Source organism: Passer domesticus, chromosome 2 (assembly GCF_036417665.1).
Source record: "Passer domesticus isolate bPasDom1 chromosome 2, bPasDom1.hap1, whole genome shotgun sequence".
Taxonomy (NCBI): domain Eukaryota; kingdom Metazoa; phylum Chordata; class Aves; order Passeriformes; family Passeridae; genus Passer; species Passer domesticus.
In genome coordinates, this window is record NC_087475.1 from 55,324,608 (window position 1) to 55,396,696 (window position 72,089).

A 72,089-nucleotide genomic window follows, 5' to 3' on the forward strand; every position below is an offset into this window, starting at 1 on the left:
AGAAGATGACAGAATTGATCTATGGAATAGTAAGAAATTTATGAAATTAATTATTTCCTTTTTTTTTACTCAGAATTTTTCAACCTTATCTGAGCTCTGAAAAACTGAACAAAAGAAAGACACAAACAATTAAGTCGACTCAGTAGAGAAGATTCAATATCTGAGACCTTTCATGGCATAATGTTTCAGTTAAAAAATATTTTTTGTTAAAATAATATTAGTAATATTCATAAATAAGTTATATTTTTATGAAAAACATACAAAAGGATGTAGATCATTTAGTATGGAGCAAAGGATCCATGAGTTCTTTTTTTTTAATCAACTCAGATTTCAGGAAAGGTCTTTTTTTCCCAAATCACAGTGATTTTATCAGCCATTTTAGTTTATTTTTCTTGTTTCACTGTTCTCCAGTGGTATGTTTTCCTGATTCTCATTCTTACAGGTACTTACTGCTTTAATAACTTCACCTTCCTCCTGCCCTCTCTACTGTGTGATGACAAAGGGTAATTAAATATTAAAATATTTGGTTTTGGACATCTGATAGTATGTAAAAAAAAGGCTAAATTGTTAAACTCTTGATATAAGGATTGCAAATTCAAGAAATATAATGACATTTTCAACCTCAGAATCGCCTCTCATTTTTAGGTATTAGAGATTGTTGACAATTTTTTAAAAATTGTTTTGTTTGGGATTTTTAATATTATTATTATTTGTATTACATATTCTCATATATTCCATTTTGGTATGTTTTTACTGCTACTACTACTATAGACAGAGGAACTTTGTGTAAGTGTTGGAAATGCTTGCCTTCTCCTTTCAACAGAGATAATGCATTCTAGACTGTGAATGAAGACTTTTTACTCAATTTTTTTCTGATCATCTTTCTACTGTTTCAAGACTTTGGCCTGTTCATCCAGCCCCCTACTGATTATTGTATGTCTTTTTCCCCACTGATTTGCTATTCCCCCTGATTTTTAAGTCCTGGTATTTGCATTACCTATCTCAACTCAGATGTTATCAAATGGCTTCAAATCTTTTAAATTTAAAAATTTTGCCTGTCTCTCGTAGTGCACTGAAGAAGAACTGATTTTGAAGTCTGATACTGAAGATTACACATCCAAGTGCTGAACTTCTCAGACAGAATTTGTGTGGATTATTGAGAAGCCTCTGCTATTAGACAGAGCTAGATGGAACCAGCACAGAAAAATTGAGCTTTTCCAAATGTCTTAAGCAATAAATGATTACCCAAAATCCAGATGAGACAGCAGTTTTATAGCTCTGATTTTGCCCCTGAAAAAAAAGTAATTTTTTCTTCATTTTCAGGATGTTATTTAGATAATAAAGCTCTTTCTTTTTTTTTTTTTCTTCTTATTTTTAAATTTAATTGAAAGAAACAAGACTAAATTTTCCCAGATTAGGGGGTGGGGTCATGGGGAAAGTACTCTTACTCTTTTTCTTCCCTAAATGGACTTGCCTGCTTTTGTCCTATAATAGACAAATAATTGATAGTTGAGTCTCTGACTTAGACATTTTCTTCTTTAATAATTATACAAAGCTTTTCAGCAACAAAGATTTCTTTAAGACAGTTGTAATGAATGCTTGGTCTCTCTCACAATGAGCTTTCATGATTACTGACTGAATATTTAGTCGTTATGCTGAAATCCTACAGTGAAAGGATAAAAGAATTCTTTTTTTCTTGCTTTGAGCCCATAACTGAAAAGAAGCTAAGAGCAGACTAACATACACCTATTGTCTACCAAAAAAAAAAAAAAAAAAAAAAAAAAGAAAGTTTTGAATGCTTCTTGAAGCATTTCAAGAATAATTTTTTTCTTGTCAGGAGTTTAGATTTGCTTTCATTACTGAGAGCACTCTACTATGCTGGGTCAGAGAACAAAACCACTGAAATCTATGTATGATTTGTTGTACCTTTTTTTCTCTTATCAGGACAAAACATCTAAACCTATAAAAATATTTGCAAGTGTTACCTGAAGGTCATCTACTTCAATTTCTGTCTCAGAAAACATTCACTTTCTCTCTTTCTGTTCCAGTGACAGTAGAGTTGACAAGTTTCACAGGCATTCTTTTTCACTGCTATTCTAGCCTGATGATTACTTTCACATTTCTTCTAAAATTAATCCAATGCTTTCCTCTCTGCAAGTTGTTGCAGTTCTTCACATTATTCTTATTATTCTTATTATTCTTAATTTCTTTCCTTGTCCTGTTTTATCCTACTATGCCCTATCCTTTTCCCTTGTGGAACAGAGAACAAAATGTACACTTTTCATATTGCCTTCCCTTTCTCATGTTCTGTCGACTAATCAAATAATTCAGCCAGAGATAAAAGGTGCTGCCGCATTAATCTCTTCTGATGTTCTTTCAGTTGGCTCATACCTTTCCTGAGGTGAGAAGTTCAACAGAAAGACGACTGATATTGAGTCCACAGACTCTGACATCACATTTCTGAACCTTTTTCACAGTGTCTTCATTCTTCTGAAAGAGAAAACTCATGACTACCAGTACAGTAATTTTTGTTACTCTCACCAAAAATTTTTTTCAAAGCATTAAGTTTTCTGTTTCCCATAGTCTCAGGCTGATTCCTCCTGTATGTGCTACCAAAGCTAAACCACAATTTATGCTAGCCGGCTGCATTCTCACAAATATTTTCCTGCATGCTGTTTTCTTTCATTTTCTGCTTTAGCTCTTGCTCCTTTCAGAGTTTTCAAATGTGTTTCACAATTGTTCTATTGGTGAAGTATTCAATCTGTCTCCTGATTAAGACACCTTTTGATTTATCCACACCATATATAAACTTCAGAATGCAAGGCTTCTGATATGTAGTCTTAATATTTATAGGCATTTTTCTTAAAGATGCTGAACATTCACATTATGATTTATTTTTGTTTCAGTGAGTATTAATGATACTCAAAACTGCAGGAGCTACTATGCTTTTTCAGGATTAAGCCAAGTTGATTTTCCTTAAGGAAGGCACAGCTAGTCAAACCTAGATAGCACTCATAGTTGTGAAATAGTAAAATTTGTTTTAGTAAAATAACAAGGATAACACAAATAAATAACTTTTGCATAGTTTATAGGCAATAAATATTACTTTTATTTTTATAATTTTATTTTTTAAAAAAATTATTTTCTATCATTCAAATCCATTTAATAGCTTCTTTTTATTTCTGGTTGAGGTCTTAATTGGAATGAAACATTTGAAGTAGGAATTTTCTACTCTTGTTTAACTGCAGACTCTCTGACCAAATTTACCTTATTTTAGCTCATGACAGTTGACATGAGTCAGCTACTGAGGTCCTAACTTCAGCACTGTTGGAAGAATAATGCATTATAAACTAAAAAAGAATTTCCAGAACAACCATGAAAATGTTGCCCTTTATCTCTTATTTTGTGCACCTCACCAGTATTGAGACTCAAAGCCTGAAAATGACCATTGAACAATGAATTCATTTTACTCAACATTGTGCTTAAGCATTTTTTATGGTTGAGGGTGAGAAAACCAAAAGTACAAACTATTTGAAAAACAGTTTTTCCTGCATTATTGCACCCTGTACAATATCAGACTCAGTGGCCAGATGTTGAAACAGCACGTTTTATTTCTATATACTGCCTTAAACATGATATTTATTACAAGTTTTGGTAGGAAGACAAGAGTCAGATGTGTGTATTCAGTTTGCTACTTATTTATCAAGCTTATCAGAAGACAGCAGGCCATTTACATATTTCACTTATAAAATTGCTCATACAATCCATTTCTCAAAGCATTCTGTGAGCCAGAGGTCCCTCTCAATTCACTTTGGTAAGATGAAAGAACTGCAGATGTTTCTAGAAAATTTTTTTCTGTCTTTTGCAGAAGCCTTTGATAAGTGCTTTGACATTGGTCTGATCAGTAACATACCACTTCAGCAGAAGGTCAGGTCTTTTTTTTTTGTTGTTTGTTTGAAGAAGCCACAAGAAGTTTAACAGAGAAATTTTTAACTCACTAATGAAAATGGAGGTCAACTCATCCATACCATGTCTGAAGAGCAATAGAATTTCAAACCTGATAAATAACTTTTGCAGTCAAAGGCTTAGCTGATTGTAGAGCTATTTCCTATCATATTCTTAAACTGGAGCTGCTCTACACCCTTACACTTGCCCCAGATGCTACATTTCATCAATTGTCAAATGGAAGAGTTCAGAAGGGGCTGATTCAGGCTGCTACTAGCTAGTAATTGAGCATTGCCATACAGCATGAAGTTATTCTGAGCAATTCAAAAAGTAGCTCACTTCAAGCACCGGCAATCCAACCGTGATGAATATAAACCATTGAATCTATTTTCATTAGAATACAGAGAACAGCACTACAATCTATATTTAGCTGCTAAGAAAATACCTGCATTCTCCTTTCATGGGATTAAAATATTCCTGTCACAAAGCTGGAAGAACTTCTGGTTGTGGAGTAATATTACAAAATGAGCCACTAAAACTTCTGTCTTGAGAATTCTGTGGGCACAAATTTCTCAGTAAGGTGTAATGTACAGATAAATGCCCATACACAGACTATATGTTAGCACCCAATAAAAGGTGTGCTGGAACATTAACAATTGTACTACTGGAGAACATTTCCTTAGTGACAGTACTGACACATCTGAAATGGAATTAAACACAAAATTACTTTTCACTTGCAAGAAATAAGACCCTTCATCCCATATAATAATCCATGACTATAGATATTTGAAACAAACAAAAGAGTGGTGAAAAAGACCAATAATTTCTCTAGACCTTCTTCAACTTTTTTAAAGATTCTTCCTTACTGTTTGACTTAAAAATGAAATTGAAATGAAATTGACATTCAGCTTTTAGAAAATTTGCAATAAAATTCTTCTATGTCCAAGAAAATAGAAAGTTTCAGGAATTAAAATTTTACAACCACCAAAAGCCTCAAAATTAATGAGAAATGCTTTAGGTTCTTTGTCTTTGCTATTGTTCAGGAAAAAATTTTCCTTACAAAATAATGGTTAGGCTTTATTCTTAACAAAAACAACCCCAACCAATCAGGAAAACAAAGGATCCATATTTACATGACTGTGGTAAAGAAACAAAAAGAATAAGCAGCAAAGTAATCTGCTATACTGTTCAAGGTTTTAGGCTAAGATTGGCTAGTACTTGATTGTTTATACAGTACGTTTTTTAATGAGTTATGTTTTGTTAGAGATAGAACTCAAGAAGGTATCTTAACACTTTTTTTTCCCCAGAATAATAATTATGTTTGTGTTTAGCAAGTAGATCCGTTATAGAAAGGCAAAGAAATCATTCCACCAATTTTTAAACAATTTGAACATTTTCAAAGAAAACCTGGAATGCAGAGAAAATATGAAATAATAAAGCCAAGGTAGGAATACAGCATTGTAGAGAGATTATCAAAGTAAGGATACGGAGACTAATGTAATGACATAAGAGAAAATATCAAAAAAAGTAAAGAGAGCAAATTAAATCTGACACTAAAGATGAAGCTGATGTGAAAGAATAGTTATCAACCTCTTTATCTAAACTGTGCCTCTTTTCTCACAGGAAGTTCTTCACTCTGAGGATGGTGAGATATTGGAAAATGTTACCCAGAGTAGTTGTGGATACCCCACCCCTGGATGTGCTCAAGGCCAGGCTGGAGGAAGCTCTGAGCAATCTGGTCTAGTGAAAGATGTCACTGCCAATGTCAGGAGGTTGGTCCCTCCCAAGCCAAGCCATTCAATGATTCTATGATAGTCAATGAAAAAAATGCATGGGCAAGTAGAGGTATTTCTAAGTATTGCTATCATTCTGTTGAAATTCAAGCAAATAGGGAAGATTGATCTAGAGTAAGGCAAATAGCTCCCATATTCATTGAACTAGTTAGGTTGTTTCTAAAAAATCCAAATCTCTGAATTATTTTCTGAAATTTATTTTGCCTGTTTTTGAAACATATCTAGTGTTTTTAGACAAGCCAGTTCTATCCTTTGATGCAACTACCCGTATTTTTTTTAGTATGATTTCATGATGCTCTTGCTCTACAGGTAGAGTTGACTGAAAGATATAAACTTATAAAAATATATAAAAAGAAAATTACTGTATTGTAAGAAAATGTCATATCATTTAGAATTTCAGAATTTTGAGTTCTTATCAGTACATGCTGCAGAGAACTGGTTATGTAAATCTGACATTCTCAGCAATAGCTTTATCTTGAGTAGAAATACTAGATTGGCTACCTATTCTTGATTTTTAAAGCAATGAATGGGATCATTACCATATGCATAATGCTGAAAGATGTCTTTGTTGTCACATTTTCCAAACATATTCCCACAGTTAAACTGAAGAATAAGATTGAATACTTTTCCTGCATTTCATTTTTAATTTTCTTCAGTTCTTCTTTTCCTAGAATGATATATCTTCATTCATTTGGCAGAGTTGATTGATAAACTTTCCCAGAAATAAACTGGGATTTTTTTTTGTTGTTGTTGTTGTTGTTTTGTTTTTGTTTTGTTTTCTGGTAAGAACAGAATATGTTTTAATCTCAGAAACATGTGGTTGGGTTGGACTTCTGTTGAGACAAGGAAAGATAGTAGTCTTTCATGGAAGTTATTTAAGTTTCAGGGAGGTGTCAATCAGTTTTGCAATGGTAAATCACCAAGCATGGATTCAAGTTTAGACATTTTCTCCTAGCAACCAAGTGATTAAAACCCTTAGAAATGGTAAAGAACAATTGTTATTTGAATGCAGTTACCTGTTTCTACCCACCTAATCAATATTTAATTCATATTCTAAGTGTGTCTTTTATTTTGTAGATGTTCCTCTGTTCAAGAGAACAGTGTATACTAATCAGGAGAGACATCTGTGTTTATCTGTGAGGTGAAATCCTACATCACAGAAAACACTTGAACTCTTTAGCCTGAACCTGCACTAAGCATATGGTTGTAGGGCGAATCATGGGAACTCCCTCCCGGCTTGAGCTTTAAAAGCCTTTTAAACATAGTATTCCTGAATGCGTGTCAAGAAAAAGAGGATGGTAGCTGCAGTTTTTATTCATGCTAATGCAGTAGTGTCATTCATGCTAATGCAGTAGTGTCTTTCATGCCTTAACTTGTCTTGAGAAGAATTTTAAAAAAACTGTTCAAAAATAAATTTTGTGTAAGCTACATAGACTTATAACCTTCCATCCCCCAATTACCTATTGCAATTTCTGAGCTAGCAGAATGTTTAGTCCCACTTACAGTGAGTCATTACTATTTCTGTCACTTGTTGTAAAATAAGCAGAGGAACATTGTTGACAGCTATTACAGAAAAAAAACCAAAAACAAACAACTAAAAAAGATAATTTTTTTCTTTTATAATAATTCTTATGTTGCTTTTGCTTTTCATTGCAATTTCAGTGCTGCATTATTATTATTTTTCGCACACACACACACACACACACACACACACACACACACATACACACAAAACACTGATAATGAGTGAGATGCCATGAAAGAACAGTGTTGAAGATTTCCTTCTGTTTAACAGAATATGAACTATTTCTTGCTAGTACACACATACCTGAATATTCTAATGTGTGTGCTATAGTCAGAACAATTTAGGATGAATACAAACATTAACTGAGCAGCATTACTGTTGATGAGAAAAGCTCATTTAGCATCAATGTAATTGTTATTCCAATTCACTTGTACTAAAATCCAGCCATAATGTAACTATAAACTGACCCAACATTTGCATTCGGCTTTTTATCCTGTTGTTACTACTACTGTAATTACATTACTATTACTATTGTTATTCAACTGTGATATTCTAAGTACAGTGTTTTGAGCTACCTAATCTAGTTGAAAATAAAATAGATTATTGCAGGGCGGTTAAACTAAGATGACCTTTGAAGGGAAAGGGATTTTTTAATGTGGATGATGGGTGACAGGAAAAGCTGCAATGGTTATAAACTGAAAGAGAACAGGCTTTGGTTAGTTGTATTTCTTGCTCAGAGAGGTTGTGGATGTCCCATCTTCGGAAGTATTCAATGTAAGGTTGAATGAGGCCCTGAGCAACCTAATCCAGTGTGTAGAACCCCTGTCTGTATCAGAGTGGTTGGAACTTTAACATGCCATTCAACCCTAACCATTCTATGACTCTAAGGATCTAGGTAACATTGCAGAGATTGAATAAATTCAGAGCTGGTGTCTCTGTTGAATGACTTTGCTGTCATATGTTTCTTTTTAGCCATGCAGAACTAGTTAAGAAAAATCTATCACCTTCAATTTGTTTACCAGGCATAGTTGTGAGGTCCTTACTTGTCTTAAAAGTATTTTGAATGTCCACACGAGAAGTGCAAATTTTAAAAATTACCTGATCTCAGACAGCCAAATTAAAATATGAAGATGTGGAAGAGGAATAAAGTCTGTATCTAGAAAATATAGTAACTTAGCAATGAGATAGAATGGAATGTGGAATAGATGACTAAAACAATGTGAATTATTGTATTACTCATAATTTAAGCCCAGAAAATTTGGACAAAACATAATTAGCAATTTCAAAATAGCTGCTGAAAATATAACACAGGTCTGTGTTTTTTCTTGATATTGAATGTCACTTTTTCCTTCATCTTAGTAGAATTACTATGATTTATAACAATGTTGTCAAAAAATGTGATATATAAGAGAAAGAAATGACAAAGCCTTGAATGATACTGATTTAATACATCCTCTTGCACTGGTGGTTGTTTTTCTTAATATCCGTAAGGACAGGAATTCTCTCACCATCACCACTATGAAAATAGCGGCAAGGAACTTCCTTTCTGAAAATATATTGGCATAGATTAGGTAGTCTACACTTTTACAGTGGATGTAATCAAACATTTCATTACATTTAATTTACTGAGTAATAGCATACATTCTCCATATGTGGGACTATTTCCAACTGGTCATCTTCCTAAATAGCACCCTGGAGTTAATTGCAAATTATTAAGCATGAATTGCAAAGATAAATTCTAAGACTGCACCATATAAGAAGACTATGGCTATAATTTTCCTTGCTAGACAATAATACAAGAGAAGACAGTTAGGAATACACCATTTCTATAAAAGCATATATATAATATTATAATACAAACAGAAGAAAACACATCAAGAGGATTTACCAGAGAATTAATATAACTTTGAAGATGAAGAATTAAAAATTCAAAATCCTCCATCTAATGTTTTCAGCTTTATTTCAGATACTTATCATTCTTCTTTCACTGTAAACAGCTTGCATATTTAAGCTAAGAGAACATTTTCTATTCATATGGTTTTCTAGAGCCTCCAAAAATAACATAACTTTAAGCATGTTTGTCATCACTGCAAAAATTTTAACTATCATCTTCTGATATAGCTTTTGGAAAAATATAAAAGGCACCCATATGTGTTTTTGAAGTGTGTCTTAAATGTTTTTAGGTCACTTACATTTTGAAAACTAATTTATTTCTGTTTTGTTATTTCCTTGTCTCTCCTTAGAAGAATAATGTACTCTTGTTATAGATGGGGAAGAGGACAGTCTGCAAGGCAGGCATAGAAAAACTCTGTTGTTCTTAATGTACTTATGCTTGTTATTGAAACCAGTGGTTGCTTTGAGAATGACTTTCAAAAGTATAGGAAGAAGAAGATAAAAAAAAAGAAAAGAGAGGGAGGGAAGGTAGAGTCATATAAATAACATGCCTGTTACTTTTATATTTTCATCTCCAGCTTTATGATTTCTCTGATACTAAAGTTAAGGTTTTCAGACAAGAACTTCTCAAAGCAACCTTGAGGAGACCTTGATTCAGACTGCAGTATCACATCAGTGCTACTGATGTCAAGAGTAGCTTACTTGTCAGCACGGTATTTTTGAATGGCTAACCATTGCCATTCACATCACCACTGACTTCTGTTAGTGCAATAAGAATGAAATAGGAATAAATATCTCTCTTACTTTTTCAAAGGTAAGTAATTTTCTAATGATGAACAGATATTAACAGTCTGTAGCAGTAACATATCAGATCCTTATGGAATTTAGAACACAATGAAATGGAATGTCAGGAATTTTCAGGCTGGACATTAGGAAATGGTTTTCACTAAGAGGATGGTCAGACATTGCAACTGGCTTTCCAGAGAAGTGGTCATGGCACTAGGCTTGTCAGAATCCAAGGAGCATCTTGATGATGCTTGTAGTCATACTGTTATTTTTTGCTAGTCCTGGAAGGAACAGGGAATTTGACTTTATAATTCATATGGGTTCCTTTCAGCTTCAGATATTCTATGTTTCCATGAAATAGAATCAAGTATATAGATATTACACTGAATACAAATAATGAGGCATATTAAATAAACAAACCATAAATGTATTACCTTATTCTGGGCAGTTTCACATAGATGAAGTTTTCATTGCAATGCCTAACTCTTAGGAGGATGGTTTGTCACTATAAAACTTCAAGTGTCTTGCAATACAGTTTACAGAAACAAGCACAATGAAGTAACAGTGGAGTGATAAGATTATAAAAGCCAAGGAGAACACCGAGGAAGCTTTGCCTTAAATATATTTTATTGGAATTTCACAGTTAATCTTATCAGAAAGCACTCAACGTAGATTATATCTTTCTCTTTTACTGAAAGCATTGCACAATCCTTTTAAAATTTCATAAGATGAATTATTTTTCTGAGACAAGATAAGGTTTCTATATGTTTGATTTTATTTCCTTTATTATCACTTTATAGTCAAATACTGAGCTATGTGGTATTCTGAGTGAAGTCCTCTCAGACTTTTCTTTCAGAAGCTATTCAGGTTTGCAAAAAATATTTTCATAATTATTGGAGTAGAAACTAAAGCATAAACATCCCAAATGTGTGTTCAACTCATTACATTATACTTTCCTTGTTAAAAAACCGCTATAAGCAAACAAACTGAAAACTGCTCAAAGTAACAAAGACAAGAAAATAAATTAATCTTAATCTTTAATAGAGAAACTGTTCTTGAAAAAATAATTCAGGCCAGATATATCCACATTCCTTTTCAGTGTGCATTCTAAGAATTAAAATGCAGAATCACGTATTCCAGTGTGTATTCTTTTCCATTTAAAACAGCTTCAAATGAAGAAAGTGAAAATAGCCCTTATTATTATATTACATGGCTGAATAGATAGAATATTTTTCTGCTTTTCCAAAATACAAGTTCAAGTCTGTTCATAACTGGGTAATACAGTTAAGTCTGGGTTCCATATATTTGCTGAATTGTTCACATATTGTGATTATTTGGGATGGCCCTGTGCAAGGCAAGGAGACTCAGTGATTCTTGTGGGCTGCTTGCAACTCGGCATACAGTTGTACAGAGATGTTAAACTGCTCCATACCTCACTCAGATGACTAGGAGTTTATTTAATACTAGTAACTACTACACTTTATATGCAAAAAATTAAATGGTATGTATAAACCTAATTCTGCCTTTGGAAATAATATAAAATTGCAAAGTAACTGTGAGTATACCTCAAACTGCATCCTATCACACAACTTCTGCTATGACTATGTCCCTTCCTCTCTCTTCTTTCTTTATTTCCCTAATATTCCTTCTCTCTACTTCTCAAAATGCATCCTTCTATATCTTTAATATTCATAAAAAGTGCTGAAAAAATGTCAGTTCGTTATCTCACTTTTTTTTGCAGATAAATTACCTTTCTCTTTTAGATAGACTATAATGTAAATTAGATTTTTAAAATGTTATTTCATTACTTAATTGGAAATGCATCTAAAGAAATACAGAAAAGTCAAATAAAATTACTACTGTATTCATTCAGAAAATAAAAATTTTTGGTAGCTTAACTGGTAACAAAAATAAATAACATGGAAAACCATGAATTAGATAAGCAGTGCCTGTTATTGAGAACTTCAAACCTAAACATTTTCAATCAAAATAAATTTTCTATAATTTTTACAATACTTCTGTAATTAGAATGCATTTAGACTATTGAAAAAAATACAGAATACTGAGTTCGTGTTTGTGGTACTATCCAGATACATGCATATTTGGAACACAGGTCATTCTGAAGGACATGCATTAATGTGTTCAGAGACCCTTATGCACTGTTGGCAATAAGTATAATGTAAGACATAACATATTAAAATTTACAAAAATGTTGCAATAAATCACTCATTAAATAGATTGCATAGTCTAAATTTACAATAAGATGCTAATGTACTTGCAAGTGAAAAAAGCCCTAGAATATATACTTAGCTATCAAATGGCCAATTCTAACTTGAAGAACAGAACTTATTAGAAAGTTTTCATGTATTGTTCTTGATTGACTTATTATTAAATCATAATTATCTTCTGATAATTATGATTTGTTCCTCATTTGGGTCAGGTTACAGCTTCTTTTTAAAAACTAGCAAAAAATTTACTTATTTTGAAGGAAAGTTGGGTTGGGACACAGCATTGAAACTTCCTTTCCTTCTTCAATTTTTTTTTTAAATTCCCTTCAGGAAGAAAATAAAAACAAAACAGTTGGCAATATGCCTATTTTTTTCACTATGTTTCTTCTCTATATAGTGTACATTAAGTAGAGAGTATGAATAAAATGCCTATGCTTGGATCCAAACCACTCCAGCACTTAATATTAATTGCTTTGACAAAACAAGTGTCAGAAAATAAAAAAATAAAACAAAAAACCCTGACTGAACATCTTTTGTTCAAGTCCCAGCTCCACTAAATCTTGCAGACAGAATTTCCTTTGTAGAAAATTTTAATTCCCACTTTTCTCTTTAAAACAGTAGGTGTCCATTACATGAGCTATAAATTTTGCATAATTGGGCAGCCTAGGACTCTTTCCAAATTTTCTATGATGGGCATAATTTTTCATCAGCACATCTGTCATAAGTTTACAAAATTCTAGGAACAATTATCCAAAAGAAGTAAATTATGATTTATGCAATGCCTATAAAATGTGATAGAGAAAACCTTGTCTTTTTCTCTCTATTCGGAAACCATTTGTTTTGTCAGTTTGCACTTTAAACACCTCCTAATAATATAGAATATGGGCAACAATCTGTTTCCTCATGCACTGCTAGTTTATTGAGGCAAATTTGTAGTTTCGTATGGAAAACATATGGGTCTTTTGGAAAAAAAGCACTCTATATTACTCCAAAGAATAATTTATTCTATGAATAAACTGATTTTTCCCACACTGGTTTGGCAAGACAAAATGTAGAAAGAGATTTGGTAGCTGCTTTGTTGCTCTTATGTTCAAGTTAAACTCGAGTATGATAAAAGTGAATGTTCCTCTTGCTTTGGACTGACATAGAAACTCTGTGTGTTTTCATGGTGAAATTATGGTTCAGATTTCAGAAAATAAGTAGGTATATAAGGTGTTATTCTTGTATTACCTGTACTACCTCAAAGAAACCTCAGTTACTACTTTGGCATTTGAATCTCCAGAACAGAAAAAAGCAAGATATTATCTAAGTATAACTGACAGGAAAATGAAAACAGAAGCACTTTGGACAATGACAAAATTAGTCAGTCAACGTCCTGCCTATCTTTGTTTGAGATTGTGATAATTTTCCTTGTATTAGGTCCCTGATTTGGTATGAGAAAATGAAGGTTAGTGGTTGTTTCTAAACTGTGAAGAAAATGCTTTCTGCTCCAATTGAAGATTGATGTATATTGATTAATATAAAATAGCCTGCAATAAATGTTGCATTCTTTATTTTATATTGAGGTTTTTACAATCAAGTTTACTACAAGACTGAGGACTGTTCTGCTGGGGTGCTTGCACTAAACTTAAACACATTAGCTGGGGAAGGGTGCCCAGTCCCAACAAAGGGGTAGAAGATGGAAAATTTAGACACCCTGGGATGAGTGAGTGGCTTCACTGAAGACTGCAGCTGACAATCAGGTTGAAGTGAGATCTATTTAATCCCTGTCATGGTTAAAGCCCAGCTGGCAAATAAACATTACACAGCTGCTTGCTAAATATTCCCCCCTCCCCTGTGGAATGGGGAGGAGAATCAAAAGTAAAACTTGTGCATTGTTATAAGAACAGTTTAATAATTGAAAACAGGGGAAAAAAATAATTAAAACAAATAAGAAGAAGAAGGGAAAGGAAAAAACCCAAATAAACAAGTGATGCACAATGCAGTTGGTCACCACTCACTGACCAGTGTCAAACCCCCCCTTTCCAAGCCCAGATCAGCTTCCCTGCTGGTTTAATCCTTCCAGTTCATGTACTGTACTGATATTCCACACCACTGAATGTACTGTACATTCTGTGGTGTGGAATAGCCCAGTGGTCAGTTTGGGTTACCTGTTCCAGCTGTGCTCCCTCCCAGTTTCTTTTGTGTTCCTTTTCAGTGGCAGAGCATGAGATTCAGTAGGGGAAAAAAGCCCTTGATTAGGATAAACAAGATTTAGCAAGAAACCAAAGCATCCATGTGTTATCAACACCAGTCTCCTTCTGAATCCAAAACACAGCACTGTAATAGCCACTGAGAAAGAATTAATTATATCCCAGAAGAAACCAGGACAACCACGTTCTGATTAAGGTCAATCAATAACTTGGCAGATGGTACAATAACCAAAGACAGGGGAAGAATCAGATGCTGATGAGATCGAAGATACAAACACTTACCAAAGATAGAGTCCAAATCATCAGACTGTTAGATGAGTTAATGCTGTCAAAATTCAATTTTTGTCTTAAGATTTGGTATATTTTATTTAATAAAATATATTTTCTTCTAGCACAACATAGAAAGAGAAAAAAAAATCAAGTTGGGAGGCTTGATTTTTTCCCTAAAGGGAGACCTGGGTAGAATTGAAGTATCTAGTGACAAGAAAAATTATCAGAAAGCAAACATTTCAGCAGCCACCACCTTTGAGTCTCATATATCTGTGTATGGCTGGCATTCTGAATCAGTACCTTCAGCATGTACATATCTATGTTAAAACATAGCATAGTCTGAGGAACTACATGACATCAGAGGGACCAGATTTTGTTATGATATATTCAACAGTGCATATACTTAAGGAAAGGTACTTAAGCTTCTACAAATATACTGTGTATTTGTGATCTCTCAAGAGCTTTCTCTAGCAGGGAATGCTTCTGTTAAATTCTCTACGCCTTGATTTGCCTGCCAGTTAAAAAGAGTAATATAAAACCTTAATAAGAGTCATAATACTTTACATAAAATGTATCGATATTTTTAATCAATTTCAAGTCCTTGGAAATAGGGAATTTTAGCTGAAGGAATAAGAAATTTCCTTGGTATTTTTCCAGAAAACATTTCTTGCTTAACTTTCCATATAAAATACTTTGCCCTAGTTGGAGTTGACAGTAATTTTTATGACAAATAAATTAAGTCTCATCATGACTATATTTTACTGTTCAGAGAGTTCCCTCCAGACTGGCTACAAGTTGCTCATCATTTAGCAGAGCCGATTTGACATCAGCCTGAATTCCATAACAGCCAGCATGTCATTTAAACCACTCTTGACCAGAGTGATTTAAAGTATCTTCAACCTGAATGAATGGCAGAGGTCTAACACATTTATTCTAAGACTGTTTTCTGGATCAAATAAAATTAGTAGTAATTAACTAAACAAAAATTACTAAACTAGCTTAATTCATCAGGAAAATATCTAGGATAAAATTAAAAAGCAAGAAAATTAGAATGTTCTGCATAAAACTTCTTTTAGTACTAGAAACATGTCTGAGGACGCTGGATTTTGTTTTGCTTCTTTTTCTAGGACGTTGTACCAAAAAAAATCTTTCCAACTAATATGTGCTAATTGATATATGTACTGGTGTATGGCATCATAAAGGAGATAATTTTAGTTCACAATAAATTTCCACTAGTTCTAACACAAAAGTGAAAAAATGTCTGCAGTGAATAGATGTTTAGCAGATGTAAAACTGTCATATATAATCTATAAAACATTATATCAGCAACAGGGCCCTTGTTGATAAAATGAACAGTGTCTGCCTGGGCTTTAGCTAACTGTCCCAGTTCTGCCAATTACGAAGCAACAGAGTTAATTCCCTTAAAGTCAGCGCTCAGAAATATATTACTGTGATACCATTATACCACATTCAACTGCACATTCTCTGGAAGGAGAGAGAATTACAACTGGGTTTCTGTGTCAAGGACTGGATTTTGGAGAGAATCTAAAATACTAATGCTCTATGGAAATTTGAAAACTGGGTGACTGAACATGACAGTCCCCCTATTAGGAAATGCCACCCTTTCTAGATTCCTTTAAAGACAATTGATAGAACAGCATATGTTGACCCACAGGCTGAAGTGGTTTTATGATGTCAGGATGGAAACTAAGATCCTTGAAGACATATATCTCAAAGAAATCATTAAGAAAATCATTGAAACAATTAAATCTTCAATTCCATGTAGATTCCCATAAACCTACTGTTTCAAATTTTGGCAAATTAGTGAATGAAATGCCTACCACTAGCCTTAGTTGTCCTGGATGTCTTAGTCACTACCATGTTGACACACAGTTCTCTGAATTTCAAAGAAAGCAGAATTATTAAGGATTTGGTGGAGTAGACTGAATATCACTTCTGCACAAAATTTATTTTTCCTAGGTACAGAGATCCCTTGGTCAATCTTTGGACTAAACCACTTCGTTTTTCTGGAAGTAAAGTCAAAGTGATCAGGAGGATCAGGGTGGATAAAGAGCAGGGACAAATCATGTGCGGAAGGAAAAGCATACCATAAATTTTATTTTTTGCAACCGGACCAGCAAAATGAGTGTAAAGAAGCAAGAAGGCTGGGATAAAAAATTTAAAACAGAAAAAATGATCCAGATGAATATGAGCAAAATTTGGGCTTTACTACAAACTAAATGTTGGGGTTTTTTTCTATAGATGCTAAAGAATGAGGGAAACTATTATGATTACTTGCAAAAATATTAATTTTGGGAAGGACGAAGAAATAAAGTTGGCCCCTGTTGACTTCAGTGTTGCATACATGATTTTGTTTTGAACAGGTGGGAAAAAAGTTCCTCTTATAACTAATTATGCATGCATTTTGCCATGTGTGCAGATATCTAGATAAGTATGGATGCAAGTAATTGACAGACTTATTGATAAAGAGAACTAACAATGCTTTGCAGAAGTACAAGTTGTTCACTATATATATGCTTACACATACATTCCACAAAATGTCAAAAATCTATATTATTCCAAGAAGTTAGGAAGTAAAATTAGTATTCAAATGTGATCAACCATACAACAGAACCTAGAGGCACTGAGAAACTAAAGGCTAGATGTGCCAAGAAGCCAGATGCTGCCTTTGGAATAATATTTTTCAGGACTTGGCATCAAAAATCTGTGATGCCATCCAAATAATTCCCACACCCTATAAAATCTGTTTTCTTCAAAAAACATATTAGCTATATTAACTATCCAGCTATAGAATAAAAGTAGATGAGGGTTAAGATCTAAGCAATCTATTTCAACTTAGACTACAAGAAAGGAAATTTACACACTTATAATACCTGAAAATTATTTTGACATGACACTTAAGAAGATGAATATGAGAAAGTTAAAAGACAAGCATTATTCTCCCTCCTCTCAGTGTTCCCTGAGTCTTGTTTTCTCTTTCTAATACATTGACATGAATTTCACCCTGCAATATTAATAATAAATAGAATCTAAGACAACAATCACAAATAACTTATGAAGCCAAGCTAATTACATATAATCATTCTTTTATGGTATTTCCATTATGAAATACCAAACTATTACCACAGGAATTTTTGATCTAGAGATAGCTACTGAGGCAATGGGAGCTTTGCTATTAGTTCAAGAGTCTTGAGATTGTGTCATAAAGCTCTAACTGTAAGATTTTGCTGGACTTGATTTTTGGAACGCTTTTATGATCTTTACTGAATGTCTTCCACACAGTTCATAAGTGATAGCAGATCCCACTGAAAATTCTAGAATAAAAAAGTAGTCAGAGTCTTACCTCAAAGAGGTAAGAGTGGTCCAGCAGGAGCTGTGTGAATGGAAGAAGCTTGATATACTCCTTTCCTTCCCTGTCAGATCAGCTCCAGTCCCCAGATCGCTCATCATCTTTCCAATTTCCTAGCTGTGTGTTTCTTAGTTGCTCCCTAAACAATTTCATTTCAGTTGTCAAATACTTGCTGTTCAAGTAGCTTAAATTAACTTTGGCTTGTTTCTCCTGAAAAAGGTCTAAAAGAGCTTAAACAAGGAGCCTAATGGGCAGCTCTGACTCAGAGTAGTGATGAACAACTGGGGCAAAATGAAGGCTCGGGGCAGCAATTTTTTTTCCTGAAAGAAGTACAGCTGGAAGATCTATAGAATGAGACTTTATACTCAACCATTTCAGATGGATAACAAGAGTTGGATAGGAAAAGAAAAAGTTTCCAAAAAATTGGTAAAATTCAGTACAAATGTGTTTTAACAGAACTGATTAACCTAATGATTTCTCTTTTGTGTTGACTGCAGAATCACAGAATTAGGTTGGAAAAGACTCCTGAGATCATGAAATCCAACCTATTTTTTATAGTCCACTCTGTTTTTCCTTTGTTTTCAGGGAATACACCAAAAGGCTATATCTATGTATCTATAAATTTGTATACAATTTTTTTTTTTTTAATCAAGTGTCAGTCTAAGAAAGAATTGCATTAATACTACTCAAACAAGAGTATTAAATTGTGTTATATTGTCTTGCATAGTACATGTAAGGATACACTACAGCAGCATTTGTCATCAAAATCAGCATTTACTGATATTAGGTGCAACTGCCTTTCTCACTATAAAATAAGTCCTATCATCTGCGGAATCCACAGTCTATTTGCACAGTTCCTAGCAGGAAAGTTTACTTCTGAAAATAATCAACAACAGGATAGTAATTTTTAGTTAAAACAATTAATTTTCTTATGGAATGTCAGTGCAAAAGAGACAACTATATCATGTTACCAGAGTTCTCCATTTTCAGCATGATTTCTCTCACTTCTCTGATGTGTTCTGACATGAAGTGGTCTTGCTCCATCTGTTCTATAGGATTTCTATGGATAGCAGAAAATAGATCAGAATAGAACAGTAAGATCTCCCTTTAGAGTTATTTTCTAGGACTGATCACACACGGATTTTACTTGTACAGCATGTACTCCAGGGCCCTGTCTCAGTGGCTGCTGCTGTGCACACTCTGTGTATCAATCTGTCTTGTACTGGCGAGTCCAAACCTGGATCCAGAACTTCAGGTGTGGGTTCACAAATTCTGTATGTAAGGAAAGGCACTCCCTGAATTCCTTGGATCTGCTGACTACTCTTCACAATATAATATATTGATTGCTCACATGAGGTCAATAAATATATCTCCCAAAGTTTTTATTATCTGACTTGAGAACTTAGTGATATGATTTGTGGAAAGGGTAAGACTAGAGCTTGAACCTAAACAGTTCAAAGGTATTATTTTGCACAGAAAGATGAAATAAATGCAAAACTGGTTTTTTGAGGTCTCTATGTGTCCATTCATCACCTGTAAAATAGTATCACTCCACCTCTCAGGGATGCTGCAAAAATAAATTAATTAATATTTATGATACACTCACATTCCCCAGAGGAAAAGCTCTGTCTTTGAAGAAACTTTTGATTAGTGTCTAGAAGTGAAAATTTTTGAATAGATATAAAATATATTGCAAAAGCTCCTTGGTAACTGAATACCATACAACTTGGGTATTGAACAAGGAAATGAAAAGTATGTGGTTTTACTATATTTCCATGAAAAATTCTCTTTTATTTAGAATGCATTACACCTTGTCCTGTCACTATGTGGTCTTGTAAAAAGTCCCTCTCTATCTTTCTTCTGGTTTTCTTCAGGCACTGGAAAGCCAAAATAAGGGCAACCCTAAGCCTTCTCCTTTCCAGGCTGAACAATCACAATTCTCTTATCCTTTCCTCATAGGAGAGATGCTCCATTCCTCTAATCATCTTGGCAGCCTCCTCTGGACTTGCTCCAACAGGTCAGTATTCTTCTAGTGAGAGAACTGGATGCAGCTCCCCAGGTGAGGTTTCACAGGGGCAGAGCAGAGGGGCAGAATCCCCTTCCTCACCCTGCTGGCCACACTGCTTTGGATGCAGGATATCCTGCTGGAGTGCAATTGGCTTTCTGGGCTGAGAGTGCACATTGCTGGGTCATGCCTAGTCTCTCATCCCCTAGTTGTTCTCAGCAGGGCTGCTCTTGTTCTGTTCATCCCCTAGCCTGTGTTGATATCAGGGCCTACACTGACCTGGGTGCAGCACCTTGCACTTGCTCTTATTAAACCTCAGGATATTCCTATAAATCCACTTCTCAAGTTTGTCCAAGTGCCTCTGGATGGCATCCCATTCTTCAGGTGTGTCAACTGCACCACTCAGCTTCATGTCATCAGCAGATTTGCTGAGGATGCACTGAATTCCTTAATCTGGGACATAATGAAAATATTAGATAACACTGATTCCAATAAAAACCCCTGAGGGACACCACTTGTCACTGATATCTATTGGGACTCTGAACCATCAGTCAGTACCCTCTGGGGAAAGGACTCAGGTTCTTGAAGGACTCAAGCTATTAATTGAGAATAAAATTTAGAAATTCTAATTGCTTGTCTTTCAATTGCAAATCTTCAGAAAACATTATATACAAGTAGGTATTGTTCTTAAAAGCAGAAAGAAAATCCATTATTTAAGTGTTAATTTCAGCATATCAACATGTTAAAATGGCACTGCATAATTTTTCTAGTGTTTCATAAACACAGACCTTTATGTAATCATGCACAACAACGATAATTAACTTTTTGTGCTTCTACCAACACCAAGTTAGAAAATTTTGTCCAAAGCATCATTTTTGTTGCAGATAGCTGTATTGCTATGCTGAAACACTAGTTCATTAATATACTTAAAGTTTTTAGTTGCTTCGACATAAAAGATTACCATAAATAAATACTCTGCTACATAATCTGTGAATCAGATTATAATAATATGAGAGATAATAAAATAGGAAGATATCTGTTTCAAATGTCTTACACTTTGTGACCTCCAACAAAGAGTCTCTAAATTACATTACTGAAAGTACAGTAGGGAACATTCTCATAGAATTGTTCTTGTTTAGGCTGGGGTGGAGTTATTTTCTTTTCAGTGGCTGGTATGGGGCTGTGTTTTGGATTTGTGCTGAGCACAGGGTTGATAATATAGAGATGTTTTTTTTATTGATCAGCAGCGCTCACATAGAGACAAGTCTTTTTGTGCTTCAACTTGTGCAAAATTAGTAAGGGGGTTTGGGTTATATGGGAATTTGGAAGCATACAGAGATGGGAAAACTTCCCCAGCTGACTAAAGGGATATTCCAGATCCTATGACATCATGTTCAGTACAGAAAGAGAAGGGAGGGTGGTGAAGCAGAAGAAGGAGGAAGCGGGGATGTTTGGAGTGACGGTATTCACCATTCCAAGTCACTGTCAAACATTATGGAGCCCTGCTGCCCTGGAGATGGCTGAACACCTGGTTGCAGCTGGAAGTGGTGAATTAATTCCTTGTTCTGTTTTGCTTGATTGCATGGGTTTTACTTTACATATCAAACTGTCTTTATCTCAACCCATTACTCACTTTTACTCTTCTGATTCTCTTTCCCATGCCAGTGGTGGGGGAGTGAACAAGCAGTTGGGTAAGACTGGTTGTTTGGTGGGTTTAAAGCACAACAATACTTCAAACTAGACTATCTTATAAAAGAGAGAGTTTCAGTTCCAAATATTTTTCAATAAGCCTTAAAACTACATGTGAAAAATATGGCACCGGCACATTTCAGTGTTTTTGTTTGGGTCTGTTTGTCTTGCTTTTGTTACTGACAACTTGGTTAAGAATGAAGGTCAGGAAGTGGACTGATCCTGGTCTGCCCTTCCAGACAACTTCACACAAAGCCACTGTTAGCTGCAGGACCATTGTAGCTTGTCATCAAATTGCCCAACCAAGTTGCATAAAGGCAGATGTAGCTTGGTTTACTTATTGTTATCCACACTACACGCTGGGGAAGAAGGAAAGATGCTAGTAGTATGCATGGATGAGGAGACTATGCCAAAATATTTGGCCAAAGGATTTGCATTTGCTCCACAGTTTCACTTAAAATGCAATAACTCTCTGTAAGTTACAAGCCTGACATTACAAGGAAGGTTGAATCTGGGATTAAGCAAGAGCTGCTGTTCACATTTAATGTACAGTAAAGTCATACCCATGATTATACTTCTCAGAATTTCTTGCTTAAAGATGCATAAGCAAACAATTAGTAAAAGTTTAGATTTTTAGCTTGTGATTCCCATATGCCTTAATAATATTTGTGCTCAATTTCTAATGATGAAAATATGGGAAATTGGTCTCAAATGCAACTCCATTATAAAGGGCAGATCAGTAGTCAGCTCAAAGTACAGCAGTGTCAATACATACAACAATAAGCAGGAAGCCATGAAATCATTATTGTTGTTTGCTTCTTTTAAACTCCACATCTTCTACTGATATGATGCTGCTTGAGCTTAGTCATGTTAAGTCTAGCTCTATCAGCTTGCCTGTTTGTCAGCTGGAAAGAGTGCCTGGTTGGCAGTGTCCCTTGGGAGGAAATCCTTAAAGGCAAAGGAGTCCAGGAGAGGTGGATATTTTTCAAGACGAGCATGTTAAAGACATACAATTGGGCCATCCCCATGTGCTGAAATATAAGCTGGTGGGGAAGACTGGTCTGGCTGAGAGGAGCTTTTTTGTTCAAATTCAGAAAAAAAGTAGTTCATGCCTTTGAAAAAAAGGGCATGCAATACAAGAGGACTACAAGGATGTTGTGGGCATATGCAGGGAGAACATTATAAGAGCCAAAATCCAACTGCAACTTAATCAGCTGCCTCTATATAATGTAATAAAAAATGTTCATATAAATGCATAAAAAACATAAAGGGAGATAAGAAGAATGTCCATCCTTTAATGGATGCAACAAAGAATGAGGGAAAAGGCTGAGTTACTATAAGGATTTCTTTGGCTCAGTCATTATTAGTGATAACAGTTGTCCTCCCTTTTACTATTAAAATAAACATATATATATTCATATTGTTATATTGTTTTTTTAGTTTTTTTTTAATTTGCTAATTGATTTTACAAGTATTCATCTTCAATATGTCAGTGTTATTTCATATTCAAATATGAAATATTCAATTCAAAATTATTCAAAAAGCTTAAACTGTTGCCCTAGGACCTTGCTGTGGTACAGTCCTATGCTCACCTCAGAAAACTACTGCATCAGATGGTGTAAAAGTCAACTGCTTTCTAAATGGTAGTAGTATAAACAGAATGTTAAACAACAGAATCATGCACATTTACAAGACTGGGAAAAATCTTACTGATATATCTAATCTAAACTTACAAATCTAAAATTTAAAAAATGTAAAATTAGTTTATGAATGCACAATAGTTGTTTAAGTATATTTTCTATCACACCAGGAGACATTCCTCTGATTTATCCTTCTGCACAAAACTTCAACTGCTTTAAAGAAAGAATCATTAAGGTGTCTTCTGATCTGCAACAATGTTAGGAAAAATCTTTCCTGAATGGACAGTCTATATATTCTTGCCAGTCCATACAGCTGTTGATGCATGCTATTACTGGCAATGCTATTTAATAAACTATAGGTCAAATAAGAGCTAGTGTTACAGATAATTTATCCCACTTCTTTGATTTATTAGTAATGTCGATGTGAGCAGAAAATTATCAAGGACTATCCAGAAAATAGAATGCTCATTGTCCAGTTTATTTTTTTTCAGTTATGGCATTAGTGTGTCACCTGAGAATATGAAGTCAGTAGTCATTGCGAGCATAGACCTGGTGGGACACAAAAAAAAATAATGAAAGTGTTTACAGTGTTTTCTCTGAGAGCCAAAATCTGAGTAACTGGGAGACATATTACAGACCTAAATTCATACTGTGCTTGACTCAGTTCACATAGTTGGATTTCTTAGGTCTTGGGAGAGACCTAAGAAATGAATATACAATAATATGATATTATTTTCTTTCAATCTTTTATGTTAACAGTATTTCAATTTCCACATAACATTTAAATAAACAGAAGTCTGTTTCAAGATGTATCAGAGGGTTCTTGAAGTTTAGTAAGTAGGTGATTTGGTATTCCTTAGTAAATAGTGATTTATAACATACTGAATATAATTCCTTCCTATTATTCTTCCTGAAAGGAAAAAATTTAGTTGTCTTAAGAAATTATATCTGGAATGTAAGTGTCATTCTTAACAATGCATTATTTCTCTCTAATCCTGGTTGAAAACCTAACTCTTTGGAAGGGTTCCAACACAACACTTCACATTTGAACACTGATTATAACCAAAAACTATATAATGGCTAGTTGCCTGTCATTGATATTTGTGAATCTTATTCTTAGACACATCAGTCTTGCCTTGCATTTAGTACATGATGTAAACTTGTATCTCAGTTATCTAACCTAGGTAAGAGGACACTTAAGAGTTAAGTGCCCCAGACTTGAGTTCATCTCATCTTTGCCTGGCATTATATATAGTATGTATTAGAATTGGATACTCATATTTGGTTTTTTGTTTTGTTTTTTTTTCTGCCTCACATATATCTTCTCTGGCTTTCTTTTCTACCCCCCCCCCCCCCCCCCAACTTTAAAGAACTCAGTTGAAGTTATAGAGTTGACTCTCCTTTTTTATAATTATAATTTTTTTCTCTGTGGAATAAACGGTACTCTGAGGCAAGCCAAAATTCTGCTTGTCCAATCTTGGAGAAAATTCTAGCTGTGCAAACACGGCTGTTTCATTCTGTTTCCAATAGCTTGAGGCTTTCAGTCACACACCCTTTTCTCAGTCATTCTATTGACCTGCTCCGTATGCCCTAATATTCCCTGTTGGCAGTGCTTGCTATATTTGCAGGCATGCAGGCATTTTATATCACCCAAATGCATAAAGAAGCTCAAGGGAATTGAACAATCATGCCCTGAGGGGTTACTGTATATCTGTGTATAAAGACAGCAGGATTTCTCCTAGGAGAAGAAGATTATTCATCTTCTAGAATGTCTGCAGAAACTGAATGTCAGTATGTTGACTAAAATTCAGTTGAATACTGGTTATGAGCCAATGGTGAAGCCAAATAATCTGAGTAACTACAGGCAGAGAATGAAAGAATATTCATAGGACACATAAGCTTAAATACATGCAAACATCCTTTGTGACTTAGGATCTATTTAAGGAGATTTTACATTAATAACAAAAGCATAAGCATGTATTTTTACCAGCAAAGATTTACCTGCCCTGATTTTGATGAGCCAACCACTGATTTAGGAAACAGTTCTTTATGGGACAAACAGGCAAATGTTCTGTAGGACATTGAGCCCTCTGTTCTGGAATTCATAGCACACTAAAATGCATGAAGAATCCACAGTCTCTGGTCAATGGAATTATTTAGTTTCTAACATCTTTAGTATTTCCTACGGCTTAATGTTATATCTAAAAACAATGTGACTCTACAGCAGACTCCAAAATATTCCTTTGGCATCATCAATTAGCCTTGCATACGCTGAACTTGTGAGCATTTGTTCAAGGGCCTTCTTTTCAAATAAGGAACAAACCCCTCCAGCTGCAGGTCACTCAAAGCTAAAAAAAGATTCCAGAGAAAAGGCAAGCCAGCAGGCTTATCAGCAGTTTAATTCCCCAAGAGGGCACCAGGGGCCATTACATGGCCATTAGCATAGCCAGCACTGGAGTCACAGACAGAACAGAGGCAGCCAAGCAGCCAGCCAAGAAATCAGCCAAGGGCTTTGCAACAGACACAGATGTTGCTGCTAAAAAATTTATTTTAGACCTTGGCATCTGAGTCCTTTATCTGTCAATTCTGTGTCCTGGATGAGGCCCCAGCTGTTAAGTTTGTTGATGAAAGGCGAAGGGAAAAATCTGAGCTGCATTTAGATGACCAGCAATTTGATTCCATCTAAAGCATTTCTCTTAAAGGATTGATGTCTCTTTTAATAGACAACTTCCAATATTTTCCTGTGAAGTTTTCAAAAATTTCCTGCAAGTTAATTGTTAAGGTTCTTCCTTTGAACCTTAACATCTAACTTGCATTTCTTATTGGGTTCAAAAATAGACAATGGCAATCTATTTTCTCACACAGGGGAAGGGTTGGTCCCATAGAGAAGAGAACACACAGTGGAATGGGGGTCATCGATTAAAGGCCTTTAAATTTGGTTGTCTCTCAAACTATAAGAGAATACTTTCATCTGCAAGGATGACAGAAGTTTTTTTAATTTTTTGAACCTTCAAATATTCCACATTTTGATAAATGATCTAGTGCCCTCAAGGAGATTGCCAGTTTTACGAGTTTTCTCTGCATTTCTTTTTATTTCCAAAGACCTGCTATTTTAGCTACAGTCAAGATCTGTTTGATTTGAAAGCTCTGATAAGTATTCTTGCCTTAGTTTTCTTTCCCTGCAACACTTTAATCGGTGAACTCTTGTTCTCCTACCATATGTATTAATCAATATTTTATTTGAAAAATATATTATATTTCTATTTCTTACCAGACAATGAAAAAAGTAGCAATAACACATATCTCTTCTTTAAATTACTGTTTATTGTTATCATATAAGAACACAGGCAAATAGTAACAGATATAATTGTGCATTATAATATATTATCATGGGACAACTCAGGCAAGACAAATTGTATTTAGACAAAATATAATCTTTTGTATCTGCCTACATTAAAAAAAAAAATCTGTTTTAGAAATGTTATGAGCAGGCTATGGGTTTTTTTACTTTCTTCCACCAGAATTTCCAGTTTAAATTATTTTTTTTAACTTAACCATCATTTTCTGTTAAAATCTGTCTTTTTTTCCTTTCCTAGCCTTGCTGTCAATACAGCTAGAGCAAATTTCTCGCTTTCATTAACAAAGAACTTAGTGCACTTTGACCCTTTTTAGGCTGTATCCAGCTGCTCTTTCTTATCTTTTAGAGACAAACCCTTAGGGCTTGAGACCAAGTGTTCCATTCTGCTTAGGTTAATGCTGTAGTCATAAAATCCTGCACTGTTTTGTCATTTAGTCTGCTCTTTATCAAGCTACTTGAGACTGTATTGGGTACCCAGAAAGCATATGACAGAGTGCAACACAACAAGCCTCCAGGCAGTTATAATGATTTGAAAGAGTAAATTCAAGAGCAGACAGCAATTTCTCTTTGGTGTAAAGAGAACTCCTGATTTGGGTGATTAATTAAGATTAAATTACTGCACTCCTTTTCCATTTAAAACAAGCAAGAAACTACTTATTATTACTCACCAAAACCTAGAGGAAATCTTTTCTGGTGAATGTCTTTATCATCAGCCTGTTATTTTTTAGCAGAATCCTTCCTTCCTTCCTTCCTTCCTTCCTTCCTTCCTTCCTTCCTTCCTTCCTTCCTTCCTTCCTTCCTTCCTTCCTTCCTTCCTTCCTTCCTTCCTTCCTTCCTTCCTTCCTTCCTTCCTTCCTTCCTTCCTTCCTTCCTTCCTTCCTTCCTTCCTTCCTTCCTTCCTTCCTTCCTTCCGCCACTTCCTTCCTTCCTTCCGCCACTTCCTTCCTTCCTTCCTTCCGCCACTTCCTTCCTTCCTTCCTTCCTTCCTTCCTTCCTTCCTTCCTTCCTTCCTTCCTTCCTTCCTTCCTTCCTTCCTTCCTTCCTTCCTTCCTTCCTTCCTTCCTTCCTTCCTTCCTTCCTTCCTTCCTTCCTTCCTTCCTTCCTTCCTTCCTTCCGCCACTTCCTTCCTTCCTTCCGCCACTTCCTTCCTTCCTTCCTTCCGCCACTTCCTTCCTTCCTTCCTTCCTTCCTTCCTTCCTTCCTTCCTTCCTTCCTTCCTTCCTTCCTTCCTTCCTTCCTTCCTTCCTTCCTTCCTTCCTTCCTTCCTTCCTTCCTTCCTTCCTTCCTTCCTTCCTTCCTTCCGCCACTTCCTTCCGCCACTTCCTTCCGCCACTTCCTTCCTTCCTTCCTTCCGCCACTTCCTTCCTTCCGCCACTTCCTTCCTTCCTTCCTTCCGCCACTTCCTTCCTTCCTTCCTTCCTTCCTTCCTTCCTTCCTTCCTTCCTTCCTTCCTTCCTTCCTTCCTTCCTTCCTTCCTTCCTTCCTTCCTTCCTTCCTTCCTTCCTTCCTTCCGCCACTTCCTTCCGCCACTTCCTTCCGCCACTTCCTTCCGCCACTTCCTTCCGCCACTTCCTTCCGCCACTTCCTTCCTTCCGCCACTTCCTTCCTTCCTTCCTTCCTTCCTTCCTTCCTTCCTTCCTTCCTTCCTTCCTTCCTTCCTTCCTTCCTTCCTTCCTTCCTTCCTTCCTTCCTTCCTTCCTTCCTTCCTTCCTTCCTTCCTTCCTTCCTTCCTTCCTTCCTTCCTTCCGCCACTTCCTTCCGCCACTTCCTTCCGCCACTTCCTTCCGCCACTTCCTTCCGCCACTTCCTTCCGCCACTTCCTTCCGCCACTTCCTTCCGCCACTTCCTTCCGCCACTTCCTTCCTTCCGCCACTTCCTTCCTTCCGCCACTTCCTTCCTTCCGCCACTTCCTTCCTTCCGCCACTTCCTTCCGCCACTTCCTTCCGCCACTTCCTTCCGCCACTTCCTTCCTTCCGCCACTTCCTTCCTTCCTTCCGCCACTTCCTTCCTTCCTTCCTTCCTTCCTTCCTTCCTTCCTTCCTTCCTTCCTTCCTTCCTTCCTTCCTTCCTTCCTTCCTTCCTTCCTTCCTTCCTTCCTTCCTTCCTTCCTTCCTTCCTTCCGCCACTTCCTTCCTTCCTTCCTTCCTTCCTTCCTTCCTTCCTTCCTTCCTTCCTTCCTTCCTTCCTTCCTTCCTTCCTTCCTTCCTTCCTTCCTTCCTTCCTTCCTTCCTTCCTTCCTTCCTTCCTTCCTTCCTTCCTTCCTTCCTTCCTTCCTTCCTTCCGCCACTTCCTTCCTTCCGCCACTTCCTTCCTTCCGCCACTTCCTTCCTTCCGCCACTTCCTTCCTTCCGCCACTTCCTTCCGCCACTTCCTTCCTTCCTTCCTTCCTTCCTTCCTTCCTTCCTTCCTTCCTTCCTTCCTTCCTTCCTTCCTTCCTTCCTTCCTTCCTTCCTTCCTTCCTTCCTTCCTTCCTTCCTTCCTTCCTTCCTTCCGCCACTTCCTTCCGCCACTTCCTTCCTTCCTTCCTTCCGCCACTTCCTTCCTTCCTTCCTTCCGCCACTTCCTTCCTTCCTTCCTTCCTTCCTTCCTTCCTTCCTTCCTTCCTTCCTTCCTTCCTTCCTTCCTTCCTTCCTTCCTTCCTTCCTTCCTTCCTTCCTTCCTTCCTTCCTTCCTTCCTTCCTTCCTTCCTTCCTTCCGCCACTTCCTTCCGCCACTTCCTTCCTTCCGCCACTTCCTTCCTTCCTTCCGCCACTTCCTTCCTTCCTTCCGCCACTTCCTTCCTTCCTTCCGCCACTTCCTTCCTTCCGCCACTTCCTTCCTTCCGCCACTTCCTTCCTTCCTTCCTTCCGCCACTTCCTTCCTTCCTTCCTTCCTTCCTTCCTTCCTTCCTTCCTTCCTTCCTTCCTTCCTTCCTTCCTTCCTTCCTTCCTTCCTTCCTTCCTTCCTTCCTTCCTTCCTTCCTTCCTTCCTTCCTTCCTTCCTTCCTTCCTTCCTTCCTTCCGCCACTTCCTTCCTTCCGCCACTTCCTTCCTTCCGCCACTTCCTTCCTTCCGCCACTTCCTTCCTTCCGCCACTTCCTTCCGCCCCTTCCTTCCTTCCTTCCTTCCTTCCTTCCTTCCTTCCTTCCTTCCTTCCTTCCTTCCTTCCTTCCTTCCTTCCTTCCTTCCTTCCTTCCTTCCTTCCTTCCTTCCTTCCTTCCGCCACTTCCTTCCTTCCGCCACTTCCTTCCTTCCTTCCTTCCTTCCTTCCTTCCTTCCTTCCTTCCTTCCGCCACTTCCTTCCTTCCTTCCTTCCTTCCTTCCTTCCTTCCTTCCTTCCTTCCTTCCTTCCTTCCTTCCTTCCTTCCTTCCTTCCTTCCTTCCTTCCTTCCTTCCTTCCTTCCTTCCTTCCTTCCTTCCTTCCTTCCGCCACTTCCTTCCTTCCGCCACTTCCTTCCTTCCGCCACTTCCTTCCTTCCGCCACTTCCTTCCTTCCTTCCTTCCTTCCTTCCTTCCTTCCTTCCTTCCTTCCTTCCTTCCTTCCTTCCTTCCTTCCTTCCTTCCTTCCTTCCTTCCTTCCTTCCTTCCTTCCTTCCTTCCGACACTTCCTTCCTTCCTTCCGACACTTCCTTCCTTCCTTCCTTCCTTCCGACACTTCCTTCCTTCCGACACTTCCTTCCTTCCTTCCGACACTTCCTTCCGCCACTTCCTTCCTTCCGACACTTCCTTCCTTCCTTCCGACACTTCCTTCCGACACTTCCTTCCGACACTTCCTTCCGACACTTCCTTCCGACACTTCCTTCCTTCCGACACTTCCTTCCGACACTTCCTTCTGACACTTCCTTCCTTCCTTCCGACACTTCCTTCCTTCCTTCCGACACTTCCTTCCTTTCTTCCTCTCACTCTCCCCCCCCAACCTTCATCCCCACCCCATGACCCAAAGATTCAAACTACTTTTGCACTGTAACAAGGTGCCAAAAAGGAGAAAAAAATTATAACAAGAAATAATTTAGCTATTGAAATAATCTCATAGAAAAGACAATTTTGATTAGCTTAACTCAAGGTAAAGCAAGAACTGAATTGATGTAATCCACTCCCCAGATAGTTCTTCCAGCTGCTAGGCTATCATATAAAAAATGAGAAACAGTATAATTACTGGTTGTGCTTTCTGAAGATAAATATTTTGTTGATTGTTAAAAAAAAATAAATTGAACATAACTACTCTGGTTAGGATATTTATGCATGAAGTCAGTTACCAGGTCACTATTCTGAAACCTTGAGCAAATCACGAATCCCAGAGGACATTTTTCTTTGAGGTTCTCTTTTTTCACATTTCTTCTTGTTTTTTTAACTAAGTATCTGCCTGTGCTGAATGTACCTTCAAGGACTTTGTTATGCATACAAGCACCAGATGTTGTTCACCCAGTCAAAAAAAATCCTAAAGCTCCTTATTCACTCTAAAATGACTTATCTGTGTTTCACTCAGAAACAACAGCACTCCCCTCCCCTGTCCCTACCTCCCTAACCCCCCTAAAAATTAAACCAAACCAAACCCTAACAGCTAAATGACCTGTTGGAACAACTGCATCCTTTATTTACTGTGTTAGGTTTTGTAATTGTCATTTTTGATGCCAGTTCTGATATTTAGGCACTGACTAGCTGTGCTCACACAATAGGGTGTCTGCTCCGCTGTGTGCTCAGTCAACCCTGCAGATCCTAGCTGTGTCCCAGTTATGGGGCAGATGTACCACATTGTTGCCTGCAGTACTGGTCTTCAGATATTCAGAGAGGAACTTACTAGAATGAGAACTTCTTATAGGCCAGGATTACTTTGTTTCCCTCTCAGAGTCGGGGCACCTGAAGAGGAACAGTAAAAAAGACACAGCTCAGTTGTGAATTCACCTACACCCAGGGAAGCAAACGTGAAAAGCATCTATCACGACTGTAAACATGAAGGACAAACACAGAAACTTTGTCTCCCTCCAAATTTCTCTGGAGGAAAATCAATCAATATGAAAACTGAAGGCCTGGATAAATAGGCTAGTGGCCAGGAAAACACTAATGGATAAGAAACTGAATTGTAACTGCACCAGATTTAAATTTAGACCTTTTAGATCCTGAGCAATTTCTCCCTTGAAAAAGAGAAAATATGACAATGTGAATTAGTTGTGCTTCTTCAGAAACCATAGAATTTCTCTCTTTAGAAAATTGTTCTGCTTTCTTTTAATAATGTTTAATGCCAGAGAGCAGTAGTGGGAGTCAAAGTGACTCCTCAGCTCTGTAAGCAATACATTTACAGAGAGCATCTCTCCCATGAGAGTTTAACAGAAGAGGAAACAGATTTGATGAGAAGAAGATTCTGAGATCAATTCTACAGTACAACCAGCTACAAGGCTATGTGAATAGTAAACATTTTTTTACAATTTCAACTGTCAGAGGAGAAAAATTATTCTTTTCAAGTAGACAAATGTAGGCAAGACAGACAACTGTTTGCCAGTGTGAACAGAGCATCCAGTACAAAAATGGCAGAGATAAATTAATTTAAAGATTATTCAGATTTAAAGATTTCAACGTTTTTAATTTCCTTACCCAAAATAGGGTAAATATGCTGAAATGAAACCTCAGTCTATATCTCCAGCAAGCAAATAAGGGACAAACCTAACTAGAGTCTGAATAAAGCATTAAAAAACTCTGAATACTTTAGTAAGTGGTGCTGATGAGTCAGCAAAGTGTACTGTCCTCTTTTAAGACTTCGTACAATACACTTGAGTAAGTTCTCAGTTTTAAGAATGTGTATATCACTACTACTGCTAATAAAATCTTAATGCTTGTCAACATTCCTTATTTAAGTCAATTGCATGCTTGAGTGCTTTACTAGAAGTTGAACTTCATGTCAATGCGTGTATGGTAAGGGCCAACAAATCCATATACTGATACTAAGCCACTGGAAATAACAAATCTTCAGTAAAAACAGGTGGAGCTACAAAAATCCATGCTGTATTTTGTGTAGGTCTAAGAATATAGCCTCTCATAACCTGGAAGAGTATAGCTGCCTACTTAATTTTGGTTTGAATTTCTGCCATGTCTTGTGTTCAAACAATGTCTCACTTTCATTGTGGAACTATAACATTTGAATAAATAATTCTGAAATGAAATTTCCTCAGTATTTCCATTTTGCAGAAGATTTTGACAAATAAATTAATTGATTATGATCGACAATATTTAAGTATACAATGAAAGAAATATGTATGTCCATATAGCTAGACCAAATGTACAAGCTAAATCTGTATTACCATTTCCTAGTCACTAGAAACCAAACCTCTATAATGTTCAGTTGCAAGGATAGTTCCCAGCATAGTTTTGCACTCAAGGTGAGGGATTCAGCCTGGCTGGACACCAAAAATAAAACAAAGCCTCCCCCTCCTCAGCTCAGTAGGGGAGAAAATTTACTGTGAAAGACTTGAGGGTTGAGAAAAGGACAGTGAAAGATCACTCAATAAGTCCTGCCTTGCCATGAACTTCATCCTGGGCTTCAGGAATGTGGGATCCCTGCCACAGGAGACAGTCCTCCACAAATGTCTCCATCATGAATCTTTCCCACAGGCTGCAGTTCTTCTCAAACTCCCATGGGGGGCAGACCTTTAGGAACAGGCTGTTCCAGCATGAGTCTCCATGGGGTCACAAGTCTTGCCAGCAAACCTGCTCCAGTATGGCTTTCTCCCTCCAAGAGGCCCCAGGTCTCACCAGGAGCATTGTCCACTATGGGCTTCCCATGGAGTCACAGACAATCCCTTGGGCATCCACCTGCTCCAGCATTGGATCCTCCACAGGCTGCAGGTAGGTCTCTGCACTTGGACCTGCAGAGGCCACAGGGGGACAGTCTGTTTGACCATGGGCTTCACCTTGGGCTGCAGGGGAATCTCAGCTCCAGCAAGTGGATCACATCCTCCTCCTCCTTCTCAACTGACCTGGATGCCTGCAGAGCTGATTCTCTCGTGAATTCTCACTCCTCTCTCAGGCAGTTGCTTGCTCTTTTACACAGAAACTTTTCCTCCTTCTTAACTCTGATATCCCAAAGGTGTTACCACCATCACTGATGGGCTCAGCCTTGGCCAAAGGTGGGCCCATCTTGGCACTGGCTGGCATTGGCTTTGTTGAACATGAAGAAATCTTCAGGCAGCTTCTCACAGAAGCCACCCCTGTAGCCCCCCTCCCACATCAAAACATGCCCATACAAATCAAATACACCAAGTAACACTCTTCAGAATTCCTTCCAAGTGTGTTCTGGGAGATACCATAGAAGAAGGGGAATTCTTAATTAGAATGTGGCCATGCTGTTTGGAGAGTAAGAGAATTTAATAATACGAATGCAAGCTGTTCTATGCCAGCTGGCCTCAAAAGCAAACAACAGTCCTAGACATATTTAATTTACTAGCCTAAATGTGGCTTTTGTGCTCTTCCACAGTGTTCACACAGAGTATATTCCTTAGCAAGGGATATATATATATTTTTCTAATAGGGAAAAAGCCCCAATGTTTAATGACAACTGTATAATGTTGTAGAGCAAAGAAATATCAATATACCTTTCCTCAATTAAGATGATTCAACAACCATGAAAATGAATACTAAGTACAGATGCCCCAAGTGAAGACTGGGATTTTCTTGAGATTTCAACAGGATAATTGCATATTTATTGAAACAGTTATTATTAATTTTTTTATAGGAAATTGTGTTCCATCATTTATTCTTAGTCTAATTAAAGTCTTAACAGTCTAATTAAAACACAAGAAAAAGCTATTATTGGTCTAATTACAATGAGAGTAATATTCATAAATCATTGACACAGAGAAGACATGGGCTTCCTATTATTAACCATTTTTTTTTCTGAGATTGGGCCCATTACTGGTGCACCTCTGAGTCACAGCACCTTCAGGTTCATTCCTACCAAAGTATAGGGTTAGGTAAAAGGGAGTCAACAGCTTCATTAGGTTTTGTCAGGAGAAATATGAAAATTCCACTATTCATAGTGGAAGCTTACTTATTTTGGTTCCACTTGGGACTGTTTTTATGGAGTTTTTATCACAGTTTTCTTGCCCATTCTTTTTTTTTCCCCCCCCCCTTTGGTTTCCATGAAGAAATCATCTGTTTTCACTACTTAGCTGTCATTTATAGCAGCATAAGACTTTGCCAAAATAAAGAGCTAAAGTTGGTTTTTTTGTTGGTTTTTTTTTGTTTTTTTTTTTTTTTTTTTTGTTTTGTTTTGTTTTTTTTTGTTTTGTTTTGTTGTTGTTGTGGTTGTTGTTGTTTAGGAAGTTATTTTTGTCAAAGTGTAGGATTTTCAGACCTTTACCGTAGAGGATAATCTCAGAGTAAAGCCAAACCAAGCTGGGCAATAGTCACCTTCTCCCAGATAATTGCTATAACAGTTAAAACTTGCAGCTCAATCTCAGACACACCAGACAAGTTTTGAGGGCCTTATTTGTCAGGTCAATAACATGACTGCAGCAGGAATAACAACATCATATTTCCTAGCCCCTTAAAATAGGAAAGAAAAAAGCCTTCAGTATACTTTGGGGGCAGGAGTTCAAACCACAATGCTGAAGAGAAAAGTAAGTATCCTGTGGGCTCCAGGGAAAAAGAACAATATAAAAATATTTTTACTTTTATTATTTCTGTTTTCTCTCTCCTCAGTGTCTACAATGTAAAATGAATATGAAAATTTAGTATAAAAATACATCTCAAACTTTCTGATCTTAAATGCAGGGAAATCAATAGCTAATTTTTCATTTACCTTCAAGCGTTTTAAATAAAGGGCTGCACTAACAACAAATAAGGCTTCAACACCGTTTGTGTGATTAACTATAAGTCCATAAACAAGATTGTATTTTGAAACCTCAGAATTATGAGACTATGTGAATTAATAAGCCATGTGTGTCTATGTACTTTCTTTCTGTTCAGAATTAATTTTAAACTTTCTTGCTTCTAAACTCTTTTTCCATTTCCAGGACATCTGGTGCCTAAAAATCACAGCATAACAGCTCCAGACTTTCTCATTTTGTAATTAAAGAAAGCCTGGATTTTTAGGTCTTGCTGTGAAGATCACAGTATGTGTATTTATGAGTCTGGCATATCCCTCTCACTTACTAGCCTGGTTGCAATTTTTTTATCTTCTCATAAGCTCAGAGCTGATAATTCACAGAGTATTTGTGACGCTGTGAAGGGACCTAGTTCCTTCAAAAGCTGACCTTGGAATCAGTTTTGAGGGACAGGATCTAAGACAGAGGGAAGGCAGATTGTGAATCTCAGCAAGATACAGCACATGGATTATCCAAACAATTCACACTGGATCTAAAGTATAGACAACTATGACATCCGACTCAGATTTTCTTTATGGCAAATAGCGAGAATTACACTGTATAAACTTAAGATAGCTTGTGTGCATATTAAATTATATATCTAAAGTAGATTGAAATAATAATGACTGAAAATTTTGTTTCTCTTTGTTTCTTGTTAAGGTCACATAAAGTTACTGACCGAGAGGTAAATGTTTCTTCCTTGGACCACCAGATTCTTGCCAGACTCTGGTGTACCCAAGGATCCCTGAATCCCTATTTTGTGTAAGTATGGTATTGCTAAATTATTTGAGCGACACAACCTGCATTACATGATATTTTCCCAGATATTTCAGTGAATGTAGTGTGTTTCCTGGGCAGTTTAATCCAATTTCCTATTCCTCGTGCCATTTTCTCTTTTGTAAAAGATAAAATTACTTTTTACCTGTAAAACCAGAAGAAAAATTCAAGTTAGATATTTTCATTCCTTATCAATTACTTGAAAATCTTAAAGTTTAATTAAATCTTAAAGATTAATGTTTTTTCCTGCCACACTCCCTTTTAAATGTTCTTCTTGATTTATTAAAAAAAAAACCCACTCAATCATCATCTCCCCACATCAATTCCTCCCACTAGAATGTAAGAACTAAGAACATGTAGCAAAAAAAAAAAAAAAAAAAATTGAATTCAATTTTTTTAACTTCTTCCATCTTTATGTAATCAAAATCTAAGAGGCACTTTGAAAAGCCAATTTAATTCTATTCTCTTTGGGATCATTTTAAGAAATGGTACTGTTTGCCATTAACATTCAAAGCTATGTTTGATTTAGGTTGTCAAAACAATGACAACAGTGACAGAATCTTCAATTTATCTTTCACAAAACTTTTTAAAGTACCCTCTGGAGATTTACAAATGCATTTAGAAACAAAAGTAAGATAGGATTTACCAAGACCCATTAATGTTAATTTTTTAAGTGAAAGTCTCAGCTACTGACGGTTGCACCATGTAGATAAGTGTTTCAGCTTTATAGATGGCGATCATGTTCATCCTGTAGATACAGGAAATAAGGTAATATCATCTGTATGTAATCTGCTGCACTCTAGTAACAATCTCCAAGATGTTAATTCCTAGGAAACTTTTCCAGCAAAGCTCCATTCATTGTCCTAAACTACCACATTCAAAAGGAGGAACAATTCCTTATAATTTATCCCAAAAGAAATTTCTTCAGAAGAACTGTTTTTACATCATGACACAACAGCAAGAAAAGGTTTCCTGCTCCCTTGCTATGCTGACAAGAAAATAAACTTCTGTAGGAAAATAATTTCTTAGCAACTGAAGGGGATAAACATCTGACTCTTTAAGATTTAATATTTTTGGTAGATCAAGCCCAAATAATTCCAAGCATATTTAAATTAAGTTAAAATCCCCACCAGTAGTTTTTCCTCAGATCTTTTATTAAAGTCAACTAATGAATAGCAGTACACCCACCAACAGGCACCAACATTGCTGGCTTAACCATTTGTAAGGAATTAAAGAGATGGAGTTCCCTGTCTCAAACACTGTCAGGTCTACAGAAGGAAATGTGGCAAGATAAGGCACCGCAATGGGAAGTTGAGATAAGCACAGAAGGAAGAACTTTGTGACAGGAAGGAGCTAATTTCAGGCCGGACAGAGATGTGATCTGGTTAGCATATCCTGGTTAATACATACAGACAAAAATTCCCACTGTGGCAAATTGCAGGAAAGGAAAGAAGTGCTCATACACATACCACCCCAAGTTTTGGGAATGGCATCTGTGACTGCTCTGTGGATACCTGGAATGTGGACTGTATAAAGGTGGCACCCCCCAGAAGAATGATTCCAGAACCTCCACCACCAAGAAACCCAGAGTGTAGAAGGACCAATGGGACCAACTATATCCATGAGTGGTGATAAATAAAATCCATGTTATTGACTTCATCATATGGTCTCATTTGTAGCTTAATGCAGACAAATACATCTCTCACTAATTGGATCACAATCCCATTATTGCAGTAATAGCCTTAAACTGCTTCAAAGTGTCAGGAAATAAAAATAAAATTCTAGATAGCTTTTTGTTTTTTGACACATTGAGTATTTTGGGGGCTGAGGACTGCAAAAAGTAAGTCATGCCCAGGTTTTTCATATTAATGCAAATACCTGAGAGTTTTGTGCCATGAAGGGTCTCCCTCTATCGTATTGCTAAGTAATAAGAGAAATACAATATATTTCTACCTGATTTTGATATATGCAGTATTTTTTCTACCAGCATGATTTACTTATCCTCAGCATCATTAGTCTGTCTATCTAAATATTTTTTCCTACACTATAATTATTAAGGTGTAGGAAATAAACATTGTTAAGGGATTTAAAGAAAGTCAGTCCTCTGTGATCCTTTAAAATTTACCAAGAATACAGCTGATTTCAATACCCAGTTTGTTTTAGTGGGGCTTTCAATCTAATGCAGTTACAGAAACTGCTACTTTTTAATTATATTCAAAACGCATATGTGAGACAGGGAATCCAACAGTAACACTGGCACCAAAGTAGTGTAAATTATTTCCTCTGAGTCTTGTAAGAGAACTCCTGTTCAGAATTAGGTATTAAACCTGAGAGGCTTTGTGTGCAAGACATTTAATAAAAAAATTACAGCAATCTAAGGAATTTTTTTTGTAACCAAAGCAAATTTTATTATCTTACACTTCCATTACAGTTGTGGCCAAAATCCTTTTCATGTATTTTAAACTTCTCATAGGATTTATTCTCTTCCCTTATAGAAACAAATTTTCCTTTGAGCATGGAAGAAGACTGGAAAACATAATTAAACCAGACATCTAACTTTACGCACTTGAATATAGGGGAAATAAATGGTATCTGAAATGACTTAAGAATATAGTGTTGATTTTACAGTACTTGTAGAGATACTGAGAGTAAGCAGTCATTAATTCTGGTATGCCATCATTCAGATTACTGATCACTATGATATCCTTGGAAAGATGAAGAAAGGTATAAAATGGCTTATATGAAGGTTGGGAAATGACAAAACCTGTATGATTTTAAAGGCAAAAAATGAAATATGTGATTGTTTTTTTCAGCAATTCTTCTACAGAAATTTGTACAATCATAGAATCATTAAGATTGGAAAAGACTTTCAAGATCATTGAGTTCAACCTTTTGAGGCTTATTAGATAATAGATGTGGGACTAAGGGACATGGCTTACTGGTGGACTTGGATTTTGTCAGGTTTGCAGTTAGACTTAATGATTTAAAAGGTCTTTTCCAACCTAAATGCTTCTGTGATTCCAAACCCAAACAAGGTTAGTTCCATCATTCATCTCATATCACTCCCAGAAGTGTCAAGGCCAGGTTGGATGGGGCTCTAAGAAATCTTGTCTAGTGAAAGATGTTCCTTCACATAGCAGAGGGGTTGGAATTAGAGGGTCTTTAAATCCATTCTAACCCAAACCAATCTATGATTCTGTGATCACATTCATTCATCAATATATGCTTTCCCGACATTAGGAATGTTATAACAAATTTGAGGAAGTTAATAGGGTATAGATATTTCTAAATTACAGGAAGCTATGTTTCTGATTGATCTTTTGTTGCTGAGCATTTTTTGTTATCTTCTCCTCCTCATGGAAGGAGAATGGACTCCAACATAAACATGCAGTAGAAACAGAAGAATGACCTGGAGAGATTTTACATGAGTAGCTATTAGAAAATGAGTTTGAAGACAGAGCACAGATGAATATGGAAACAATGAGACAAATTACCATAACTGATCACATATGTGTGCTGAATTCTCCTCAACAGCAGAGGTTAGTGCAATAATTAAAGTCTTGGTTAAGGTTGCTAAGCCTGTACACATATTCTTGTGTCTGACTAGGGAATGTAGAGAGTGTTGTATCATGCTTTTTGTTTTATTAGTAGGTTTATGGTTTGATTTGTGGTTTGGTGGTTTTCCTTGGTGCTGTTTTCCTTTTGTCTCCTCCTTTTCCCAGTTATTTCGTCAGCTAGTTTCTAGTTTCTATTTCTCCAAACTTTAGCCATTTATCCTCCCTTGGAAGTTTATTGGTTCACTATTGTTATCCCTGCCTAGGTTTTTTACTCCCAACTCTCCTGATTTGTTGAAAGTTGCACCTTTCCCTGACCTTCCCCCCACATATAAGTCTTTGTTTGCCCCTTGATTGGGGTCCCAGGAGTGGAAAAGGGGAAGTTTACCATCAAATAAAGTTTCCCTGGGACCCATGAGTGCTGCCTGTATTTTATATTGCGCCAAAACAATTGACAACTGGGATTCAACAGAGCTCCAGAGGGAACCTGCTGCACCCCCGCCGTGCCATCAGCTAGCTGGGAAAAGAGAAGCAGCAAGAGAGGAGGGTGAAATTACCTACAACCCACTACAGTTTTAATTCTGTTTAAGAAAAGCAAAATAGTTGTATTAAGTAAATCTGAAGGCCCTTTGGACGAGAAACTTTAAAAGGAGTGTCAAAATAAAAGTGGTACAAAAAAAAAAAAATAAATCTTCATAGCTGAGGTTGCCAAGATGACCATTAGTATCACTGTATCTTTGCTTATATATTCTACTTCTCTTTTTCAGGAAACTTTTAGAGAGAGTAAATATATACAGGTTATTTTAGTGTTATTGTTCCCAAATACAATCCAGCAATGCTTCTGGGCATTGGAAAAAACATAAAACCAAAAATGCATGAATTTGTGGGAAGACAAAGCTCCATGGAACATATTTCTGAAATTATTCTAGAGAAATGATAATTTTAAATTGTATTGCTCCTTGTCTGACCTAACTGTGGAAAGTTCAAACAAAATGTAACAGTAACCTCCAATTGAAGTAGAAGGGGAATGTCAGTTATCAATCAAAAAAACAATGAAAAAGAACAACAGAAGTCTAGGGAATAATGTGTCAATAGTTCAGACAGTAATATTTGATTTAATAAGTGCAGGAAGATACCTTACAGCATACAGCAAACAGAGATGATATATGGTGCACCCAAAGCCTTGGAAAAACAACATGACTATATGACTGTCATTTTTTCTATTCATACAAAACAGACAAATAAAACTATTATCTGTCTACTTATCTGTACACATCAGTGTAATTTAAAGAGGTGTTTTTAGTTTTTCTTCTAATTTCTTGCATATGGGTTTTTTTTTTTTGTTTCATTGTTTTTGTTTTTTTTTTAATAATGTGCATCTTATATCCTGAAAGATGACAAAATACAATAGAAGATATTTATTGCTGACTTCAGGGTCATTTTAACCTGAAAACTAGTGCTACCACTAAAAAAAAAGCAAACACAGTGTTGCATCTCTATTCCCTCAGCTTTTCCCCTCCAAGTTTTCTTTTAAAGTGACATATATAGGCTTCTATACACAAAACAGTTTTCAATCTATATAAATTCAGTAAATTTTATTGAATCTTCAAATCTGAAAGAACCATGCTATATGTATCTGTACGACTGAGTTACAATTTTCAAATGTACTCTTACCTTTCATTTTTACTTTAATCTTGAAACAGTTGACTATTTCCCATTATGCTGAATGTATTCTCCTGCTACCAGAGAGGCCTGTGATTACAAGGTATATATCACCGTATAGGAATCCTGACAGTTTGCTTTAGTCTGCAAAACCCCTCACTTCAAGACTTTACCTAATTTGAAACACTACATAATTTGAGATATTTCAGTAATAAAAAACCACTTTGCCTGCATTCTTTTGCATCATTTGTTTTCTATTCTTTCAGTAATGAATTCCGTGAATCCTGGAGTTTGAGGAGGTTTTTTGGGGATTGTTTGTTTGTTTGATTGCTTTTTCTTTTTTGTTGTTTGGGGTTTTTTACTGAAGCTTGTTAATTTATTCAATTCTTTAAAATTAAATATCATTTTTAGCCCTTTTTTTTTTTGTACTTGCATTTTGATATCTGTTTTTGAATGTAACAAGTATTTTATTTGAGAAGATTTTGTTCACCAAAGTTTGTGTCAAAGAAATTGCCCTAAAATCTAATAGGATTTTTTTTTTAACTGAAGACAAATAGCTCATTAAAGTTAGCATAAGAAAACATAAAATCTTTACTTTTTCTTTTTTTTTTCTTAGAAAACATTTGCATATGTTATTAATTATTTTTTCCATTAATTTTTTACATTTTATATGTACACTTGAATCTTTAGACTAGTCTTGATGTTCTGTGGGTGAAGTGAGTATTATCAGAATTAAGACCTGCCAAACAATCTGATGCAGAGCAGGTGAGACTGTTATTTTGACAGTTTGACTATTTATGTGTGTGCTGCACTTGTTACCTTCTGCCTCTGCCAGCCGAAGAGGAGGGGACGCGTCCATCTGTGCCTGTGTCTGGTGTGAGTCCAAATGTGGGGGCTGCTGGGGGCAGAGCCTTGTCTGATTCTGTCTGTGTGACCCATTGTGTGTGTGTTTCTGTCTGTGTGCATGCCTGCATGCTGACACATGTACACACATGTGTTTGTGTGTGTGCCTGTGTGTTTGCACACCAGGCTGGGTTCCAGTAGCACGCCAGAACGGATTCCAGGATGGAGCCACCAGAGAAGGTGGCTGGTCTTGGCATCCCTTCACTATCTCCTCAAATTCATTTCTCAATTTTCTAAGTGAAAGCACTAGAAAAAGAGGGAAGCTATTTGATGTATTGTAAATTTAAAGAGAATCAGGAATATTTGAAATATAAAGGAAAATAGTGATTTCAGAGAAAGATCTGACATTCTTCATCACCTAGCTTAAGCTTGAACTTGAGGTTTAGTAAAATGGATCAAGAATATGCCAAGATTTAACACACCTGCTTTTAGCTGTTGAAAATTACAGTGCTGCAGACAAATCATTGACATCCCTTCCAAAAGTCTGCAAGAAGCATTAGATTTTAAAAATAGAAATAAGTTAAATCTTCAGTTGTCTGCACACAACTAATCAACCACAATTCTTTCTGCAGTCAATACACCACCAGTGAACAATTTACCTTATTTTAAGGGAGGTGTCTAATTTAGGTAGAATGAAGGGCCCCCTGAGGTGCCTATTTCTCTCCAGACAATACAGAAAATGAGAAGAAAACAGCATAAGTTAGATATCTAAGAAGCCACCTAAGCTGTAATACAATCTAGTTGCATAAGGCAAATTGGCTCCTACCTTCAAGTTTTATTCTTTTTAGATTTCTGCAAGTAGAAGAAACACAAAGAATATTAATATACCCCCAAAGCCTCATCCAGTCACAATACTTTTGATAGTTTCTAACCCAGCATTTAACTTGCTGCTGGTTCTAGCAGAACTGTAAAGCTGTGAGAATATCACAGCCTAAATGGGAAATTGCCAAGACATTGATTACCCCTTAAGCTATCACCTACTTTGGTATCCTCTTTTGCTACAGTTGCTCTTTAGTTTTCTCACAGTAATTAATTCCAGTTTAATTACATAAACAAGGAAACAAACAAATAAATCATTTTGGCATGAAAAAGGTAAAAAAAGCTCAATCAACAAGCAAACACCCTCTCCCCCTGCTATGACTCAGGGATGCAAGCTAAAAATTAAATATTAAAATTCTCATTAAAAGAATAAAAAAAAAATTATGAATGTATTTCCATCAGGGATTTAGGAAAAGCTGTCACCAGAATGAAATATTATCACTTGTTCATGATTTCCTGTTCTTCTCCAAATGGTGTATAATATATTCAGTTCTCAAGCAGAAAACATGGAATGTATGGCAATGTTCTATCAAATTGCTTTTTTTTTTTCATTCCACAAAATGCTTTATAATTGTACTTATTTCCTTTAAGACCTAATATTAATTTTGTACAAGTTGCTCATTACTATATCTTAGTATGTGATTTAAATGTTTTTTATAAAAATAAATTTGTTGTATGACAGACTATTTTATCGTGAAAAATAAAATTTTCTTATCACTGACTTAATTAATGCTTGCTTTTGCTATAGCTCTTTCATTATAACAACTACTGATTATGGTGGCAAATATAAGGAAGAGTTGAAAGCAGTTACTATCAAATGTTTAAATTTCTCTTTTTTCTACTATGTTCGGGTAATCACTTATTAAGTAATCACATTGTGTCCTAAGTAAATGTATAAAATTTATGGTTTTCATTTTTTTTCCAAAAATAAGACATACATAGTCTTTTTGGATAGTTAAAGGATTCTTTTCTGTTAAAAGAATGGTCCTGACAAAAACTCTTGACAAGCCCTACTTAATAACACTTCAGAAAATGGCCTTAATTCAAAAAGAGAATAAAATATTAGAGACAAAAAGATATTTGCACAATAAAGAAGCATAATAATATAGAGCAGCTACCTGCAAACCAGGCTGGATTGTGTCTTGTGTCTTGTGTCACTGTCACAGCAAAGCTTTGTGTGACAATCAGAATAAGTACCATCCATGAGTCCTGATCTGAGAAAGACTTAATATATTATTAGTTCTTTGACATCTCAGTAATAGAAGAGACAGGAACAGAGATCCATGGTTTTTTCTACCAGATAGCACTTCTCCTTTTCTATAGAGGTAAGTAGTATTAATTATAGAGGTTAGTATTAATTATAGAATGATGGAATAATTTATGTTGCAAAAAGCCTTTAGATCATTGAGTCTGACCACAAACCTATCACTGCCAAGTCCATAGCTAAACCTTGATAGTAATCACGATTCAACTAAACATCTTTTAATGCCTCCAGAGGTGATGACTTAACTACTTCCATGGGGAGCCTATTCCAATCTTGACAAGCCTTTTGGGGAAGAAAAAAATTCCTAAACCTCCTTCACTCCAGACTAAACAAGAACAGTTCCCTCAGCTGCTCCTCATAACACCTGTATGCTAGACCCTTCACCAGTTCTGTTGTCCTCCTCTGTACACACTTCAGCATCTCAGTGTCTTTCTTGTAGCGAGGAGGCCCAAACAGAACACAAGATATGAGGTGTGGCCTCACCAGTGCAGCAGGACCTGGCACTTTGCCTTATTGAATCTCACACCATTGGGCTCAGCATGCTGATCCGACCTGTCCACCTTTCCTTACTGCCAGGGTGACTGAGCACTGGCACAAGTTGCTCATGGATGATGTAGAGTTTCCTTGCTTAGATGTATTCAAAAGACAACTGGGCACAGTTCTGGGCAACTGGCTCCAGGTGACCCCATCTGAGTATGGTTTTGCATCAGACAATCTCCAGAGGTTCCTTCAAACTTCCGTTGTTCTGAGATAGTGATGTGTAGATCTATCTACACAAATATTCAACAGTTTTTATGTTGGGTGATACCTGAAGTCATATGATATGAATCCAGCATTACTGAATATGCTGTTTTTCCATAAAATTGCATTCTGTGTCATACTATGGTAGAGATTCAGGTGAATATTTAGGTAAGATCAAATTCTATGTCATTGTTACGACAACCTCAATGAAAAGAATATATTTAACAATTACATACTTCATACATATTTACATTACATATTTCATGATTCTATGGCAATGTCAGAATAAGGCATAGTCCATGGATATTTCAGAGATAATGAAGTAGATGTATTTTTCTGTACACCACAGAAATATGCAGATTTTTTTTTCCAGAAAAAAACATATTACATTATTACCCTGACAAATTAGTGAGTGAACTGAAGCAGTTTCACGCATAAAAATAGTGAATTTACAAAGAAACATGAAACATTACAGCAGATTGCTAAGTAATAGATAATTGATGACACCACTGGTTGTTGTGTTGAATATCCATTTTGGCAGTAAAGAAAAATATATATTACAATGCACAGACAGAATGCCAAACCTGTTGGAGTTCAAAGAACATCTGGACAATGCTCATAGTCATAGAATTTAGTTTTTGGTAGTTCTTCAAGGAGCATGGAGTTGGACTCAATATTTATGGTTCCCTTTCAACTTGATATATTCCAGCATTCTATGATTCTAATTTAATTAAAGCATCTTTAATTTCACCATCAGCAATATTTGATTTCGCTGGTCATATTTTTTAAAGTACGAAAGAAAGTTCTTTATACAGTGGATTTAAACCACGATGCAGTTACTGTTGCCTCTCTCTAGAAAGTGGGAGAAACCAGGAATCTGAAACTATGAATAAAATAAAGTGATACTTGGATACATTTTTATACATAAAAATATTTTTAATAGCTGAGTGATTAACTTCAGACCTTTATATGCAAATTATTATGCTGTTAGTTTTGCTTAGACATTTCAATCTAATTTTTTAAAAGCCCAAACATTTATTATTTAAGAGTTTAATATTTTACAATACAGTAAGTGTCCTAACAAAGAATATGGAAAAATTATCGTTATCTTAAAGTTGTATCTGGGAAAAGTTAGCTTTTCTATTTCTTCTATTGTAATCTAAAATTATTCACATATTTAATTTGAAACTCTTAGGAGTTTGCCTAGCCCATAGCCCAGTAGATGCAAGGTTGCTTTGACTGTGTTTTTACAGGTGTCATGAAAAACCAGGCAGAGCATGTGTACCAGGTAGATGTGTCCATACTCATAGGCACAATGTACATACATGTCTGGCTACACACAGGCAGAAGACATTACCTTACAAGCACCCACACAATTACCAACAGCACTCACATGAATGTGAGTGGCACTGATGGCTCTGTCCTGTTCCTTATCTCTAGTCGATCAGGAGTGAAGTCTGCTAGTGGAACTTAGGTAAATATGTACAAGAAAAATATTAATTGCTCCAGTAACTGGCCAGTAGCTAGCCTCAGACCCCCAACCTCTCCAGGCACTGGCACTTGGATGTACTCTTCAGCTTAAGGTACTCTTAATCTCTTCTAATTTCATGCAGAACCACAGAATGGCATATCTACCAGCTGGTCGAGATATACAATTGGCTGTCCCAAGCAGACAATTCTCAGATCCCTACATTCATTGAGTTGATTTGTTATCCAGCTCCATTTTTTAAGATGATTAGGAGCTTTATTCAATAACGGGGGATTCAGTGACTGTAGACTGTGAAGAGTACCCTAAATCTATACAACTTCATGTGTTCATTAGAGTTTAGCCTTACATCCTTCTCATCAATTATGGGATATGTACTTCACATATAGATACTTACATTTTTTTCATTTTCTTTTCTTTTTCTGTTTACATTTCAAAACAGAATTCTAGGCACAAGGCCAATCAGCATCCTGCCTCCCTCTTTCCCAAAATCCATTCAACATTGTGCGCATAGCATCACCTGATACTCATCAATCAGTAAATCAGCAGATCACACCTTTTACGTGTCCTCTTGCTAATGGCATCTAGAGTTAGAAGAAATTTGTCCCCTTGAACAAAGCCTATATGTACATCTTGCAGTAACACATGATACATGAGAATCTGTACGCAGACAACAGGTAAAAAATGCTATTTAGGCACCTCATAACTCAGTGTTCTGCCAAGTTGTTCCAACTTGGTCCTCATCATTTACTTAGAATCACATCTGGTCTAGCAGAAATAGTGGCAGATAATGCATTACATTTATTTTCAGTATATATAAACAGACCTTAAAAGTAGAGTTCACAGGTAGAATCTCTGCCTCAAAAAACAGAGTGAAAGCAGCAGATTTTGACAGTGTCATCCTGCTTACACAGCCTAAACTGTAGACCTAAATATCCCCCATGCTCTATCTAGCCAATTCCTTCCTTGTTCTTTAAAGACTATGCTGCCTTCTATACTTCAGGGTGCTCGTAAACCTCCACATTCTTCTTCACTATTCTGAAGTGACAGTGTCTCCCACTTTCTTGTCTGCAGTAAATATTCAGTAAATATGTGGAGTTGTATTAGTCATTAAGTAATGCTTCCCAAGACCAGGCTATAGTTTCTCTCCTGCTTGATCCTTCATCTCATAATACTTCATTTATTTACCATCTAAAAAAAAAATAAATTAATTTTAGTCTTCTTTATCAGATACATCCAATAAGTGATTCTGACACACTGAGTCAAGCTTGTTGTGGTTTTGACTAAGTCCTAAATACTTCACTAAAACAGAAACTCTTTTCATCTGATGTGTCTTTTTCTCTGCAGATGTAATTTCTGGACCACAGTTAATTTCTTTCAATTTCCACTTCTTTTGTCTTCCTTACCTAGTGGAGTTTTCATTTAGTTTACTAAGGAATAAAATTTATTACTTATAGCATGTTTTTCTTATAGAGGCAGAGAAACTATAATAGAATGAAAAACACTGGCTCAAATTATTCTAATTAAGATTTTCTGTATTTCAGTAGAACTAATATCTATGCCAAGAAATATATTTTAGCTGTGAAACCTACAACTTGTGTAAGTAAGTCCTGCACATGAGGGTGTTTACAGTTTGTACTATGAAGTGTACATATACAAGGGATTTTTTCTTTGTTTTTCTTCTATGTAGTTTTTTTTTTTTAATTTTGTTGTAGTTGTTGTTCATTTGTTTTTTAAGGAAAAGAAGTGATGTCCTAAATGGTTGCTAACAGATGTCTTCTTCTTTAGTTTGTGCTTCCATATCATGATTTTCAGTAGTTTATAGGATGCTTACGGAAATGGAGAACAAATGTGTTCAAATAACTTGCAACAGAAAACCAAAAAAATAGTAAGATGCCTCAAAATCCGTCAATATGATCTCCGTCTTGGATGTACTCTGCCTTACTTTTTCTTTTATTTGTTATCTTTAGACAAGATTGGTCATTTATTTTCCATTTAATCTCCTAACATCTTTGATAACATGCAGACACACAGAAGTTTTGAAAGTGAAACTGTTCAGGCTTCTCAATCCCTGATCCAAAAGCTATTGTTACCAACGGTAAGACTTCCAATAATTTCAAAAGATTTCCAACTATTTCAACATACTTTAGATCAAACACTCTTTTTGGGTTTAGGAAACTAAATTTAGGCATCATTTATCCTCAGATAAAATGCCTTATTAAGACTGGAAAAAGACATTAGGCAGTTTTGTGTCTGTTGACCTTCAGGCAGTAATAAAAAAACCCAAAAAACCTCAAACCCTTCAGAAGTGAAACTGTAAAATCCAAGTATCATGAGTCTTTTTTTTGTTTTTCCCACATTAAAAAAAGGCTGAAAGTTTGGAAATAGTTTACAAGATCTTTATTCAGACCACATACCCAGTATAAATGTAATGGTGATTAAACTAGGAAGTTTTTGAGGGAAGTGGGTGGTAACACAGATATATATCATAGCTTTGACATTCATTCAAGGTCAAAATAATAAAAAAGAAAAATATAATTATAACCCCTGCATGTAGGTGGACAAAGAAATATATGCCTATTTATTTGTGTGCAAATAGTAAAGAGGTTTCCAGAATATCAATCTTTGTGCATGTTTAGATGGTTTAATAAATTATGAGGATGACACAACAGAAGTAAATACCAATACATTTTTTTTTCTGATATATATCAATATCAGAAGATATATAATTATTTTTGAAAGTGTCTGTATAAAAAGAAATTGTTCAGTCCTGCAGAATCTCACTATCAACTTGATAAATTATTCCAGCTATAAATCACAATCTTCATCAATGTCACAAAGAAAGAAAGAAATCTGAAACATACCAGTGTTTTCTGTCTTGCACAGTGTGTTTGATTTTCAGTTTAAGTTTAATGTATTCAGGTCTACCTGGTTTATTCTAAATATCCAGTTCTAGAAGGGTCATTGTATTCAGCAAGTTATTTATAGCCCTACTAAATAAACCAAGACAAAAATTCAGAGTTAATTATTCTTCAATATTTTTTTCACATTTAGATGAATCTGCCTGTAAATGTAGGTAGGTTTTTAACGCTTACTATATGGATAAATGAGAGTGTCTACTTCATATTTAGAGGTTTTAATTATATATTGCTAAAGTTGAGAGAAATAAACTAAACCTTGAGTTTTACTATTCTGTTATCTAGATGAAGACTAATCTCCTATAGTTGTTTTCCACACTTGGAATTTACGCTGCACACCAACTAATCAGGTTAACAGACTGAATGCATATTTTCACTTTGTTACCCAGTTACTGAGCTTTTCAACCAAAAGTGGTGTGCAAAGGAATCTCTATACTGCCCCTGGTTCATCAGAACACCTCAAACTACAGGCACCTCAAACTACAGGCACTACAACACTTTATGACAATTTTCACGCAGTTCTTGAACCTACTAAAATAGCAACAAATTTAAAATAATTTAATACTTACTATACTGCAAGAACTTAAAGTTCTAGAAAAAGAAGGTTAAGGGGAGATCTTGCAACTATCTGAAGCTACTTTTTTGGAGAAGACTAAAATAGTGAACTTAGCCAAATTCTTTTCAAAGGTGCACTGCAGGAGCAGCAATAGACAAAAGGCTGAGCATAGAAATTCCCGACTTGAGGGCTTTTCTTTTTTTCTTTTTTTTTTTCCTATTTTTTAACTTATAATTATTTTTTGTCTGTTTTTTATTCTTTTAAAATTAATTTTTAATGGTTTTACTGAAAGCATGTGGTATAGTAGAACAGGTTGCTCAGAGAGTTTGTGGAATATTCATTCCTGCTGCTTTTCTGAATTTAGCTGGTCAAGTTGCCATCCATATAACTGGATATTTTCCAGTCCAAATTATTCTATTATTATATATACAAATAAATGAAAATACACACACACACAATTATATTAATCACATACATATATATATATTTACATATACATTTGTATATATGAGAGATTTTATAAGGATGACTGAGTCGCCTGAATTGTTGCTTGCACTTCCATCACCCTCCCAGGACTCTGAGGAACAATAGATGACCTGTTTCTTTGATTTAGTCAGAGCTTTTGTCATATCCACTATGAACGTTATTTTGCAACTGAATCTGTTTTGAGTAATATTTGCATCACGTTTATATAATCAATGAAATAGAATCTCTGCAAATAAAATATAATGCTGGTTTTGCCTTTCTGTTATGATTTATAGCTAGCTAACCAGGCTGTTATGAGGCTGTTTGTAGTTCACTATACCTAGCAGAGCTGTCTTCATCTTCCAAATAGAATGCATGTTGCTGATTCTCACTGAAACTTGTTTAATGGATGAAAAAAAATTAAGCAATCACAATTTAAGGCTAATTTTTATGATACCTCAGGGTATTCAAGACACTCATATAGACTTATCAGCTGTGACACAGGATTTATGGATGATCTGCATTGCTCCGTAACACCAGCTGAGGGTCAAGGAAGAGATACTGTGGCGTATAAAAAGGTATTTGACAGCTATGTCTGGGTAAATGAACTGGACCTTTTAAGGAGAAATTAACCTCACCTGAGTTTAAAATGTCTTCATTTATAACTAGTCATCTTACAGTCTTTTAATAAACAGCAGAGAAAAATCAGGAACTTTTATACTGAGTTTAATCTGCCTAAAAGCAGGTGACCACTCATAATGAGATGAATCCTGTCTTGGAAGATCATAACATAGTCAGGTTTTCATGACTAGGTGCAATGTAGCTGTATACATCTGTATGTGATCTAACAGATGTATTTGGAGACAATTTGTAAGCCATTTCTAGTCTCTGAGATTTAAATACATTAATTTATTCAGTCAGATAAACATGAGGCAGTTTGCTAAAGACTTTCCTTAGTTATGTAACTGTTTTCTGAATGTTACCAATTTTCTGCTCTTTACTCATATGGACAAAATTTTCTTTAGCAGACTGAAATTGCCTACAGCAGAGTGAAAGGGATAAGAGGGAGTGTTCTGGGGTCCCAGGAGATTTCCTCCTTCCATTTAGGGAAAAACACAAGGAAAACCAAACATAACTTGTCTCACAGTCTCAATCAATCTTTAAAGCCCATCTCAAAGGGAAAAAAAAGTGTACATATATATATACACATATATTTTTAGGAAAGTTTTTGAGGTTGAGATGATGAGACCAGACTATCACTGTCATTCATGCCATTACTTAACCAGTGGGAATTTAAGTATTAGTCTTGGTGTTGCTAAATATATCCATCTATTGGAATTTGAGATCACAATTACAGTCAGTAGAGAATTTTTTCAAAATATTGCAATTCACTAAAATTTTGTCACTCTCCTATTGATTTTAACAGTGTCAAACTATTGTATATAACATTTGCTAAAATTTTCCTTTCAAATTTACCAGCAGAGGAATTACATAGATTTGGAGCAGCTAAATACTGCTTGCTATCATATACCTTGTCAGGAATATGATTACTACAATGTAAGATCTAAAATGTGTCATAAGATAAGATGTAAAACAATGGAGAAAAATAATATTTCATTTTAATATATCTTACCTTTCTTTTTTGGAAATCAAATCCAAAGCCATATGATAAAGACTACACCATGTTATATAGGATCTTCAGTGATGAAAGTAATACACTGGAAACCAGACCTTATGTGTCTAGGAATACATTAAAATAATAGTTCAACACAGCCTCGGAGAAGTGCATATTCTATATGTTTCTATTCTAGAAAACTGACATTACCTAGTGTGTTAGGGAACACAGGGCTGAATTCTAAGAAATAAAGCTGCTTCACAGTGTGGCCACACAACCTAAATAGAAACTAATCCTGTGTTTCATTTTGACAGTATAATCCCAGGGAAAAAATATCCTTTCCATTTCAAGATATTTTTGGTAGACATTTCTTGCAGTTACATAAAAGTAAAAGGCTTTTGTCTGTATTTATTGAAAACAGTGCTAACACAATTAAATCAAATTCACAAATACTCAGCTTGAGTTATTGAAATTTAATTAGAAGTGACAGCTGTGTCTGGTCTTTGGACAAAAATATGCATGGAGTTTTGAGTAAGAACTAGAAAGGAGGAGGTGAGAGAAAACTGCATGACTGTGCTTCAAAAAAGGGATTTCAGAACAATTGCGGTTTTTTAACTCAACAGCCTCCTCTAGACTTCCCTGCCCCAATTTCTATGCTCATATCTTTGGAATAAAACCTTAAGTAATAAGGTTATCACATACATACTAGTGTCCTCCATGTTATACAGTATCAACTCACTATATCTAATCTTCATAAGATATAGAATCAATATATGTAAAAATTCCTTTATGGTTAATTTAGATAAATACAATAATAGACCATGAGGAACCTTTGCTATTTTTCTGGATTTTTGCTATTTTTTTTAAATTAAATTTTAAATCCTACATCTTAAACAATTAACATGGCTTATATTCATGTCAGGTTGATATTGAATCAAACTTGTGTTTCTGGAAATATAGAATGTGAATACTTTTAATAAGCTTTCAGTCATAGAATGATAAATTCATTGTGACAAAAGGCACATGCTAGCCTGTGGAGGAAAAGATAATGTCATTCATTTTATGAATGGATGGTATGCAAGAAATCTAGAGTGCAAGTTTTATTTTATTTGGAAAGTTATTAAAATGACAGTCCGTGTTAAAAATAACAAGCAGTCAACTTCTCTAGCTTTCCTTTGAGTTGTAGAGCAAGTAGTCAAACAATAAGATCCTAGTCATAAAATTTGTCTTCCTAAGAAAATATCGGAGTGTGCATTTAATGAAAGTGATCTGTTCTTGTACCTAAACATCAGTGTGCAAAGCCTAATTCTAGCTTCTAATTAATTTATTCCTTATTTATACACTGCTATTTTAAGATTATGATAGGACAGCCATTTTCATGTCTCCTGACTGTCTATCACATAGACATTTTTGTCTTGAAGTCAGACACACAAGCCATTCAGCAGGTCTGAGGCTTTCAGAAAGCTGTGACCATCATTACTGGGAAAGTGCCGCTTGAGACTTTATCACACTCAGGATCAGCACACGTGTCCAAATTCCTGATATCCTCCCACACCCTTTCTCTGGTTTATATTCTCCTTTGTTTTTTTTGCATACAGAGCAGATTGTCCTTATTTAATTGGATGACCTGGATGACCTACCCAATCACTTAAGGATTTTTTTTTCTGGTGGTGTGTACTTTCATGTGGTGTTCCTTGCTTTCTTCTTTCTCCCATTCAGAGAGGGAGACTATGTTCCTATTCCTCTGAATTGGAGGCTCTGAAGGGGTGACTCTAATGTCTTACTGCTTGTGATGGAAGCCCACAGAAAGGACTGTGTGGGAAGGATAATCTTTCAGTCTTCCAACACTGTATCTCTAATTCTCTCTGAAGCAAATTTTCCATTACCTCTGCCTCACTCTCCAGACACAATGGGAACAGAATCATTGTATCATAGAATGGTTTGAGTTAGAATGGACCTTCAAAGATCGTTTAGTTCCAATTCTCCTGCAATGGGCAGGGGCATCTTTTACTCGAGCAAGTTTTTCAAAGCTCCTGTCCAATCTTACTTTGAACACTTCCAGGAAGGGGCATCTACAACTTCTCTGGGTACCCTGCTTCAGAGTGTCACCACAGTTTCAGCTGAATCTGGCACTCTTTCACTGAAATTATCAGTGTGTAAGAGCTGGGATGCTGGGAGAGGCAAGAGCTAAAATCGAAATCATAATCCCTTTAAAGTGGCAGTTAAATGTATCTTTCCTCTTGCTCATGTGACATCTTGCTGGAGACACCATGTATTTCTAATGTCAGAGTTGGATCACTAGGTGGAGAGGGGCTTTTAAAGTTTTCTTTGCCTTCACCACTGAATGTTAGAAGAAAATATGCAGTGGTCTGAGGCACAGTGTGTCATAAGTCTGAGGACCAGCTTCTAAGATGAAGTTGCAGTGTACTTAAGATCATCCTTACACAGCCCCTGTGCTTCATACAGATCCTATTGAAAAGTGCTGTGAGTCAGTGGTTTTCAAACCTTCTTACAGCTGATAGAAGGTAAATCACACATGGTACCACGGCACCCGTCAGCAATCCACCTGTAAGGCTGTGGAATTTAATGGGGTTGGTGTAGAGCAGTGTAAAAATAGACAATTTCCTGTGAGTATTTGGTAGAATACTGGTGTTGTATGCACTATTTTTTTTTGACTTTTCAAAAAAAGGAAGTGATTTTGGTTAATTTGTTAGCTCCTGTGGATTTAGCTATATTAAAGATAACTAAACATGCTGGCTCTGTTCTTTATATCCTATACTAAGACATTGTTTCAGAAGATGTCTGTCTATTAACTACAAAAGAAGACTATTTTACAATCTCACACAGAGCTAACTTTTAAGCTTTTTAAACTTTGTAGCATAAATCCAATGTTTTATGTCAAAAGATACAGGGTAAGATTACAAATTGGCTGAAATAACTTTCTCTTATTAAGAAAGGTTTGCGTTGTACTTCTAACCTTACAAAATATTCAGTATTTTAAAAAATTATATACAAACCATTTTATTCACTTTTTCTAGCTAAGTTGCCTTGAAACAGCTTTTTCTATAGGAAATTTTTCAGAAAAAAAAGAAAAATTGAGCTAGCAAAAAAACATTATCATCAATATGAAATTGAGAACCACTTTTTCTCAAGATTTATCTGGCTTAAAACATGCTATGAACAGTGCACCTGTGACAGCGACTGTCTTATTTAGAGCTCAAGAAATACCAAATATATGTAAAGAAAGAATTTTTGGTGTAGTTTAATGCTTTCAGCTAATAAGTTTCTTAAATGGAGGCAAATTTAATATTTATTATTAAATAATGAGACTCCTGTGCTTACTTGAAAGTTTGCTTAAACATGGTTTTACTCTTGTTACAAATAATGGTACTAAAATCCACATTTCAATAACCTTAATACTTGTCAGAGAATTATTTTCAATTAATGATAACAAAGATTGCATTCTAACTAGTCTCATTTCCTGTATTTTTCTGCCTTAATTTGTAAATTTTTTCTATATATCATGTTTGTTCTGGCATACAGTTGAAATTATTTTATTGGACAAATAGAATATCTTATTTGCTTATTTTTTAATGTGATGGTGAACCTCTGATTTGAACCAAAAATTATGTGGTTAGACTGAACAGAAGGTCAGAAATCATTACTGACTTCAGTAATCATTGCAGAATCTGGGCAAGACTAGCAGTTTTGTAAAATATATTAAATCTGATTCTAACTCAGTAAAGTCAAAGTTCTATTGACTTCAATGACATTTGGATCAAGCTTTTGGGAAATGTTTTGTTTTGGCCTGGTAATAGCTCCATATGTTAGAGAAGACACATAAGGAGGATTCTGCTAAATAGGTCGATAGAAATAGAAAAGGTAAATTGTATGTGTTTTCTAGAGGTTAACACAATGTCAGATATCAATATTTTCATTCATGTTACATGGTAGCTTACTGCTCATACAACTCCTCTCAGAATCACAAAGCAGCATAAATGCACCTGCTTTAGCATATAAGGTAAGCGTGAATGTTGACATTCAAGGGAATTTTCCAACAATACACTGATTGAAATGATTAGTGAAGGACTCATTTATAACTTACTAGTTAACCTTGCAAACTAAAGAACCTGCTAGGCTGGGCACCCTCTGAATACTCTGAATATTGCTTAAAGTATCCAAAGTCATTTTCTTGAGAGAAAAAGAAGACACCCCCATCCCCCAAACCACACTCACACACACAGACACACAAACATCTAGAAAAAGGGAGAGTAGCAGAACTCCCTACCTTCTGAACAGTATTTTTGTGGTTTAAGCCCTGCAAAAATGCAACTGGTTTGACTTTGCACTTGAGATAGAAAAGGACACAGAGGTTTTTTCTTACATTTCAATCTGTTCTGCACTACTGTCATTCAGTAGCTTAAATTTTTAAATTGACTGCTGGAAATAGTAGACATGGATTTGTTGTCACTCTTCAATCTTCCCTATTTCAATATCAGATAGGTTTGATAATTATTAAATAATGGGTGATATATGCTGGTTTTTAGAGGATGTTTGTAAAGGGATTTGGGTATTTTGGGGGTGTAGGTTTTTTGGGTTATTTTTTTCCAGTTTTATTTCCCACTTAACTATTCAGCTGTTTTTCAGACAAATCAGTCAATTCTCTTCAGTATTATCAGTTGCAGTAGAATACATATTTTTCTAATCAAGCTAGTCTTTACAAAATAATGGCCCACATGCTTAAATGTACCACATCTAAAGCTTGCTTGGTCTGACTTCCCTATATTTGGGGCAGTGATGTCTAGAGGCAATATAGTTCACAATCATCTCGGAAACAATGTCAGTGTTAAAAAAAGACCCATAATATATGCTCTTTCTGGGTTATCCTTTTTGTGTTTCTGTAGCACAATAATTTGTTTAACCAAGCTGGTTGCATTTTACAACTGAAAACTTTGCTAAATATTTAAGCAAATACTGAACTAGAGCTGTTATTTCTTTGAAAGGCATTCTTAATTGCCTTGTAATCAGTCATAGTTAAAACATTTTTTAAGCTACACAAAAAAGAGTGTCTTAATGTGCTGCATATTACAAAGTTATTAGAGTAACTATTGAAACATTAAGGTAAAATCAAAAGTTCAGACTGTATCTATCTATAATGTATCATATTGTATTAATAGAGTGTACATTTTGATTATCAATTTACATAATTTTGAGATAGCACAATCTCTTTAATCAAAAGTGATATTTTTCCTGAAGGTTCCTCCTTTTATGTGGCTTCTCTCAAGGCAGATATACATGCAGAACAAACACGCTTTATTTCCAGCTGACATTTAAGACACACTTTTGCCTTCTCTATTTTTCTGCTTGAATAAAACAGTTACTCAATAAAATAACAGAAATTTTTCAATCTCAGTCTTGCTGTGTTTCTTTAGAACTATAACTGAAACTGTCAGAAAAATGAAAGTAAGAAAAATGGCAGACTACAGATTGCAGAATAATTGGTGTTGGGAAAAAAGTAGAAAATGAAATATTTTAAAATGCCTAGTTTTTTTAAAAATGTATATACCTGAAGTGTTATTCTGTGTCTTTCTTATAAAAAATGTGATAGAAAAAAAAAATCAAAACTACTGAGAACTGTGTGAGTTATACCATAACTCTATTTTTAAAGACCCAGAGCCTTATCATGCTGTGAAGTTAATTGCAAAATCCTTTTGACATTCATGAGAACAGATCTAGTCCTTGCTACACTCCGAATGACATAGCACTGAAATCAGCAACCACTGATTTTGATCATCCCTTTTCTATATTTGTCAAGAAGAGAAATTTAATTTTGAGATGTACTCAGGATAAGCCAAGTACTATTTGTCCTTTGTTTTTTAACTTCAATATCTTTCTGAAAGTCCATTCTTTAAGTGATTAACAATATTTATATCACTATATGAAGTTCTGTACGTCAACAATAATACATTATCTGCACACACTTAAGCAAACCAAAACAGAGCTGATCCATCTCCTCTCCTCTCCTCTCCTCTCCTCTCCTCTCCTCTCCTCTCCTCTCCTCTCCTCTCCTCTCCTCTCCTCTCCTCTCCTCTCCTCTCCTCTCCTCTCCTCTCCTCTCCTCTCCTCTCCTCTCCTCTCCTCTCCTCTCCTCTCCTCTCCTCTCCTCTCCTCTCCTCTCCTCTCCTCTCCTCTCCTCTCCTCTCCTCTCCTCTCCTCCTTCCTCACTGAATTCCTGTTCACAGCTCCTGAAATCTTTCCAATAGTACATTAAGTCAAATGTCTCCCATCTGCCTGTGCACTTGTTTCTTTCACTCTTCTGTCTTTTTAATACCCACTGTGTTGTGAAAGTTAACAGATCATATAGGTGATATGAATGTTTGAGTCTATGGTACTATCTTCTGTACAAAGTCTGTTTTTCCACTGATTCAAATTTAAGCTTCTTCTCAGCTTAAGAAAAATGCACATTTACTATCCAATTTTCATAAACTTTTCCTGTCTCTTGATGCATCCTTAGTTGTCACTCTGGAAAATTTATACTAACATTTACACATACCATTTAAGTGTCTCTTAATTCAGAATACAAATATGTAAGCATTTTTCCAGTTTATTTTTGTTCCCCCCTGAGTAGATAATTTAAAACATACAAGTATGACTATAAAAATGACTTAAAAATTAGAAATTATTTTATTGCTTTCTCAGTAATACGTCTGTTCTTCATTAATGCTTTATCACTTAAATTAACAATAAAGGCTGTATTACTGACTGGTGCTGTGGTGAACTGATGAAGAACTTGTAACATGATTTCTGAAAAACATATTTGTGTCTGTTGGGGAGAAAACACCTGCAAAACTGCAAATGCACAAAATCTGAAAATGTGCGGTACTAAGTATCAATTACTGATACAATATTATTCCTCAAATATTGAGATGACTATATGGCATTTCCATTATAATTTAATCTTTTAAATAAAGTAATTTATGACATTAAAATAAGGGATAAGAGAAATTAAGAATAATAAAGCTAGATTTCCTACTACAGGGTAAATCTTTCTGTTACTTACACAAAAGATGACATTTGAAACTGAGCATAACAACGATGACAGATGCAATGCTTTTTTTCACACAACCCAGTTTGTTTACTCCCCAATAATATGTGAAATAACAAAAACAAGATACTACATCCAAAGAGTGAAAAGTTTTGTTTTGATTGGTTGTTTTTGTTTGTTTGTTTGTTTCAGTTATTTTTTTGAAATATCTAAAATATTATTATGATGGGTCGAAATACAAAATGGTGGTAACTTATTGCTTATCTAATTTCCTTTAACAGTATTTAAAAAAATATTATTGGAGTTAACCCTCCCAAATAGCCTAATGAAAGAGTTGATTATGGTTTTATAACGTCTTAACTTCATCTGTAAAAGAGAAGAAATGTGGACAACTCACATTTTCAAATAGACAGTCTTTTCATCAAAGTAATTACAATAATTAAACAGTCATATAAAATATAAATATTTTATTTGATAAGAAAACAGAGAATGAACAGGGAATATAGTTACTATTTTCCATCAACGGGAAGAGTAAAAATCCCTTTTAAATCATAAGGATCGAGGTTTAACATAGTTATCTGTAGCCTCCAAAGAGGAAAAAAAAATAATGAATGTGGCATTTATACATTCAGCTTCTTTAATCGAGTGAGGAGAGAGAAAAAGTATGAGTAGACATACTAATATAAACCAGAAGGTAAACTGTTATAAAAGGAATTTCTATGCTGACAGATGCCAAGAAAACAAAACATAACTCTCAGGGTTTAAGACACTAATTATCTAGGTTTTGTTTTTTTTTTTTTTTTTTTTTTTTTTTTTGTTTTTGTTTTTGTTTTTGTTTTTTTGGTTTTTTTTTGTGTGTTTTTTTTTTTTTGTTTGTTTGTTTTTTTTTAATTTGTTTTGTTTTGTTTTGTTTGTTTGTTTAAATTTTCCTGAATGTCTTCATTGGATTTTTCCAAATCACAGTGGAAATAATTTGATACTGAACACTTATCTCTTCAGTATATTATCAGGTGTACAACTAAAAAGATCTAATATGGCATCAACATAGGTGCTTGGATGTAATTATCTGAAGAAAAGGTAAAGCAAGCACCATGATTATGAACATTCTTTTGCTTCGTATTCCCTTGGCAAAGAAAACTTTCTTGCAATTGAATGGTGTAAATGCTAGAAATCTGGTGGGGTTTTGGTTGTTATTGGAGGGATTTGTTTTTTGACAGATCAGATATTACAGCTAACTTTCTTATTTTGTTTTCAAGAAATGCCTGATCCAAAGTTAGGTTTCTAAATTCAATACTAAAAGATATCTTTTTAGTGAATACTTATCAGTCAGCTGCTATTAATTCTTGCCTGGCAAACAAATCTGGAAAATGTACTTTTGTGATTAATCATGTTAATTAATATTGACAATTTAATAGATCTCTTTAAATCTTCTTACTGTGTTTCAGTATGACAAAAACAATAGCAGGAATTCTAAAGGAGACTTTTTTTATCAACCCTGATGTCAGTTGTTGGTTTTTGATTTGTGTCTGGTTGCCAATATCTATTGCATTTTTTGTAGCGAATATATCTCAATAAATGATAAATTGGATTTTTAACATATTTTTAATGACTTATTTCTTTATTAAGTAAACTTGTGACATTGTACTTTTTGCATTTCTGATAAAACTACAGTTTAATAACAAATTACTTGTTGCTATGGTCTTGATTAGACTTTTCTTAGAATATTGTATTGGTCTCTGACATTTAGTATGTTGTGCACAATATCAGCTTGCTTTTGAACCTCAATTACTCCCTTAAAATTAGATATTCACAGAAGGAATTTTGAGGTTAGTCCTTGCACATATCAATATCAGACATTATAGGAGATCATTTTGTTTTGGCTTTGTCAACTCTAAAATTCAGGTATCTTCAAGTAAACTTAACAAACTACTGCAGCTCTGTGATGGAAATTCAGAATGTGTGCTTGAAATAAAATTCTAAATATTGAATGTGACATCTATCTATTTTAATCAGATCTCTTCCTTCCCTTAACGTGTTTTCCTTCACTTCAGTTCATGTCAGATCCTATGCAATGGCAATCTGTTTATCTGAGGAAAGTAAGGACAGCAAAGCTGACCAAACAAATTCATATTAATTTACTAATATATATATGGTTAAACAAAGCTTTGTTTCAAATGCATTAAAGTGGAACATTAAATAATGTGTACATCAGAATATTAAAGGACAGGTGATTTCTCAGTTTATATACTTGACAATTTATAAAAAAAAAGCACTAAACACTGTTGTATGTAAAGGAAGTTTTTAAAATGAGAAATACGCTAAAAGTTAACAAAATATAAAGATTGAAATATGGAATAATATATTATGACAGTAGGTTTTCAGACTTTCAATATGTGTCCATTTTTCAACCAAGCAGTCCAACTGAATTCATTGTTTCTGCTCATGATAGTAAATTATTTCTTCGCTCAGTAAAAATTTATTTGCTCATATCACATATTGAAATTAAGTAAACAGAAATAATGAGTGTTATATAAATCTTTATACAATAAATTTTATTTCTAGATTTCATTTTTGCATTACTTATGTGCATTTTGAGTAAGATATGTTGTAATTTTATTTTGTATATGATATAAGGCCTATAAGTAGTATTGATCAGATATTCTGATGTCAGAAACTGTTGAAGAAATGGTCATTGAGAATGCATTTAAACAAAGCTACAGAATAACTTAAAATTGCTTATTACTGCATAGTTTTGTTCATAGTTCAAGTCTAAATAATACAAGTTAGAAAACGTTTTGAGTAAAACTATTTTTTTTTTTTTTTTAGTGCTACAACTTTCTCCCTTTCAATGAATTTCAATGATGCATGTACTTCTGAATGTCTTTAGAATTTTTTTGGACCAAAGGATATAAATATTAAAAATAAAACCCTACTTAACACTTAATTTATAAGGTAAAATTCGTCTCACCTAACAGTTCAATGTTGTCCTCACCTACTAATGGTGAAGGACATACTTTAACAATGACTCACCTGAATTAAAAATGTTAAGGTAGCTGCCTGTATGAATTATTTCTCTATTGGACAGAAGAACTTAGATGACTACCTTAACCTGCATGATATTAAAAAAAAAAAACAAAAACAAAAAAAAAAAAACCCAAAAAAACCCCAAAAAACCTAAAAGAAACAACCCTCCTCCATAATAATAAACAAAGAATACTCTTGTTTTCTACTACTAAATTCCTGTCAAGTTACAAAGTTATATTATAAGACTGATAAAAAAGAATCATACATTGTTTCAGTTGGTGTTTTGGGGCCAAGATTTATGTCATGCATAGGATTATCAACACACTCTCACTAACAAGGAAAGATCTGAAACTAGCCTGGCCAAACTAATATTTTTGTATTGGAAATAGACCATAAGAATATAAAACCATAGACTATAGAAAGCTAAGAAAATAGCCATCAGCTTTCTGTCCTGAAAGCTTTTTTTGCATTTTTCATGTTAAATGATTGATAGTTATTTAAAAGACTTTCAGTTCTTATAGAGTCTTTAGAATGTTGAGTTTTTGAATGTTTTTCTTTCTTTAGATTATTTCTGGTTTAGTGAAGGTGATTAGGATCTCTCCTAATTCTATATAGCTGTGTTCATGACCTTCCACAAATCATATTTGTCCTTTCCTAGTTATGAGAGGGTGAAATACAATGTGCTGATTTTGCTGATAATTCAGATGCTGTTTCTGTATAAAAGGACTGTTTATTACAGATATTAATTGCTTTAGTGATATGTGTGACTTTCAGGATCTGAAAGGGCTGCATATTGGCCTAATTTGTACTTTGACCTGTGATCATTTCTTATCATTATTTCTTTGAAAATTTAAAAATATACAGAGAACAGAATGGGAAGAAATGCATGACTGGTCAAGAAAGATGTGTAGATATACTTGTAATTGATCATACTGTACTTCACTCAGGCTAGCAGTCATAAATTGGGCTATTTTTCTGAAGCTTCTGCCTCCACAAACCATTTGCTTGACAACCTTTGAATTTTTTTCTTATTTTCTCTGTATCGATTTTCTGATAGAATTGTCAGTCTAACTGATTAATCTGTGTAGGTATATGGAGCACAGATATTCTCTTTTTATCTCTCTCTTTTTTTTTTTTTTTTTTTTTTTTTTTTAGGTTAAAATTCATACAGTCTTGCTCCTTGGCTGAAACAATAAGGAAGCAAGTTAAAAATTACTCTGAAAGGCAGGCACAAATTGTCAAAGAAAATATGAATAAACAAAGGTTTAAGAATAATGAATGTGGAACGATGTAAACAAGTAATTTTCACCTTGCTGCAGCTTAGATATTTTGCAGCATAGATATTTTGCAGGAGAGATATTTGGGTATTTGCTTACATTATCTTCTGCTGTTAACACCTATATAAGTTACTGAATTTTCCAGGCTTTTAAAGATCTATTTGTTCTGAGTTTGTGTGTCTATTTGAAAATATCATATTTTGATCTGTTATTACTATCTGTTCTTGTCTCCCAAAGACTGATGAACTTTATGTCAATGTCAATTAACTACAATGAGGTCAAAAGAATGTATGAAACTGCAGCGAGACCTATCTCATGGAAATTTTTTTCTCCCTGAAGTATGATTTTTCTTACAGAATCAGAAAATAACTTGAGCTGGAAACAACCCATAAGGATCATTAAGTCCAACTCCTTGCTCCTTACACTACTACCTGAAATTTATTGTGACTTCAGTATGGGATTGGAAATGAGGTGGAGCTCAAGTGAAAGATTGCATTTTTCCTGTTCAAATGCTAGTGCTATGTCTTCTTAGCTGCTTTGTTCCATAATGTGCAAAGTAGAGTACACCTAGAAGGGAATGATATCTGGGACATTGCCTGCAATCATAGATGTAAGGTCAGGAAAATGGAGGCTCTACTTCCACAGCTGAAGGCTTAAGGATAGACAGAAGACAATTAACATTTTAATAATCCCATTAGAATCCTATTCTTTTTTGTCATCCACAAAGAAGTTTTCAAGATATATTTTGGACTGCAACACTGAAAACTTTGGTTAAATTCTCCCTTTGTTCACAAACTTACATGCTTACGTATTATGAGGTAATAGAAGGTTTGTGCTCAGGCTATACACAGAGACATAGTTTGGGATCCACCCACAGAAAAAGCTTTGAAAGGGGAAAATAAATTTTAATTCTAAATAACTGTCAAGCCACTATGTACCAGCATCTATCTAAGAATAAAGATCCTTGTGTCTGGTAAACCTCATATTTCTGTTACGAGGGTTGCTTACACTTGAAAACTTCTCTTACATAATAATCTGTTAATGAATTTTCCTTCTTAAACCACTTGCTCTTAACCCTATTAAACAAATATGTAAATATTAAAAAATAGAGTATTTTTCCTTCTCTCTACTTACTTTTATAAATACATACACAAGCATACACAAATATATAAATTTTCTTTGTGAAGCCATGCTGTTTTGTTTTAGATTATTTATAATTCTTGTACTTCTTGGTTTGGTTCTTCTTTAGTGTTCTTCTGGTACTGAATAAAGTGTCACAAATCTATGAAGTCATGAATTAAACCTCTTAAAGTGAGTTACAATGCATTAAACTCTATACACTTCTTTCAGGATGTGTTAGTGGAAATGTCTTAGCTTGCATTTGAAACATACTTTTGTTTTCAAAATGTATAAGGAAACTGTCCCTTTCTTTGCTGATTTCTTTTTCTCCACCAGCGTTTTTTACCTTGGTACCTCTATTTCTCATTACCTGCTACTTTTTAAATCTAAATTAAGTCTCTACTAAATGTCAGTGTAACATTCACTACAAGAAACATTAAAAAAGAACACAAGAATATTTTTAGAAGATTTTCACTTTCTATTTCTGATCTAATAGTTACTTGATCTCCATGTAAACTAGGCCATCTACAGATAGGTTCATCAATTTTTCAATATAACCATATTTGAACAGCAGACATTACTTTATGGTACAAGTACTGACTATGTTCATCTTGGTTTGCATATCTTTTGCATTTGAAAATAACATTTAGGCCCAACTTTTACATATTAAAAGACATAAAATGTGTTTTCTCACACACAAAGTCAGATATATGGTAGAAATCAGTGTAGACTTACATTTTTGATAAATTAAATTTAAAATAAAATTACTTAGGCAGATGGCAAATATATCTTCTGTCTCATTCAACACTTCATTTCGTCCACCTGTTCTTCAAGCAATATATTCAAGCCACATCATATTCCACTTCAGTGTCTTCTCCAGAAACCTAGCTTTGAAATTATACCTTTGATAAGTTTGACCAGAAGCTCAGATATCACTCTCAAGGTGGAAATTTATCTGCTCTTTTTCTGCTCAAGTACAAATTTCTTCCAGTCACTTTGCTTGGTTACTTCAGATGGTCAGCAGGAAACACTGCCACTTGTCGTCTCAGTGGGAGGGCACAGTTTCAGAACAAGCCAGAAGAAAACTGTTTTCTGTTTATTTTTCTCATGTCTGAAACTAATTAAGTTGACATTATCTATAAATGCACATTACCGTTAAGCATTAGAAATGTCATGTAAAAATTTGTTCTGCCATGTTGAGATATAATAATATTCCAATAAAAGGCAAAAATAAGACACCTTTTTTCACATTCTCACCTTCTCACATGAGTGATCTAATTTTTGTTAATAGGACTGCTCAAAACCCCCTGCAATGTGAGTACAGAAAGTCCAATTATGCTCCAAAATCACAAGGGGTAAACAGCAATAGAAGCAGAAGAGTTGGCTACACATTTCACAAGGAAAGGCAATTTACTAACCAAGACATTATTGTCAAGAGACTCTATCTGAGTGTATGAATAAAGCAAATGAGGCTGCTTTTGATGGCTTCCTCTGTAACAGACTCCTCTCCTGTAGGTAGTTCTGAGTTTGCTCTCCGGCAGCTGCTGTTAGGACATTAACTCAATGGGAAAACAAACTATTCTGCAATTCCCTGGGCAGGGAAACAGGGAAAATGGGAAAGGTGGGTAGAGAGGAAGAAATGGAATGATCAGGCAAGATATTACCCTGACAAAAATGTACATAAGGGTTTTTTAAATAAATAAACCTGACATTACATATATGACAGTGGCATGAAAGACAGCAAAATTGCTAAAATATGTGGTAAACTGTCTCATTAAAGAGTAGGTTATCACAGTAAATGATTCCTGTATTAATGAGTCAGCCCAACAATGACAGGGATACCCATGTTCCTGTGTCTGTTATGACTGAGGCTGTTTTCATTGAAAATTAAGTACTGGCTGAGTACAGGGTAAGGGAGCTACTTGTCTTCATGCTGGAGTATCTTTTTTCCCACTTTATATAATTCTGCAGATGCTGTCAATTTGTAGCTGTTTTGGGTTGTTTTGTGGTTTGCTTTTTTTTTTTTTCACCCAGATTTAATAATTGTCAAAATATGATCTTGTTAATATGTTGGCACTGTATGTGAGAGATCTCTGGTGCTTTAAGAAACGGGAGGGAAAACAGCCATTCTTCTTCCAGTCAAAATCTTCATTGTTACATGCAAAAATAAAGACCATGTTTGTAGGATTAAGTAGCATACTGAATTTCAAATGGTGGCAAAAAATGTTTTGTCAGTTCAATATTATTGATAATGAAATTAGAAAAATATTAGGTACCAAGTATTACAACCATTGGCTCTTTTTTTGCCAATGTTACAAATTTTCAAGTATAGAGCATGCTGTAAACACTACTTACTCAAAATTTTAAGATGTTCATCTTATTGAAAAGTAATTAAAGTAATTACTTATAATTATTATAAGTAAAAATTTATATTATAACTATTCATATTATAATAATTTCAGGTATATTTTGTTTAAAGGAATAAAGTAAAATCCTTTAAAATCTCCACATTTATAACCTTATGTATCATGTCATGCTGTGTCACATCAGCTTGATTTCATTCATTTTCAAATATATGATGTGACACACTGTAACATGATTCACATTTCAGAGGATTTAAGGGCCCCTGCTGTAATTGTGGAAATCATAAAAAGATTGTCCATGCTTTAGAAGTTTAGAAATAACACAGTAATTGCATATGCATTTTTGAGGAAAAAAAGTACTCTTAATGAAGAATATGGCTAGTGAAGCAGAGATTCCCTAAACTTTTTAACTAGGATTTCCTAGATCTTTTGCTGACTATTGATACTAAATTTTGACACTAAAATAATATGGTAGTTTTGTTTGCCTCTTATAAATTCCAGCTACAAATTAGTCTACATGAAGCCAAATTTTGTAATTTATAAATGTTAATTACATCAACAAGATGGCCTGGTAAGCAATATATAACCTGTTTCTTTAGACTGGATATGTATCAATACTATATTTCTACAACTTCTAATGTATTTTCAGGTACAAGTAAAAGTTTAAAATAACTGTGAAATAAATGTGTTGTGGATGTCTTGGATTCATCGCATTCATTAAACATAATGTTCCTGGATATTATAGCAGTTGCTCATTTTATAAAAACATAAAATTTCTACTCCGTATTTATCAATAAGTTGAAGTAACATACAAACTAATAGATGTTCCACATACTTTGAAGGGCAAAGAGACATTTTGAAACATGAATCATATGATTAATCAAACTCTTTCAGGACCCTATTTTCATGCAACTTGAGGAACTAACTTTCTCAAACTAATGTTAACATTTTGAATTTAGTCTTTGCCACCTACTCTATTTTTTGATGTGATGAAAACTGTTTTATAATATGTTTCAGCAGAGAAAACAGTAGTAAGTTTAAAAGCTTTACTTTATCGCTATAAATGGAAGATCTATGCTTCCACTAGATTTTTATTGATGTAGCATTTGTTATTTCAACGTAATAGCCAATGGCTCTTTCTTAACTGTGTCAGTAAGTATGAGACAGTAAGTTAGTAAATATAAAACAAAGAGTAATTTGGGGCATTTTGAGTTGAAATATGTAATGTGAATGCATTTATATGCATCATAGTATTTATTAGCAAATTATTATAGATTGACAAGTGTATATAATTTGTCATTTGAATGGGGAAGCTAGCTGGGGTAGTGCTGAAAAATTCTAATGTCCTTAAGTTTTATCACAGAGTAAGAATGAAGAAAATCTTATCGTGAGCCATAGAGGAAAATAATTTATAACAATTATTATCTTTATCTGCTCTAAAATAATTAAATGGATGGCTAAGGAAGAAAGGCTAAATTCTACTCACCAATTAATTTAAATTGATAAAGTCAATGCAATGATGACATTTCATTCATCAAGCCCTTAAAGCCATCACACCTAAGATCATATGAGCTATAGGATCTCTTTTTTCAGTTTATCCATCATCGCAGAACACCTTAATAAATTCCTGTTAGCTATATCTGAGCAAGGCAATGTAAGGGACTGTGGCTATCACTACTATCCCAGATAGAGGAAGAGAGGTTGCAGGATAAGGTGTACCTGAGATCCAATTTGGGAGGGAGGTGGAGTAATTAATAGAAAAAAAACCAAACAACCCAAAAAAACACCAACCAAGCAACCAATCAACCAAACAATCAAAGAAATTGTCTGGTTTTCCAGAACTACCAGCTTGAAAATAAAATTTTCATTTGTAAATCCATCACAGGAATTTGTCATAGACATGAGAAACAGAAAAAAATAAAGTATTTCTGCACTGTTTTCAGAGAACTGCATTTTCAAATTATTAAGTCCCACTATCCATCATCTATACACACTAAGCCTTCCTGTAATATACCAGACAAATCCATTATATCTCTGCCTTCTGGTAGTGTTCCTTCAGTTACAAACTGGGGCTCACAAATTCAAGCACCAAATTACACTATTATGTGTAATATTTGAAAACGTATTTCAGGATGTGACACACACAGGAGCAAAATACACTCCAAGATTTTAAAGATAGGTGACTGAACATATTCTGAGGCAGAGTGAGCTTGCAAAAATATGACAGGTATAGCACGTTACTATGAAAATTGCAGAAAACCTTGCTTTTTTGCTGCTGCCTTTTAGTATATGGTCTTCAGTGTAGATGAATAATGAAGACATGTAATTTAAATAAAATTCTGACTCTTTTCAATGTCAGAGTGGAACATGTCTCATTGTGTTAAAATCAATGAGGAAAAGTCATTAGCTCTTCACAGGACAGGTCCTAAAATATCCTTAACCTTTCAGCCTGAGTTTTAATATAAATCTCTCTGAATGTGTGGGTGTGTGTATTGTGAAGAAAGCTTTCTTTTTATTTTCTTAAAAAACTATCTCAAAACTTATTTCATGTCTTTACTGACTTCACACTGTTTCTTCTGAAAATTATAGACAATTTTTGTGTCATGATGTATTTTTTAGGAATATTTAGGAGAAAAATATAATTATTTTATCCTGTAGAGAAAGAGACTTGAATAGTTAGCAGAAAAAAAACATGTGGCTCATCTGCTTATATATTTCATAAATTTTTATAATGTACTACACTGACCATCCTAGGAAAAGAAACCTTCTAAGCTGATTTGTTTCCATTAGTCACTGAATTACAGTGACAGATTAAAAATTACTGTGGCAGGCAGACACTGGACAAATATGGACATTCATTTGCTCACTTTCTCTTACACTGATACTCTTGCGTCCATAATAAGAATTTTTGTCAAACTCAATCTTTTCTCTATGTATGCTGCGGTAATCACCTAAAACCTACACCTAAATTTCAGCTTAAATACTGGGCCAAATCAATACCTGAAGCAGAGTCTAGAAAAATGACAGTTCCTAGAAATTATACCAAGTGCACAGTTTAGGTCAGGACTAAAATATGTGAGTCCTTCTCTAAATAGATTTCTCTACATTGATGTCTACTTGTTGTGCACATGATTAACGTACCAGGATGCACCATTCACATTCCCAGTCATAGATGCCTAACAACACCTGAGATGTTGCACTGTATCTGTAGTGACTTCAAACTGCCTATTCAGAAAGAGATGTGTGTCCCATATATCATGTGCCATAACTTCGAGGTGTAGATGCATAGCTTAGAAACCCAATTGCTTTCATAGTTAAAGAATTTCTTTTCAAAGTTAGGCAGTAGAGAACATTTTCATCATTTATTCCCACTGCTCTGGACCTTCACTTCCTCTCTCTCATGTGAATACAGTATTATCTATAGCCAATACTTTTGAATGATTAAAGAGCAATTTGAAATATAAAGGAAGGAATTGTGTCAGTTTGTTACCAGAAAAAGTCTATCTATCAATATCTTCCTACTGATTTTTCTGTTCATTATCCTTACTGAACCCAGATTATGCTTAGCTTTTTATTATGTCTAGCTTTTAACAGGTCTAGTAAATATTTCTGGTCTAGTAAATACATCTAGTCTATATTTGATGGTATATGGCACTTTTTTATAGAATTAAATTCTTCTTCAAAAATTCCACATGATTGCAAGATATTGTATAAGTCTAGAATCTTACCGTACATTGCATTCTACTATATGATTAAAATATATAAAAGAGAATACATTTCTTTATCTTTAGTTTTTTTTAATTTATTGTATGTAGTTTTAAGCCTACACTTGAGGAAAAAGACCAAGAATACATCACATTTTCTTTGCAGAATTCAAAAGCAAGACATTAATAATTGGATGTTTTGACAAAAAGGCAACAAAGTATTAATAATGAATCTTTTCTCTATTTTATAATGTATTTCACTTTTTTGAGCAGACAATCAAAATACTCTCTTTTTCTGAGTTTTTGCAAAGTATAAAGACATTGTGCTTCTATTATTTTGAAGATTACCTTTTTTCTTCAAAAAAATCAGGCTACCACACAGAAATGTAGAGTGTCTTCCTTGTATCTGTTTTGATCTTATGTTCGTGTACAAATCAGATAAAAAAAAAAACCTCTGCTTGCAAAATTATTTTAAATTGAATTACAGCTCATTTTCTAAAATATAGGATATATTTTAGAAATTATTATATAGTCAGGTGTAAGTTCCTATGTACTGGGTCAAGAAATTTATTTATATATAGATTAGTTCTGCCTTTTAACCTGGGATCAGAATCTCAAGCATTAATATATTTATTACTTTAAAAGTTAAATTCCCTTAACTTTCTAATTCTGAAGACTGATTGTTCATTATCATGTTTTTAATGACAATAAAGGACAGTAGAATCTTCACAATTTAAAACTTTAATTAGAAAACTGTAATAAACAAATATAACTTGCTGTTTCATTTAAATTGCAGGCAAGTGATTTTCAATATTTTACACTACATATTACTTTTCTGAGGGATGATCTGAAACAGGGAAAGAAAGGCAAATGGAGGCAGAAGGACAGAAACAAAATCAGTGTTTACTCATTCAGGGACCAGGAGATAAGGCTATCACCTCAGCTTTGGCTGAAGGTAACAGTTTAATGGCAGGAGAACAGGAAATGTACTTCTTATGCCAGAAATGGATATTCTGATTTTAATGGCAATTTGTTTTCAAGAAGTGTTTTTTTCAGCCAATGTCAGTGTCTCTTGCCTTAGGTAGATTCATCAGTCCTGTTCCAGACAGCAACATATATCAGACCCCTTACTCCATAAACTACTGAAACTTCCATCATTCTTTCTGCTGTTTCAACTAATTCTTTCACATGAACTTCTTTCCCCATTTAAATCAAATCTCATATTCTTTTTCACTGTTGTGCTTTTAGTTACAATTATACCTTTCAAGTC

At 35.0% G+C, this 72,089-nt stretch overlaps 1 long non-coding RNA gene across 2 annotated transcripts; it reads left to right on the forward strand.

Moving 5' to 3' along the window:
• Window positions 1-9,847: 9,847 nt before the first annotated feature.
• LOC135295430 (uncharacterized) lies at window positions 9,848-37,886 on the forward strand. 2 transcript variants are annotated; one of them, XR_010357523.1, is made up of 4 exons: window positions 9,848-9,970; window positions 19,962-20,019; window positions 36,188-36,289; window positions 37,746-37,886. It is a non-coding gene; the product is annotated as an uncharacterized LOC135295430 (long non-coding RNA). The 2 variants fall into 2 exon arrangements; XR_010357524.1 differs by lacking the exons at window positions 9,848-9,970; window positions 19,962-20,019 and adding an exon at window positions 21,453-21,554.
• The last annotated feature ends 34,203 nt before the right edge of the window (window positions 37,887-72,089 follow it).